The sequence below is a fragment of the Trachypithecus francoisi genome, unplaced genomic scaffold (assembly GCF_009764315.1).
Source record: "Trachypithecus francoisi isolate TF-2019V2 unplaced genomic scaffold, Tfra_2.0 Contig00257, whole genome shotgun sequence".
In the NCBI taxonomy this organism is placed as follows: Eukaryota; Metazoa; Chordata; class Mammalia; order Primates; family Cercopithecidae; genus Trachypithecus; species Trachypithecus francoisi.
This window is the reverse complement of record NW_022680530.1, coordinates 72,565-144,653: the sequence shown is the minus strand read 5'-3', so window position 1 is coordinate 144,653 and position 72,089 is coordinate 72,565.

Genomic DNA, 72,089 nt, shown 5'->3' with positions numbered 1-72,089 from the left:
CCTCTTTTGTGATGCTTGTATTCATCTCATAGAGTTAAATCATTCCTTGGATTGAGCAGTTTGAAATCACTGTTTCTGTGGAATCTGAGAAAGGACATTTGTAAACGCTCTTAGAATATCCTGAAAAAGAAATAACCTCAGAGAGAAATCACAAAGAAGCTTTCTGTGAGACTGCTCTGTGTCACGTGAATTCTGCTCACACACTTAAGCTTCTCTTTTCATTGCGCTGTATCATAACACTGTTTTTGTTCAGTCTGCGAAGGGATATTCTGGAGGGCTTTGAGGTTTACGGTGAGAAAGGAAACGTCTTCAGATTGAAACTGGAGAGAAACTTTCTGAGGTGCTGCTTTGTGACGTAGGCATTCCACTCAGAGAAATATACCTGTCTTCTCCTAGAGGATTCCAGAATCTCTTTTGGAGAAAATGCTACAAACAGACATTTGGGAGCATAGGTAAGGCTATGATGAAAAACGAATTATCCTCAGACAAAAACTGGAAAGAAGACTTGTGTGAAACTGCTTTGTGTTAGATGTATTTTTTCATCTCACGTAGTTAATACTTTAATTATATTATGCAGTTTGGAAACTCCATCATGCACAGATCCACGAAGAAATGCTTGTGAGCACATTCAAGCTGACGGTGAAAGAGGAGATATCTTCAGGTAAAAACTGGATAGAAGCTTTCTGAGAAACTACTGTGTGATGTATGCATTCCACTGAAAGAGTTATAACTCTTTTCTCACAAGGCAGTGTTTGAACACTGTTCCTGTGAAACAGAAAAAGTGATATTTTCCAATGCTTTGAGGACTATGGCGAATAGTGAAATATACTGAAATAAAATCAAGGAAGAAGCATTCCACGAATGTGCTCTCTGATAGGTGCATTCACTTCAGAGAGTTAATGCTTTTCTATGTTGCCCAGTTTCGAAACTCTGGCTTTGAAGAATCTGTGAAGGGATATTTAGTGACACCTGGAGGCTTGTGGTTTGCGAGGAATCATTTTCCAATGAAACCTGCAGAGTACCGTTCAGAGCAACTGCTTTGCTATGTGTGTATTCATCTCCTAGAGTTAAACGATTCTTTGGATTGAGTAGCTTGAAGTCACTGCTTTTCTGGAATCTGAGGAAGTACAACCTTGGAATATGGAGAAAGAAATATCCTCATGTAAAATCCAGAAGGAAGCTTTCTGTGAAACTACGCTGTGTGGTCTTAATTCCTGTCACAAGGTTAGCCTCTCTTTTCATTGAGCAGTTTTCTAGCCCTGTGTATGTTTAGCATGTGATGGGATATTCGGGAGCACTTTGAGGCTAACGGAGGAGAAGGAAATATGCCTTTCTTCTCCAAGAGGATTCCGGAATTTCTTTTGGAGTAAAAGCTACCAAGAGATATTCGGGAGTATTGCGACGACTATGGTGAAAAAGGAAACATTCTCAGACAAAAACTGGAAAGAAGATTTCTGTGAAACTGCTTTGTGTTAGATATATTTATTCGCCTCACATAGGTAAAACTTTACGTATGTTACACAGTTTGGAAACTCTGTCATGCACAGATCTGCGAAGGGAAATTCGGGAGCACATTCAGGCCTACTGTGAAAGATGAGATATCTTCAGATTAAAACTGGATGGAAGCTTTCTGAGAAACTACTTTGTGATGTGTGCATTCCACTCAGGGAGTTTTACCTCTTTTCTCACAAGGCAGTGTTTGAACACTGTTCCTGTGAAACCGAAAAAGTGATATTTCAGACGCTTTGAGGACTTTGGCAAATAGTGAAAAATGCTGAAATAAAATCGAGGAAGAAGGGTTACAAGAATCTCTTCTCTGATATGTGCATTCACTTCACAGAGTTAATGCTTACCATATGTTGCCGAGTTACAAAACTCTGTCTTTGAAGAATCTGTGAAGGCATATTCAGTGACACCTGGAGGCTGGTGGAGAGTGAGAAAATGCCTTCCATGAAACGTGCAGAGAAATGTTCTGAGAAAATGCTTTACGATGTGTATATTCCTCTCACAGAGTTAAACCATTCTTTGGATTGAGCAGCTTGAAATAACTGTTTTTAGGGAATCTGAGGAAGGACATTTGGAGACAATCCTAGGAATATGGAGAAAGAAATATTCTCAGGTAAAATCCAGAAGGAAGCTTTCTGTGAAACTGCTCTGTGTCATCTCAATTCCTCTCACTCAGATAAGCCTCTCTTTTCATTGAGCAGTTTTCTAGGCCTGTATATGTTTAGCGTGTGATGGGATACTCGGGAGCACTTTGACGCTTACGGTGAAAAAGGAAATATGTTCAGACCGATACTGGGGTGAAGCTTTCCGAGGAACTGCTTTGTGACATGTGCATTCCAGTCACAGTGTTATACCTCTCTTCTCATACAGCGTTGGGGAACCATTTTGGAGAAACAGGTACCAAGTGATATTTGGGAGCATGTTGATGCCGATGGTGAAAAGGGAAACAGGCTGAACAAAAACTGGAAAGAAATTTTCTAGCAAACTACTCTGTGATATGTGTAGTCATCTCACATAGATAAAGCTTTCTTTACATTACGCAGCTTGGAAACTGTCATGGACGGATCCACGAAGAGAACTTCGAGACCACATTCTGGATTCTGGTGAGAAAGGAACTATCTTCAGATAAAAACTGGAAAGAAGCTTTCTGTGAATCTGCTTTTTACTATGTTTATTCAACTCACATAGATGAAGATGTCTTTACATTATGCAGCTTGGAAACTCCCTCGTGAATAGATCCGCAAAGGGATATTTGGGATCACATTCGGGCCTTACGCTGAGAAAGGAAATATCATCAGTTCAAAACGTGAGAGAAGCTTTCTGAAAAACTTCTTTGTGATGTGTTAATTCCTCTCACAGAGTTACAGCTTAGTTCTCAGGAAGCAGTTTGCTAACACTCTTTTGGTGGAATCTGCAAAGAGAGATTTGGGATCCCATAGGGGCCCATGGTGAAAAAGGAAATATACTCAGATAAGAACTAGAGAGAAGCTTTCTGAGAGCTTGCTTTCTGATGTGTGTCTTCATCACACAGATTTCCACCCTTCCCTTCTGGGAACAGTTTGCGAACTCTGTTATCTTGTGTTCTGCAAAGTGAGATTTGGGAGCTCATTGAGGGCTGTGGTGAAAAAGGAAATATCCTCAGATCTAAACTGGAAAGAATCCTTCTGAGAAACAGCATTTCGATCTGTGTATGCAACTCACAGAGTTACACGTTTCTCTTCAGTGTTCAGTTTCCTAACACAGTTTTCTGGAAATCTCCTATGGGATACTTCTGAACGCATGGAGCTTACGGTGAGAAAGCAAATATCCTCACATGAAAACTAGAAAGAAGCTTTCATAGAAACTTCTGGGTGATGTGTGAATTCATCTAGCAGAGTTACACTTATGTTTCATGCAGCAGTCCATTACTACTGTTTTTGAGGAAAATGAGAAGGACTTCTATGGATCGCATAGAGGCCTATGCTGAGAAAGGAAATATCATCAGTTGAAAACGTGAGAGAAGCTTTCTGAGAAATTTCATTGTATTCTATGAATTCCTCTCACAGAGTTACAGCTTAGTTCTCAGGAAGCAGTTTGCTAACACTCTTTGCGGGGAATTTCCAAAGTAAGATTTGGGAGCCTATAGGGGCCCATGGTGAAAAAGGAAATATCCTCAGATAATAACTAAAGGGAAGCTTTCTGAGAGATTGCTTTCTGATGTGTGTCTTCATCACACAGAGTTCCACCCTTCCCTTCTGGGAACAGTTTGCCAACTCTGTTATCTTGTGTTCTGCAAAGTGAGATTTGGGAGCTCATTGAGGGCTATGGTGAAAAAGGCAATATCCTCAGATCAAAAATGGAAAGAAGCCTTCTGAGAAAATGAATGTCGATGTGTGAATGCAACTCACAGAGTTACACGTTTCTGTTCAGTGTTCAGTTTCATAACACAGTTTTCTGGAAATCTGCAAAGGGATACTTCTGAACGCTATGAAGCTTACGGTGACAAAGGAAATATCCTCAGATGAAAACTGGAAAGACGCTTTCCTAGAAACTTCTGGGTGATGTGTGAATTAATCTCACAGATTTACACTTATGTTTCATGCGGAAGTCCATTACCACTGTTTTTGAGGAACCTGAGAAGGACTTCTTTGGATCGCATTGGGGCCTATGCTGAGAAACCAAATATCCGTTGAATTCGTGAGAGAACTTTTCTGAGAAACTTCTTTGTGATCTGTGAATTCCTCTCACAGAGTTCCAGCTTAGTTTTCAGGAAGCAGTTTGCTAACACATTTTTTGTGGAATTGCAAAGTGAGATTTGAGAGCCCATAGGGGCCAAGAGTGAAAAAGGAAATACACTCCGATAAGAACTAGAGAGAAGCTTTCTGAGAGATTGCTTTCTGATGTGTGTCTTCATCACACAGAGTTCCACCCTTCCCTTCTGGGAACAGTTTGCTAACTCTGTTATCTGGTGTTCTGCAAAGTGAGATTTGGGAGCTCATTGAGGGCTATGGTGAAAAAGGAAATATCCTCAGATCAAAACTGGAAAGAAGCCTCCTGAGAAACTGAATGTCAATGTGTGAATGTAACTCACACAGTTACATGTCTCTCTTCAGTGTTCAGTTTCCTAACACAGTTTTCTGGAAATCGGCAATGGGATCCTTCTGAACGCAATGAAGCATACGTTGACAAAGCAAATATCCCGAGATTAAAACTAGAAAGAAGCTTTCTTAGAAACTTCTGGGTGATGTGTGAATTCATATCACAGAGTTACACTTATGTTTCATGGAGCAGTCCTATCCAGTGTTTTTGATTAACCTGAGAAGGCCTTCTTTGGATCGCATTGAAGCCTATGCTGAGAATGGAAATATCAGTTCAAAACGTGAGAGAAGCTTTCTGAGAAACTTCTTTGTGATCTGTGAATTCCTCTCACAGAGTTACAGCTTAGTTCTCAGGAAGCAGTTTGCTAACACTCTTTTCGTGGAGTCTGCAAAGTGAGATTTGGGCGTCCAAAGGGGCCCATGGTGAAAAAGGAAATATCCTCCAATAAGAACTAGAGAGAAGCTTTCAGAGAGATTGCTTTCTGATGTGTGTCTTCTTAACACAGAGTTCCATCCTTCCCTTCTGGGAACAGTTCACTAACTGTGTTATCTTGTGTTCTGCAAAGTGAGATTTGGGAGCTGATTGAGGGCAATGGTGAAAAAGGAATATCCTCAGATCAAAAGTGGAAAGAAGCTTTCCGAGAAACTGCATGTCGAAGTGTGAATGCAACTCACAGAGTTACACGTTTCTCTTCAGTGTTCAGTTTGCTAACACAGTTTTCTGGAAATCTGCAATGGGATACTTCTGAAGAAATGAAGCTTACGGTGAAAAAGGAAATATCCTCAGATGAAAACTAGAAAGAAGCATTCTTAGAAACTTGTGGGTGATGTGTGAAATCATCTCACAGAGTTACACTTATGTTTCATGCAGCAGTACATTGCCACTGTTTTTGAGGAACCTGGAAGGACTTCTTTGGATCGCATTGAGGCCTACACTGATAAAGGAAATATCAGTTCAAAACGTGAGAGAAGCTTTCTGAGAAACTTCTTTGTGATCTGTGAATTCCTCTCACAGAGTTACAGCTTAGTTCTCAGGAAGCAGTTTACTAACTCTCTTTTCGTGGAATCTGCAAAGTGAGATTTGGGAAACCATAGGGGCCCATGGTGAAAAAGGAAATATCGTCAGATAATAAGTAGAGAGAAGCTTTCTGAGAGATTGCTTTCTGATGTGTCTCTTGATCACACAGAGTTCCACCCTTCCCTTCTGGGAACAGTTTGCTAACTCTGTTATCTTGTGTTCTGCAAAGTGAGATTTGGGAGCTCATTGAGGGCTATGGTGAAAAAGTAAATATCCTCAGATGAAAACTGGAAAGAAGCCTTCTGAGAAACTGCATGTCGATGTGTGAATGCAACTCACGGAGTTACACGTTTCTCTTCAGTGTTCAGTTTGCTAACACAGTTTTCTCGAAATCTGCAGTGGGATACTTCTGAACGCAATGAAGCTTACGGTGACAAAGGAAATATCCTCAGATGAAAACTAGAAAGAAGCTTTCTTAGAAACTTCTGGGTGATGTGTGAATTCATCTCACAGATTTACAATTATGTTTCATGCAGCAGTCTATTACCACTGTTTTTGAGGAACCTGAGAAGGACTTCTTTGGATCGCATTGAGGCCCACGTTGATAACGGAAATATCATCAGTTCAAAACGTGAGAGAAGATTTCTGAGAAACGTCTTTGTGATCTGTTAATTCCTCTCACAGAGTTACAGCTTAGTTCTCAGGAAGCAGTTTGCTAACACTCTTTTGGTGGAATCTGCAAAATGAGATTTGGGAGCCCATAGGGGCCTATGGTGAAAAAGGAAATATCCTCAGATAAGAACTAGAGAGAAGCTTTCTGAGAGATTGCTTTCTGATGTGTGTCTTCATCACACAGAGTTCCACCCTTCCCTTCTGGGAAGAGTTGGCTAACTCTGTTATCTTGTGTTCTGCAAAGTGAGATTTGGGAGCTGATTCAGGACTATGGTGAAAAAGGAAATATCCTCAGATCAAAACTGGAAAGAAGCCGACTGGGAAACTGCATTAGGTTGTGTGAATGCAACTCACAGAGATACACGTTTCTCTTCAGTGTTCAGTTTGCTAACACAGTTTTCTGGAAATCTGCAATGGGAAACTTCTGAACGCAATGAAGTTTACGGTGGCAAAGGAAATATCCTCAGATGAAAACTAGAAAGAAGCTTTCTTAGAAAATTCTGGGTGATGTGTGAATTGATCTCACAGAGTTACACTTATGTTTCATGCAGCAGTACATTGCCACTGTTTTTGAGGAACCTGAGAAGGACTTCTTTGGATCGCATTGAGGCCTACACTGATAAAGGAAATATCAGTTCAAAACGTGAGAGAAGCTTTCTGAGAAACTTCTTTGTGATCTGTGAATTCCTCTTCCAGAGTTACAGCTTTGTTCTCAGGAAGCAGTTTGCTAACACTCTTTTCTTGGAATCTGAAAAGTGCAATTTGGGAGCCCATTGGGGTCCATGGTGAAAAAGGAAATATCCTCAGATAAGAACTAGAGAGAAGCTTTCAGAGAAATTGCTTTCTGATGTGTGTCTTCATCACACAGAGTTCCACCCTTCCCTTCTGGGAACAGTTTGCTAACTCTGTTATCTTGTGTTCTGCAAAGTGAGATTTGGGAGCTCATTGAGGGCTATGCTGAAAAAGGAAATATCCTCAGATCAAAACTGGAAACAAGCCTTCTGAGAAACTGAATGTCGATGTGTGAATGCAACCCACAGAGATACACGTTTCTCTTCAGTGTTCAGTTTACTAACACAGTTATCTGGAAATCTGCAATGGGATACTTCTGAACGCAATGAAGCTTATGGTGACAAAGCAAATATCCTCAGATGAAATCTAGAAAGAAGCTTTCTTAGAAACTTGTGAGTGATGTGTGAATTCATCTGACAGAGTTACACTTATGTTTCATGCAGAAGCCCATTACGACTGTTTTTGAGTAACCTGAGAAGGACTTCTTTGGATCGCATTAAGGTCTACGCTGATAAACGAAATATCCGTTCAAAACGTGACAGAAGCTATCTGAGAAAATTCTACTAAAAAATACAAAAAACTGGCCGGGCGAGATGGCGGGCGCCTGTAGTCACAGCTACTTGGGAGGCTGAGGCAGGAGAATGGCGTGAACCCGGGAGGCGGAGCTTCCCGTGAGCTGAGATCCGGCCACTGCACTCCAGCCTGGGCGGCAGAGCGAGGTACGCCTCAAAAAAAAAAAAAAAAAAAAGAAAGAAAATTCTTTGTGATCTGTGAATTCCTCTCACAGAGTTACAGCTTAGTTCTCAGGACGCAGTTTGCTAAAACTCTTCTCGTGGAATCTGCAAAGTGAGATTTGGAAGCCCATAGGGGCCCATGGTGAAAAAGGAAATATTCTCAGATAAGAACTAGAGAGAAGATTTCTGAGAGATTGCTTTGTGATGTGTGTCTTCAACACAGAATTCCACCCTTCCCTTCTGGGAAGAGTTTGCGAACTCTGTTATCTTGTGTTCTGCAAAATGAGACTTGAGAGCCCATAGGGGCCCATGGTGAAAAAGGAAATATCCTCAGATAATAACTAGAGAGAAGCATTCTGAGAGACTGCTTTCTAATGTGTGACTTCATCACACAGAGTTCCATACTTCCGTTCTTGGAACAGTTTGCTAACTCTGTTATCATGTGGTCTGCAAAGTGATATTTGGGAGCTCAGAGAGCGCTATGGTGAAAAAGGAAATATCCTCAGATCAAAACTGGAAAGAAGCAGACTGAGAAACTGCATTACGTTGTGTGAATGCAACTCACAGAGATACACGTTTCTCTTCAGTGTTCAGTTTGCTAACACAGTTTTCTGGAAATCTGCCATGGGATACTACTGAACGCAATGAAGCTTACGGTGACAAAGGAAATAACCTCAGATGAAAACTAGAAAGAAGCTTTCTTAGAAACTTCTGGGTGATGTGTGAATTTATTTCACAGAGTTACACTTATGTTTCATGCAGCAGTCATTACCACTGTTTTTGAGGAACCTGAGAAGGACTCCTTTGGATCGCATTGAGGCCTAGGCTAAGAAAGGAAACATCATCAGTTCAAAACGTGAGAGAAGCTTTCTGAGAAACTTTTTTGTGGTCTGTGAATTCCTCTCACAGAGTTACAGCTTAGTTCTCAGGAAGCAGTTTGCTAACACTCTTTTCGTGGAATCGGCAAAGTGAGATTTGGGAGCCCATAGGGGCCCATGGTGAAAAAGGAAATATCCTCAGATAAGAACTAGAGAGAAGCTTTCTGGGAGATTGATTTCTGATGTGTGTCTTCATCACACAGAGTTGCACCATTCCCTTCTGGGAACAGTTTGCTAACTCTGTTATCTTGTGTTCTGCAAAGTGAGATTTGGGACCCCATAGGGGCCCATGGTGAAAAACGAAATATCCTCAGATAAGAACTAGAGAGAAGCTTTCTGAGAGATTGCTTTCTGACGTGTGACTTCATTACACAGAGTCCACCCTTCTCTACTGGGAACAGTTTGCTAACTCTGTTATCTAGTGTTCTGCAAAGTGAGATTTCGATGCTCATTGAGGGCTATGGTGAAAAAGGAAGTATCCTCAGATCAAATTGGAAAGATGCCTTCTGAGAAACTGCATTTCGATGTTTGAATGCAACTCACATAGTTACACGTTTCTCTTCAGTGTTCACTTCGCTAACACAGTTTTCTGGAAATCTGCAATGGGATACTTCTGAACGCAATGAAGCTTACGGTGACAAAGGAAATATCCTCAGATGAAAAGTAGAAACAGGCTTTCTTAGAAACTTCTGGGTGTTGTGTGAATTCATCTCACAGAGTTACACTTATGTTTCATGCAGCAGTCCATTACCACTGTTTTTGAGGAACCTGAGAAGGACTTCTTTGGATTGCATTGAGGCCTGCAATGATATAGGAAATATCATCAGTTCAAAACGTGAGAGAAGCTTTCTGAGAAACTTCTTTGTGATCTGTGAAACCCTCTCACAGAGTTACAGCTTAGTTCTCAGGTTGCTGTTTGCTAACACTCTTTTCGTGGAATCTGCAAAGTGTGATTTCGGAGCGCTTATGGGCCCATGATGAAAAAGGAAATATCCTCAGATAAGAATTACAGAGAAGCTTTCTGAGAGATTGCTTTCTGATGTGTGTCTTCATCACACAGAGTTCCACCTTACCCTTCTGGGAACAGTTTGCTAACTCTGTTATCTTGTGTTGTGCAAAGTGAGATTGAAGCTCATTGAGGACTATGGTGAAAAAGAAAATAGCCTCAGATGAAAACTGGAAAGAAGCCTTCTGAGAAACTGCATGTTGATGTGTGAATGCAACTCACAGAGTTCCAAGTTTCTCTTCAATGTTCAGTTTGCTAACACAATTTTCTGGAAATCTGCAATGGGATACTTCTGAACGCTGTGAAGCTTACCATGACGAAGGAAATATCCTCAGATGAAAACTAGAAAGAAGCTTTCTTAGAAATTCTGGGTGATGTGTGAATTCATCTCACAGAGTTACACTTATGTTTCATGCAGCAGTCCATTACCACTGTTTTTGAGGAACCTGAGAAGGACGTCTTTGGATCGCATGGAGGCCTACGTTGAGAAAGGAAATATCACCAGTTCAAAACGTGAGAGAAGTTCTCTTAGAAACTTCTTTGTGATTTGTTAATTCCTCTCACAGAGTTAGAGCTTAGTTTTCAGAAAGCAGTTTTCTAACATTCTTTTCGTGGAATCTGCAAAGTGACATTTGGGAGTCCATAGGGGCCCATGATGAAAAAGAAAATATCCTCAGAAAGTAACTGGAAAGAAGCTTTCTGAGAGATTGCTTTCTGATGTGTGTCTTCATCACACAGAGTTTCACCCTTCCCTTCTCGAAACAGTTTGCTAACTCTGTTATCTTGTGTTCTGCAAAGTGAGATTTGGGAGTTGATTGAGGGCTATGGTAAAAAAGGAAATATCCTCAGATCAAAACGGGAAAGAAGCCTTCTGAGAAACTGCGTGTCGATGTGTGAATGCAACTTACAGAGTTATACGTTTCTCTTCAGTGTTCAGTTTGCTAACACAGTTTTCTGGAAGTCTGCAAAGGGATACTTCTGAACGCTATGAAGCTTACGATGACAAAGGAAATATCCTCAGATGAAAACTAGAAAGAAGCTTTCTTAGAAACATCTGGGTGATGTGTGAATTAATCTCACAGAGTTGCACTTATGTTTCATGCGGCAGTGCATTACCACTGTTTTTAAGGAACCTGAGAAGTACTTCTTTGGTGAGCATTGAGGTCTTCGCTGATAAAGGAAATATCATCAGTTCCAAACGTGAGAGAAGATTTCTGAGAAACTTCTTTGTCATCTGTAAAGTCCTCAGACAGAGTGACAGCATAGTTCTCAGGAAGCAGTTTGCTAACACTCTTTTCGTGGAATCTCTAAAGTGAGATTTGGAAGTCCTTAGGGGCCCAGGCTGAAAAAGGCATTAGACTCAGATAATAACTAGAGAGAAGCTTTCTGAGAGATTGCTTTCTGATGTGTGTCTTCATCACACAGAGTTCCACCCTGCCCTTCTGGGAACAGTTTGCTAACTCTGTTATCTTCTGTTCTACAAAGTGAGATTTGGGAGCTCATTGAGGGCTATGGTGAAAAAGGAAATATCCTCAGATCAAACCTGGAAAGATGCCTTCTGAGAAACTGCATGTCGATGTGTGAATGCAACTCACAGAGTTACACGTTTCTCTTCAGTGTTCAGTTTGCTAAGACACTTTTCTGGAAATCTGCAATGGGATACTTCAGAACGCAATGAAGCTTGTGGTGACCAATGAAATATCCTCAGATGAAAACTGGAAAGATGCTTTCTTAGAAACTTCTGGGTGATGTGTGAATTCATCTCACAGAGTTACACTTATGTTTCATGCAGCAGTCCATTACCACTGTTTTTGAGGAATCTGAGAAGGATTTCTTTGGATCACATTAAGGCCTACACTGATAAAGGAAATATCAGCAGTTCAAAACGTGAGAGAAGCTTTCTGAGAAAATTCTTTATGATTTGTGAATTCCTCTCACAGAGTTACAGCTTAGTTCTCAGGAAACCGTTTGCTAACACTCTTTTCGTGGAATCTGCAAAGTGAGATTTGGGTGCCCATAGTGGCCCATGGTGAAAAAGGAAATATCCTCCAATTAGAACTAGAGGGTAGATTTCTGAGAGATGGCTTTTTGATGTGTGTCTTCTTCACACAGAGTTCCACCCTTCCCTTCTGTGAACAGTGTGCTAACTCTGTTATCTTGTGTTCTGCAGAGTGAGCTTTTGGAGCTCAATGAGGGCTCTGGTGAGAAAGGCAATATCCTCAGATGAAAACTGGAAGGAAGCCTTATGAGAAACTGCTTTTCGATGTGTGAATGCAACTCACAGACTTACACGTTTCTCTTCAGTGTTCAGTTTGCTAACTCAGTTTTCTGGAAATCTGCAATGGGATACCTCTGAACGCAATGAAGATTACGGTGACAAAGGAAATATCCTCAGATGAAAACTAGAAAGAATCTTTCTGAGAAACTTGTCGGTGATGTGTGAATTCATCTGACAGAGTTACACTTATGTTTCATGCAGCACTCCATTACCACTGTTTTTGAGGTACCTGAGAAGGCTTTCTTTGGATCGCATTGAGGCCTACGCTGATAAAGGAATTATCATCAGTTCAAAACGTGAGAGAAGCTTTCTGAGAAACTTCTTTGTGATCTGTGAATTTCTCTCACAGAGTTACAGCTTAGTTCTCAGGAAGCAGAAGGCTAACACTCTTTTGTTGGAATCTGCAAAGTACGATTTGCGATCCCATAGGGGCCTGAGGTGAAAAAGGTAATATCCTCAGGTAAGAACTAGAGAGAAGCTTTCTGAGAGAATGCGTTCTGATGTGTGTCTTCATCACACAGAGTTCCACCCTTGCATTCTGGGAACAGTTTGCTAACTCTGTTATCTTGTGTTCTACAAAGTGAGATTTGGGACCTCATTGAGGGCTATGATGTAAAAGGAAATATCCTCAGATCAAAACTGGAAAGAAGCCTTTGGTGAAACTGAATGGCGACGTGTGAATGCAACTCACAGAGATACACGTTTCTCTTCAGTGTTCAGTTTACTAACACAGTTATCTGGATATCTGCAATGGGATACTTCTGAACGCAATGAAGCTTACGGTGACAAAGCAAATATCCTCAGATGAAAACTAGAAAGAAGCATTCTTAGAAACTTCTCGGTGATGTGTGAATTCATCTCACAGAGTTACACTTATGTTTCATGCAGCACTGCATTACCACTGTTTTTTAGGAACCGCAGAAGGCCGCCTTTGGATCGCATTAAGGCCTACGCTGATAAAGAAATATCAGTTCAAAACGTGACAGAAGCTATCTGAGAAATTTCTTTGTGATCTCTGAATTCCTCTTACAGAGTGACAGCTCAGTCTCAGGAAGCAGTTTGCTAACCTCTTTCCGTGGAATCTGCAAAGTGAGATTTCGGAGCCCATAGTGGCCCATGGTGAAAAAGCAAATATCCTTAGATAAAAACTAGAGAGAAGCTTTCTGACAGATTGCTTTCTGATGTGTGTCTTCATCACACAGAGTTCCACCCTTCCCTTCTGGGATCACTTTGTTAACTCTGTTATCTTGTGTACTGCAAAGTGAGGTTTGGCAGCTCAATGAGGGCTCTGGTGAAAAAGGCAATATCCTCAGATCAAAACTGGAGAGAAGCCTTCTGAGAAACTGCATTTCGATGTGGGAATGCAACTCACAGAGTTACACGTTTCTCTGCAGTGTTCAATTTGCTAACACAGTTTTCTGGATCTCTGCAATGGGATACCTCTGAACACAGTGAAGCTTACGGTGAAAAAGGAAATATCCTCAGATGAAAACTAGAAAGAAATCTTCTTAGAAACTTGTGGGTGATGTGTGAATTCATCTCACAGAGTTACACTTATGTTTCATGCAGCATTCCATTACCACTGTTTTTGAGGAACCTAAGAAGGACTAATTTGGATCGCATTGAGGCCTACGCTGGTAAAGGAAATATCATCAGTTCAAAACGTGTGAGAAGCTTTCTAAGAAACTTCTTTGTGATCTATGAATTCCTCTCAAAGAGTTACAGCTTAGTTCTCCGGAAGCAGTTTGCTAACACTCCTTTCGTGGAATCTGCAAAGTGATATTTGGGAGCCCTTAGGGACCCATGGTAAAAGGAATATCCTCAGATAAGAACTGGAGAGAAGCTTTCTGAGAGATTGCTTTCTGACGTGTGTCTTCACCACACAGAGTTCCACCTTCCCTTCTAGGAACAGTTTGCTAACTCTGTTATCTGCGTTCTGCAAACTGAGAATTGGGAGCTGATTGAGGGCTATGGTGAAAAAGGAAATATCCTCAGATCAAAACTGGAATGAAGCCGAATGAGAAACGGCATTACGTTGTGTGAATGCAACTCACAGAGATACACGTTTCTCTTCAATGTTCAGTTTGCTAACACAGTTTTCTGGAAATCTGCAATGAGATACACCCGAACGCAATGAAGCTTACAGTGACAAAGGAAATGTCCTCAGATGAAAACTAGAAAGAAGCTTTCTGAGAAACATCTGGGTGATGTGTGAATTCATCTCACAGGTTACACTTATGTTTCATGCAGGAGTCCATTACCACTGTTTTTCAGGAATCTGAGAAGGACTTCTTTGGTTCGCTTTGAGGCCTACACTGATAAAGCAAATATCATCCGTTCAAAACGTGAGAGAAGTTTTCTGAGAAACTTCTTTGTGATCTGTGAATTCCTCTCACAGAGTTCAACTTATTTCTCTGGAAGCTGTTTGCTAACACTCCTTTCGTGGAATCTTCACAGTGAGATTTGGGAGCCATAGGGGCCCATGGTGAAAAAGGAAATAGCCTCAGGTAATAACTAGAAGAAGCTTTCTGAGAGATTGCTTTCTGATATGTGTCTTCATCACACAGACTTCCACCCTTCCTTCTTGGTACAGTTTGCTCTGTTATCTGGTGTTCTGCAAGTGAGATTTGGGAGGTATTGAGGGCAATGGTGAAAAAGGAAATATCCTCAGATCAAAACTGGAAAGAAGCCGACTGGGAAACTGCATTACGTTGTGTGAATGCAACTCACAGAGATACACGTTTCTCTTCAGTGTTGAGTTTGCTAACACAGTTTTCTGGAAATCTGCAATGGGATACTACTGAATGCAATGAAGCTTACAGTGAAAAAGGAAATATCCTCAGATGAAAACTAGAAAGAAGGTTTCTTAGAACTTCTGGGTGATGTGTGAATTTATTTCACAGAGTTACACTTATGTTCATGCAGCACTGCATTACCACTGTTTTTTAGGAACCGCAGAAGGCCGCCTTTGGATCGCATTAAGGCCTACGCTGATAAAGGAAATATCAGTTCAAAACGTGACAGAAGCTATCTGAGAAATTTCTTTGTGATCTCTGAATTCCTCTTACAGAGTGACAGCTCAGTTCTCAGGAAGCAGTTTGCTAACCCTCTTTCCGTGGAATCTGCAAAGTGAGATTTCGGAGCCCATAGTGGCCCATGGTGAAAAAGCAATATCCTTAGATAAAAACTAGAGAGAAGCTTTCTGACAGATTGCTTTCTGATGTGTGTCTTCATCACACAGAGTTCCACCCTTCCCTTCTGGGATCACTTTGTTAACTCTGTTATCTTGTGTACTGCAAAGTGAGGTTTGGCAGCTCAATGAGGGCTCTGGTGAAAAAGGCAATATCCTCAGATCAAAACTGGAGAGAAGCCTTCTGAGAAACTGCATTTCGATGTGGGAATGCAACTCACAGAGTTACACGTTTCTCTGCAGTGTTCAATTTGCTAACACAGTTTTCTGGATCTCTGCAATGGGATACTCTGAACACAGTGAAGCTTACGGTGAAAAAGAAAATATCCTCAGATGAAAACTAGAAAGAAATCTTCTTAGAAACTTGTGGGTGATGTGTGAATTCATCTCACAGAGTTACACTTATGTTTCATGCAGCATTCCATTACCACTGTTTTTGAGGAACCTAAGAAGGACTAATTTGGATCGCATTGAGGCCTACGCTGGTAAAGGAAATATCATCAGTTCAAAACGTGTGAGAAGCTTTCTAAGAAACTTCTTTGTGATCTATGAATTCCTCTCAAAGAGTTACAGCTTAGTTCTCCGGAAGCAGTTTGCTAACACTCCTTTCGTGGAATCTGCAAAGTGATATTTGGGAGCCCTTAGGGACCCATGGTAAAAGGAAATATCCTCAGATAAGAACTGGAGAGAAGCTTTCTGAGAGATTGCTTTCTGACGTGTGTCTTCACCACACAGAGTTCCACCTTTCCCTTCTAGGAACAGTTTGCTAACTCTGTTATCTTGCGTTCTGCAAACTGAGAATTGGGAGCTGATTGAGGGCTATGGTGAAAAAGGAAATATCCTCAGATCAAAACTGGAATGAAGCCGAATGAGAAACGGCATTACGTTGTGTGAATGCAACTCACAGAGATACACGTTTCTCTTCAATGTTCAGTTTGCTAACACAGTTTTCTGGAAATCTGCAATGAGATACACCCGAACGCAATGAAGCTTACAGTGACAAAGGAAATGTCCTCAGATGAAAACTAGAAAGAAGCTTTCTGAGAAACATCTGGGTGATGTGTGAATTCATCTCACAGGGTTACACTTATGTTTCATGCAGGAGTCCATTACCACTGTTTTTCAGGAATCTGAGAAGGACTTCTTTGGTTCGCTTTGAGGCCTACACTGATAAAGCAAATATCATCCGTTCAAAACGTGAGAGAAGTTTTCTGAGAAACTTCTTTGTGATCTGTGAATTCCTCTCACAGAGTTCCAACTTATTTCTCTGGAAGCTGTTTGCTAACACTCCTTTCGTGGAATCTTCACAGTGAGATTTGGGAGCCCATAGGGGCCCATGGTGAAAAAGGAAATAGCCTCAGGTAATAACTAGAAGAAGCTTTCTGAGAGATTGCTTTCTGATATGTGTCTTCATCACACAGACTTCCACCCTTCCCTTCTTGGTACAGTTTGCTCTGTTATCTGGTGTTCTGCAAAGTGAGATTTGGGAGGTAATTGAGGGCAATGGTGAAAAAGGAAATATCCTCAGATCAAAACTGGAAAGAAGCCGACTGGGAAACTGCATTACGTTGTGTGAATGCAACTCACAGAGATACACGTTTCTCTTCAGTGTTGAGTTTGCTAACACAGTTTTCTGGAAATCTGCAATGGGATACTACTGAATGCAATGAAGCTTACAGTGAAAAAGGAAATATCCTCAGATGAAAACTAGAAAGAAGGTTTCTTAGAAACTTCTGGGTGATGTGTGAATTTATTTCACAGAGTTACACTTATGTTTCATGCAGCAGTCATTACCACTGTTTTTGAGGATCCTGAGAAGGACTCCTTTGCATCACATTGAGGCCTACGCTGAGAAAGGAAATATCATCAGTTCAAAACGTGAGAGAAGCTTTCTGAGAAACTTCTTTGTGATCTGTGAATTCCTCTCATAGAGTTACAGCTTAGTTCTCAGGAAGCAGTTTGCTAACACTCTTTTCGTGGAATCTGCAAAGAGAGATTTGGGAGTCCATAGGGGCCCATGGTGAAAAAGGAAATATCCTCCGATAATAACTGAAGAGAAGCTTTCTGAGAGATTGCTTTCTGATATGTGTCTTCATCACACAGAATTCCACCCTTCCCTTTTGGGAATAGTTTGCTACCTCTGTCATCTTGTGTTCTGCAAAGTGCGTTTTGGGATCTCATTGAGGGCTATGGTGAAAAAGGAAATATCCTCAGATCAAAACTGGAAAGAATCCTTCTGAGAAACTGCATTTCGATATGTGAATACATCTCACAGAGTTACACGTTTCTCTTCAGTGTTCAGTATGCTAACACAGTTTTCAGGAAATATGCAATTGGGTTCTTCTGAGTGCAATGACCCTTACGGTTTCAAACGAAATATCCTCAGATGAAAATTAGAAAGACGCTTTCTTAGAAACTTGGCTGTGATCTTTGAATTCCTCTCACAGAGTTACACTTATGTTTCATCCAGCAGTCCATTACCACTGTTTTTGAGGAACCTGAGCAGGACTTCTTTGGATCGCATTCGGGCCTACTCTGATAAAGGAAATATCATCAGTTGAAAACGTCAGAGAAGCTTTCTGAGAAACTTCTTTGTTATCTGTGAATTCCGCTCACAGAGTTACAGATTAGTTCTCAGGAAGCAGTTCGCTAACACTCTTTTCGTGGAATCTGCAAAGTGAGATTTGGGAGCCCGTAGGGGCCCATGGTGAAAAAGAAAATATCCTCAGATAATAACTAGAGAGAAGCTTTGTGAGAGATTGCTTTCTGATGTGCGTCTTCATCACACAGAGTTCCACCCTTCCCTTCTGGGAATAGTTTGCTGACTCCGTTATCTTGTTTCTTCAAAGTGATATTTCGGAGCTCATTGAGGGCTATGGGGAAAAAGGAAATATCCTCAGAACAAAACTGGAAAGAAGCCTTCTGAGAAACTGAATGTCGATGTGTGAATGCATCTCACAGAGTTACACGTTTCTCTTCAGTGTTCAGTTTGCTAACACAGTTTTCTGGAAATCTGCAATGGGATACTTCTGAATGCAATGAAGCTTACGGTGACCAAGGAAATATCCTCAGATGAAAACTAGAAAGAAGGTTTCTTAGAAACTTCTGGGTGATGTGTGAATTCATCTCACAGAGTTACACTTAGGTTTCATGCAGCAGTCCATTACCACTGTTTTTAAGGAACCTGAGAAGGACTTCTTTGGATTGCATTGATGCCAACACTGAGAATGGAAATATCATCAATTCAAAACGGGAGAGAAGCTTTCTGAGAAACTTCTTTGTGATCTGTGAATTCCTCTCACAGAATTACAGGTTAGTTCTCAGGAAGCAGTTTGCTAACACTCTTTTCGTGAAATCTGCAAACTGAGATTTGGGAGTTCATAGGGGCCCATGGTGAAAAAGGAAATATCCTCAGATAAGAAGTAGAGAGAAGTTTTCTGAGAGATTGCTTTGTGATGTGTGTCTTCATCACACAGAGTTGCACCCTTCCCTTCTGGGAACAGTTTGCTAACTCTGTTATCTTGTGTTCTGCAAAGTGAGATTTGGGATCCGATTGAGGGGTATGGTGAAAAAGGAAATATCCTCAGATCAAAACTGGAAGGAAGCCATCTGAGAAACTTCTGTGTTATGTGTGAATTCATCTCACAGTGTTACACTTATGTTTCTTGCAGCAGTCCGTTACCACTGTTTTTGAGGAACCTGAGAAGGACTTCTATGGATCGCATTGAGTCCGACGGTGATAAAGGAAATATCATCAGTTCAAAACGTGAGAGAAGCTTTCTGAGAAACATCTCTGTGATCTGAGAATTCCTCTCACAGAGTTACAGCTTAGTTCTCCGGAAGCAGTTTGCTAACCCTCTTTTCGTGGAATCTGCAAAGTGAGATTTGGGAGCCCATAGGGGCCCATGGTGAAAAAAGAAATATCCTCAGATAAGAACTAGAGAGAAGCTTTCTGAGAGATTGCTTTCTGATCTGTGTCTTCATCACACAGAATCTCACCCTTCCCTTCTGGAAACAGTTTGCTAAATCTGTTATCTTGGGTTCTGCAAAGTGAGATTTGGGAGCTCGTTGAGGGCTATGGTGAAAAAGGCAATATACTCAGATAAAAACTACAAAGAAGCCTTCTGAGAAAATGCATTTCGATGTGTGAATGCAACTCACAGAGTTCCAAGTTTCTCTTCAGTGTTCAGTTTGCTAACACAGTTTTCTGGAAATCTGCAATGAGATACTTCTGAACGTAATGAAGCTTACAGTGACAAAACAAATATCCTCAGATGAACACTAGAAAGAAGCTTTCTTAGAAAGTTCTGGGTGAAGTGTGAATTCATCTCACAGAGTTACACTTATGTTTCATGCAGCAATGCATTACCACAGTTATTGAGGAATCTGAGAAGGGCTACTTTTGATCTCATTGAGGCCTACGCTGATAAAGGAAATATCATCAGTTGAAAACATGAAAGAAGCTTTCTGAGAAACGTCTTTGTGATCTGTGAATTCCTCTCACAGTGTTACAACTTCTCATTCAGGAACAAGTTTGCTAACACTCTTTTCGTGGAATCTGCAAAATGATATTTTGGAGCCAATTGGGGCCCATGGGGAAAAAAGCAATATCCTCAGATAAAAACTAGAGAGAAGATTTCTGAGAGATTGCTTTCTGATTTGTGACTTCATCACACAGAGTTCCACCCTTCCCTTCTTGGAACAGTTTGCTAACACTGTTCTCGTGGATTCAGCAAAGTGATATGTGGGAGCTCATTGAGGGCTATGGTGAAAAAGGAAATATCCTCAGACAGAAACTGGAAAGAAGCCTTCTCAGAAACTGCATTTCGATGTGTGAATGTAACTCACAGAGTTACACGTTTCTCTTCAGTGTTCAGTTGGCTAACACACTTTTCTGGAAATCTGCAATGGGATACTTCTGAACGCAATGAAGCTTACAGTGACAAAGGAAATATCCTCAGATGAAAACTAGAAAGAAGCTATCATAGAAACTTCTGGGTGATCTGTGAATTCATCTCACAGAGTTACACATATATTTCATGCAGCAGTCCATTACCACTGTTTTTGAGGAACCTGAGAAGGACTTCGTTGGATCGCATTGAGGCCAACGCTGAGAAAGGAAATATCATCAGTTCAAAACGTGAGAGAAGCTTTCTTAGAAACTTCTTTGTGATGTGTGAATTCCTCTCACACAGTTACAGCTTAGTTCACAAGAAGCAGTTTGCTAACACTCTTGTCTTGGAATCAGCAAAGTCAGATTTGGGAGCCCATAGGGGCACATGGTTTAAAAGGAAATATCCTCAGATAAGAACTAGAGAGAAGCTTTCTGAGAGATTTCTTTCTGATGTGTGTCTTCATCACACAGAGATCCACCCTTCCCTTGTGGGAACTTTCTGCTAACTATGTTATCTTGGGTTCTGCAAAGTGAGATTTGGAAGCTCCTTGAGGGCTATGGTGAAAAAGGAAATATCCTCAGATCAGAACTGGAAAGAAGCCTTCTGAGAAAGTGAATGTCGATGTGTGAATGCAACTCACAGAGTTACACGTTTCTCTTCAGTGTTCAGTTGGCTAACACAGTTTTCTGGAAATCTGCAATGGGATACTTCTGAACGCAATTAAGCTTATGATGACAAAGGAAATATCCTCAGATAAAAACCAGAAAGAAGCTTTCTTAGAAACTTGTCGGTGATGTATGAATTCATCACACAGAGTTACACTTATGTTTCATGCAGCAGTATATTGCCACTGTTTTTGAGGTACCTGAGAAGGACTTCTTTGGATCGCATTGAGGCCTACGCTGATAAAGTAAATATCAGTTCAAAACTTGAGAGAAGCTTTCTGAGAAACTTCTTTGTGATCTGTGAATTCCTCTCACAGAGTTCCAGCTTAGTTCTCAGGAAGCAGTTTGCTAACACTCTTTTCGTGGAATCTGCACAGTGAGATTTGGGAGCCCATAGGGGCCCATGGTGAAAAAGGAAATATCCTCAGATAATAACTAGAGAGAAGCTTTCTGAGAGATTGCTTTCTGATGTTTGTCTTCATCACACAGAGATCCACTCTTCCGTTCTGGGAACAGTCTACTACCTCTGTTATCTTGGGTTCTGCAAAGTGAGATTTGGGAGCTGATTGAGAGCTATGGTGAAAAAGGAAATATCCTCATATCAAAACTGGAAAGAAGCCTCCTGAGAAACTGAATGTCGGTGTGTGAATGCAACTTACATAGTTACACGTTTCTCTTCAGGGTTCAGTTTGCTAAGACAGTTTTCTGGAAATATGCAATGCGATACTTCTGAACGCAATGAAGCTTTCGGTGACCAAGGAAATATCCTCAGATGAAAACTGGAAAAAGTTTTCTTAGAAACTTCTGGGTGATGTGTGAATTCATCTCACAGAGTTACACTTATGTTTCATGCAGCAGTCCATTACCGCTGATTTTGAGGAACCTGAGAAGGACTTCTTTAGATCACATTGAGGCCTACACTTGGAAAGGAAATATCATCAGTTCAGAACGTGAGAGAAGCTTTCTGAGACACTTCCTTGTGATCTGTGAATTCCACTCACAGAGTTACAGCTTAGTTCTCAGGAAGCAGTTTGCGAACACTCTTTTCGTGGAATCTGCAAAGTGAGATTTGGAAACCCATAGGGCTCCATGGTGAAAAAGGAAATATCCTTCGATAAGAACTAGAGAGAAGCTTTCTGAGAGATTGCTTTCTGATGTGTGTCTTCATCACACAGAGTTCCTCCCTTCCCTTCTTGGAACAGTTTGCTAACTCTGTTATCTTGTGTTCTGCAAAGTGAGATTTGGAAGCTCATTGAGGACTATGGTGAAAAAGGAAATATCCTCAGTTGAAAACTGGAAAGAAGCCTTCTGAGAAACTGCATTTCAATGTGTGAATGCAGCTGACAGAGTTCCACGTTTCTCTTCAGTGTTCAGTTTGCTAACACAGTTGTCTGGGAATCTGCAATGGGATCCTTCTGAACGCAATGAAGTTTACGCTGACAAAGGAAATATCCTCAGATGAAAACTAGAAAGAATCTTTCTTAGAAATTTCTAGGTGTTGTGTGAATTCATCTCACAGAGTTACACTTATGTTTCATGCAGCAGTCCATTACCAGTGTTTTTGAGGAACGTGAGAAGGACCTCTTTGGATGGCATTAAAGCCTACTCTGATAAAGGAAATATCATCAGTTCAAAACGTGAGAGAACCTTTCTGAGAAACTTCTTTGTGATCTGTGAATTCCTCTCACAGTGTTACAGCTTATTTTTCAGGAAACAGTTTGCTAACACTCTTTTCGTGGAATCTGCAGAGTGAGATTTGGGAGCCCATAGGTGCCCATGGTGAGGAAAAAGGAAATATCCTCAGATAAGAACTAGAGAGAAGCTTTCTGAGAGATTGCTTTTGTGTGTCTCTGATCACACAGAGTTCCACCTTCCCTTCTGGGAACAGTTTACTAACTCTGTTATCTTGTGTTCTGCAAAGTGAGATTTGGGAGCTCATTGAGGGCTATGGTGAAAAAGTAAATATCCTCAGATGAAAACTGGAAAGAAGCTTCTGAGAAACTGCATGTCGATGTATGAATGCAACTCAGAGTTACACGTTTCTCTTCAGTGTTCAGTTTGCTAACACAGTTTTCTCGAAATCTGCAGTGGGATACTTTGAACGCAATGAAGCTTACGGTGACAAAGGAAATATCCTCAGATGAAAACTAGAAAGAAGCTTTTAGAAACTTCTGGGTGATGTGTGAATTCATCTCACAGATTACAATTATGTTTCATGCAGCAGTCTATTACCACTGTTTTTGAGGAACCTGAGAAGGACTTCTTTGGATCGCGAGGCCCACGTTGATAACGGAAATATCATCAGTTCAAAACGTGAGAGAAGATTTCTGAGAAACGTCTTTGTGATCTGTTAATCCTCTCACAGAGTTACAGCTTAGTTCTCAGGAAGCAGTTTGCTAACACTCTTTTGGTGGAATCTGCAAAATGAGATTTGGGAGCCCATAGGGGCCTATGGTGAAAAAGGAAATATCCTCAGATAAGAACTAGAGAGAAGCTTTCTGAGAGATTGCTTTCTGATGTGTGTCTTCATCACACAGAGTTCCACCCTTCCCTTCTGGGAAGAGTTGGCTAACTCTGTTATCTTGTGTTCTGCAAAGTGAGATTTGGGAGCTGATTCAGGACTATGAAAAAGGAAATATCCTCAGATCAAAACTGGAAAGAAGCCGACTGGGAAACTGCATTAGGTTGTGTGAATGCAACTCACAGAGATACACGTTTCTCTTCAGTGTTCAGTTTGCTAACACAGTTTTCTGGAAATCTGCAATGGGATACTTCTGAATGCAATGAAGATTACGGTGACAAAGGAAATATCCTCAGATGAAATCAAGAAAGAAGCTTTCTTAGAAACTTCTGCATGATGTGTGAATTCATCTCACAGAATTACACTTATGTTTCATGCAGCAGTCCATTACCACTGTTTTGTAGGCACCTGAGAAGGACTTCTTTGGATCGCATTGAGGCCTACGCTGAGAAAGGAAATATCATCAGTACAAAACGTGAGAGAAGCTTTCTGAGAAACATCTTTGTGATCTGTGAATTCCTTTCACAGAGTTACAGCTTAGTTTTTAGGAAGCAGTTTGCTAACACTGTTTTCATGGAATCTGCAAAGTCAGATTTGGTAGCCCATAAGGGCCCATGGTGAAAAAGGAAATATCCTCAGATAAGAGCTAGAGAGAAGCTTTCCTAGAGATTGCTTTCTGATGTGTGTCTTCGTCACACAGAGTTCAATCCTTCCCTTCTGCGAACAGCTTGCTAACTCTGTTATCTTCTGTTCTGCAAACTGAGATTTGGGAGCCCATAGGGGCCCCTGGTGACAAAGGAAATATCCTCAGATAAGAACTAGAGAGAAGCTTTCTGAGAGATTGCTTTCTGATGAGTGACTTCATCACACAGAGTTCCATCCTTCCCTTCTTGGAACAGTTTGCTATTTCTGTTATCTTGTGTTCTGTAAAGTGAGATTTGGGAGCTGATTGAGGGCTATGGTGAAAAAAAAAAACATCCTCAGATCAAAACTGGAAAGAAGCCTTCTGAGAAACTGCATTTCGATGGGTGTATGCAACTGAGAGAGTTACACGTTTCTCTTCAGTGTTCAGTTTCCTAACACTGTTTTCTGGAAATCTGCAATGGGATACTTCTCTGGGCAATGAAGCTTACGGTGACAGGGGAAATATCCGCAGATGAAAACTAGAAAGAGCTTTCTAGAAACTTCTGGGTGATGTGTGAATTCATCTCACAGAGTTTCACCTATGTTTCATGCAGCAGTCCATTACCAGTGTTTTTCAGGGACCTGATAACGACTTCTTTGGATCGGATTGAGGCCTACGCTGATAAAGGAAATATCATGAGTTCAAAACGTTAGAGAAACTTTCTGAGAAACTTCTTTGTGATCTGTGAATTCCTCTCACAGAGCTACAGCTTAGTTCTCAGGAAGCAGTTTGCTAACATTCTTTTCGTGGAATCTGCAAAGTGAGATTTGGGAGCCCATAGAGGCCCAAGGTGAAAAAGGAAATATCGTCAGATAAGAACTAGGGAGAAGCGTTCTGAGAGATTGCTTTCTGATGTGTGACTTCAACACACAGAGTTCCACCCTTCCCTTCTGGGTACTGTTTGCTAACTCCGTTATTTTGTGTTCTGCAAAGTGAGAAATGGGAGCTCATTGAGGGCTGTGGTAAAAAAGAAAATATCCTCAGCTCAAAACCAGAAAGAATCCTTCTGGGAAACTGCATTTCGATGTGTGAATTCAACTCACAGTGTTACACGTTTCTCTTCAGTGTTCAGTTTGCTAACACAGTTTTCTGGAAATCTCCAATAGGATACTTCTGAACGCAATGAAGCTTATGGTGACAAAGGAAATATCCTCAGATGAAAACTACAAAGAAGCATTCTTAGAAACTGCTGGGTGATGTGTGAATTCATCTCACAGAATTACACTTATGTTTCATGCAGCAGTTCGTTACCACTGTTCTTGAGGGACCTGAGAAGGCCTTCTTTGGATCGCATTGAGGCCTACCCTGAGAAAGGAAATATCATCACTTCAAAACGTGAGAGAAGCTTTCTGAGATACTTCTTTGTGATCTGTGAATTCCTCTCACAGAGTTACACCTTAGTTCTCAGGAAGCAGTTTGCTAACACTCTTTTGGTGGAATCTGCAAAGTGAGATTTGGGATCCCATAGGGACCCATGGTGAAATAGGAAATATCCTCAGATAAGAACTAGAGAGAAGCTTTCTGAGAGCTTGCTTTATGATGTGTGTCTTCATCACACAGATTTCCACCCTTCCCTTCTGGGAACAGTTTGCTGACTCTGTTATCTTGTGTTCTGCAAAGTGAGATTTGGGAGCTCATTGAGGGCTGTGGTGAAAAAGGAAATATCCTCAGATCTAAACTGGAAAGAATCCTTCTTAGAAACTGCATTTCGATGTGTGAATGCAACTCATAGAGTTACACGTTTCTCTTCAGTGTTCAGTTTCCTAACACAGTTTTCTGAAAATCTCCTATGGGATACTTCTGAACGCATGGAGCTTACGGTGAGAAAGCAAATTCCTCACATGAAAACTAGAAAGAAGCTTTCATAGAAACTTCTGGGTGATGTGTGAATTCATCTAGCAGAGTTACACTATGTTTCAGCAGCAGTACATTACTACCGTTTTGAGGAAAATGAGAAGGACTTCTATGGATCGCATAGAAGCCTCCACTGAGAAAGGAAATATCATCAGTTGAAAACGTGAGAGAAGCTTTCTGAGAAATTTCATTGTATTCTATGAATTCCTCTCACAGAGTTACAGCTTAATTCTCAGGAAGCAGTTTGCTAACACTCTTTTCATGGAATCTGCAAAGTGAGATTTGGGAACCCATAGGGGCCCATGGTGAAAAAGGAAATATCCTCAGATAAGAACTAGAGAGAAGCTTTCTGAGAGATTGCTTTCTGATGTGTGTCTTCATCACACAGAGTTCCACGCTTCCCTTCTGGGAACAGTTTGCTAACTCTGTTAACTTGTGTTCTGCAAAGTGAGATTTGGGAGTTTATTGAGGACTATGGTGAAAGAGGAAATATCCTCAGATGAAAACTGCAAAGAAGTCTTCTGCGACACTGTGTGTCGAAGTGTGAATGCAACTCACAGAGTTATACGTTTCTATTCAGTGTTCAGTTTGCTAACACAGTTTTCTGGAAATCTGCAATGTTATACTTCTGAACGGAATGAAGGTTATGGTTACAAAGGAAATATCCTGAGATGAAAACTAGAAAGAAGCTTCCTTAGAAACTTCTGGGAGATGTGTGAATTCATCTCACTGAGTTACACTTTTATTTCATGCAGCCATGCATTACCACTGTTTTTGAGGAAACATGAGAAGGACTCTTTGGATCGCATTGAGGCCTAAACGGATAAAAGAAATATCAGCAGTTTAAAACGTGAGAGAAGCTTTCTGAGAAATTTCTTTGTGATCTCTGAATTCCTCTCACATAGTTAGGCTTAGTTCTCAGGAAGCAGTTTGCTAACACTCTTTTCGTGGAATCTGCAATGTGAGATTTGGGAGCCCATAGGGGCCGATGGTGAAAAAGGAAATACCCTCAGATAGGAACTAGAGAGAAGCTTTCTGAGAGATTGCTTCCTGATATGTGTCTTCATCACACCGAGTTCCACATTTCCCTTTTGGGAACAGTCTGCTAACTCTGTTATCTTGGTTTCTGGAAAGTGATATTTGGGAGCTCATTGAGGGCTATGGTGAAAAAGGAAATATCCTTATGTCAAAACTGGAAAGAAGCCTTCCGAGAAACTGCGTTTCGATGTGTGAATGCAACTCACAGAGTTACACGTTTCTCTTCAGTGTTCAGTTTGCTAACACAGTTTTCTGGAAATCTGCAATGGGATTCTTCTGAATGCAATGAAGCTTACAATGACAAAGAAGTATCCTCAGATGAAAAGCAAAAAGAAGCTTTCTTAGAAACTTGTGGGTGATGTTTGAATTCATCTCACAGAGTTACACTTATGTTTCATGCAGCAGTACATTGCCACTGGTTTTGAGGAACCGGAGAAGTACTTCTTTGGCTGGCATTGAGGCCTACGCTGATAAAGGAAATATCATCAGTTCAAAACGTGAGAGAAGCTTTCTGAGAAACTTCTTTGTGAGCTGTGAATTCCTCTCAAGGAGTTACAGCTTAGTTCACAAGAAGCAGTTTGCTAACACTCTTGTCTTGGAATCAGCAAAGTGAGATTTGGGTGCCCATAGGGGCACATGGTGAAAAAGGAAATATCCTCAGATAAGAACTAGAGACACGCTTTCTGAGAGATTTCTTTCTGATGTATGTCTTCATCACACAGAGATCCACTCTTCCCTTCTGGGAGCAGTCTGCTAACTCTGTTATCTTGGGTTCTGCAAAGTGAGATTTGGGAGCTCATTGAGGGCTACGGTGAACAAGGAAATATCCTCAGATCAAAACTGGAAAGAAGCCTTCGGAGAAATTGAATGTCGATGTGTGAATGCAACTCACAGAATTACACGTTTCTCTTCAGTGTTCAGTTTGCTAACAAGTTTTCTGGAAATCTGCAATGGGATACTTCTGAACGCAATGAAGCTTCGGTGACAAAGGAAATATTTTCAGATGAAAATCAGAAAGAAGCTTTCTTAGAAACTTGTCGGTGATGTGTGAATTCATCACACACAGTTACACTTGTGTTTCATGCAGCAGTACATTGCCATTCTTTTTGAGGAAGCTGAGAAGGACTTCTTTGGATCGCATTGAGGCCTTCGCTGATAAAGGAAATATCAGTTCACAACGTGAAAGAAGTTTTCTGAGAAACTTCTTTGTGATCTGTGAATTCCTCTCACACAGTTCCTGCTTAATTCTCAGGAAGCAGTTGGGTAACACTCTTTTGGTGGAATAGGCATAGTGAGATTTGGGAGCCCATAGAGGCCCGTGGTGAAGAAGGAAATATCCTCAGATAAGAACTAGAGAGAAGCTTTCTGAAAGATTGCTTTCTGATGTGTGTCTTGATCACACAGAGTTCCACTCTTCCCTTCTGGGAACAGTTTGCTAATTCTGTTATCTAGTGTTCTGCAAGGTGAGATTTGGGAGCCCATAGAGCCCCATGGTGAAAAAGGAAATATCCTCAGATAAGAACAAGAGAGAAGTTTTATGAGAGATTGCTTTCTGATGTGTGACTTCATCACACAGAGTTCCAGCCTTTCCTTCTGGGAACAGTTTGCTAACTCTGTTATCTTGTGTTCTGCAAAGTGAGATTTGGGAGCTCATTGAGGGCAATTTTGAAAAAGGAAATATCCTCAGATCGAAACTGCAAAGAAGCCTTCTGAGAAACTGCATTTCGATGTGTGAACGCAGCTGACAGAGTTACACGTTTCTCTTCAGTGTTCAGTTTGCTAACACAGTTGTCTGGAAATCTGCAATGGGATACATCTAAACGCAATGACGCTTACGGTGACAAAGGAAATATCCTCAGATGAAAACTACAAAGAAGCTTTCGTAGAAACTTCTGGGTGCTGTGTGAATTCATCTCACAGAGTTACACTTATGTTTCATGCAGCAGTCCATTACCACTCTTTTTGAGGAACCTGAGAAGGACTTCTTTGGATCGCATTGAGGCCTAGCTGAGAAAGGAAATATCATCAGTTCAAAACGTGAGAGAAGCTTTCTGAGAAACTTCTTTGTGATCAGTGAATTCCTCTCACAGAGTTACAGCTTAGTTCTCAGGAAGCAGTTTGATAACACTCTTTTGGTGGAATAGGCAAAGTGAGATTTGGGAGCCCATAGGGGCTGTTGTGAAGAAGGAAATATCGTCAGATAATAACTAGAGAGAAGCTTTCTGAGAGATAGCTTTCTGATGTGTGTCTTCATCACACAGGGTTCCACCCTTCCCTTCTGGGAACAATTTACTAACTCTGTTATCTTGTGTTCCACAAAGTGAGATTTGGGAGCTGATTGAGGGCTATGGTGAAAAAGGAAATATCCTCGGACCAAAACTGGAAAGAAACCTTTGAGAAACTGCATTTCCATGTGTGATTGCAACTCACAGGCTTACACGTTTCTCTTCAGTGTTCTGCTTGCTAATGCAGTTTTCTGGAAATCTGCAATAGGATACTTCTGAACGCAATGAAGCTTCCGGTGACAAAGAAATATCCTCAGATGAAAACTAGAAAGAAGCTTTCTTAGAAACTTCTGGGTGATAGATGAATTGATCTCACAGAGTTAAACTTATGTTTCATGCAGCAGTCCATTACCACTGTTTTGGAGGAACCTGAGCGGGACTTCTGTGGATCGCATTGAGGCCTACGCTGATAAAGGAAATATCAGCAGTTCAAAACGTGAGAGAAGCCTTCTGAGAAGTTTGTTTGTGTTCTGTGAATTCCTCTCACAGAGTTACAGCTTAGCTCTCAGGAAGCAGTTTGCTAACACTCTTTTGGTGGAATCTGCATTCTGAGATTTGGGAGTCCATATGGGCCCAAGTTGAAAAAGGAAATATCCTCAGATAAGAACTAGAGAGAAGCTTTCTGAGAGATTGCTTCCTGGTGTGTGTCTTCATCACACAGAGTTCCACCCTTCCTTTCTGGGAACAGTCTGCTAACTCTGTTATCTTGGGTCCTGCAAAGTGAGATTTGGGAGCTCATTGAGGGCTATGGTGAAAAAGGAAATATCCTCAGATGAAAACTGGAAAGAAGCCTTCGGAGAAACTGCATTTCGATGTGTCAATGCAACTATCAGTGTTACACGTTTCTCTTCACTGTTAACTTTGTTAACACAGTTTTCTCTAAATCTGCAATACGATACTTCGGAACGCAATGAAGCTTATGGTGACAAAGGAAATATCCTCAGATGAAAACTAGAAAGAAGCTTTCTTAGAACCTTCTGGGTGATGTGTGAATTCATGTCACACAGTTACACTTATGTTTCATGCAGCAGTCCATTACCACTGTTTTTGAGGAACCTGAGAAGGACTTCTTTGGATCGCATTGTGGCGTACGCTGAGAAAAGAAATATCATCAGTTCAAAACGTGAGAGAAGCTTTCAGAGAAACTTCTTTGTGATCTGTGAATTCCTGTGACAGAGTTACAGCTTAGTTCTCAGGAAGCAGTTTGCTAACACTCTTTTCGTGGAATCTGCAAAGTGAGATTTGGGAGCCCATAGGGGCCAATGGTGGAAAAGGAAATATCCTCAGATAAGAACTAGAGAGAAGCTTTCTGAGAGATTGCTTTCTGATGTGTCTCTTGATCACACAGAGTTCCACCCTTCCCTCCTGGGAACAGTTTGATAACTCTGTTATCTAGTGTTCTGCATAGTGAGATTTGGGAACTCATTGAGGTCTATGGTAAAAAAGGAAATATCCTCAGATCAAAACTGGAAAGAAGCCTTCTGTGAAACTGTATGTCGATGTGTGAATGCAACTCACAGAGTTACACGTTTCTCTTCAGTGTTCAGTTTGCTAACACAGTGTTCTGGAAATCTGCAATGGGATACTTCTGAACGCAATGAATCTTACGGTGACAAAGGAAATATCCTCAGATGAAAACTAGAAAGAAGCTTTCTTAGAAACTTCTGTGTGATGTGTGAATTCATCTCTCAGAGTGACACTTATATTTCATGCAGCAGATGCAGCAGTCCAATACCACTGTTTTTGAGAACCTGAGAATGACTTCTTTGGATCGCATTGATTCGTTCGCTGAGAAAGGAAATATCAGTTCAAAACGTGAGAGAAACTTTCTGAGAAACTGCTTTGTGATCTGTGAATACCTCTCACAGAGTTACAGTTTAGTTCTCAGGAAGCAGTTTGCTAACACTCTTTTCGTGGAATCGGCAAAGTGAGATTTGGGAGCCCATAGGGGCCCAGGGTGAAAAGGAAATATCCTCAGACAATAACTAGAGAGAAGCTTTCTGAGAGAATGCTTTCTGATGTGTTTCTTCATCACACAGAGTTCCACCCTTTCCTTCTGGGAACAGTTTGCTAACTCTGTTATCTTGTGTTCTGCAAAGTGAGATTTTGGAGCCCATAGAGGCCCATGGTGAAAAAGGAAATATCCTCAGATAATAACTAGAGAGAAGCTTTCTGAGTGGTTGCTTTCTGAGGTGTGACTTCATCACACAGAATTCCACCCTTTCCTTCTGGGAACAGTTTGCTAACTCTGTTATCTGGTGTTCTACAAAGTGTGATTTGGAAGCTCATTTAGGTCTATGGTGAAATTGGAAATAGCCTCAGATCAAAACTGGAAAGAAGCCTTCTGAGAAACTGCATTTCTATGTGTGAATGCAACTCCCAGAGCTCCACGTTTCTCTTCCCTGTTCAGTTTGCTAACTCAGTTTTCTGGAAATCTGCAATGGATACTTCTGAATGCAATGAAGCTCACGGTGACAAAGGAAATATCCTCAGATGAAAAGTAGAAAGAAGCTTTCTTTGATACTTCTGGGTGATGTGTGAATTTATCTCACAGAGTTACACTTATGTTTCATGCAGCAGTCCATTACCACTGTTTTTGAGGAACCTGAGAAAGATTTCTTTGGATCGCTTTTAGGCCTACGGAGATAAAGGAAATATCATCAGTTCAAAACGTGAGAGAAGATTTCTGAGAAACTTCTTTGTGATCTACGAATTCCTCTCACAGAGTTACAGCTTAGTTCTCAGGAAGCAGTTTGCTAACCCTCTTTTCGTGGAATCTGCAAAGTGAGATTTGGGAGCCCATAGGAGCCTTTGGTGAAAAAGGAAATATCCTCAGATAAGAACTAGAGAGAATCTTTCTGAGAGATTGCTTTCTGATGTGTGTCTTCATCAACAGAGTTTCACCCTTCCCTCCTGTGAAAATTTTGCAACTCTGTTATCTGGTGTTCTGCAAAGTGAGATTTGGAAGCTCATTGAGGGCTATGGTGAAAAAGGAAATATCCTCAGATCAAAACTGGAAAGAAGCCTTCTGAGAAACTGCATTTCGATATTTGAATGAATCTCATGGAGTTACACTTTTCTCTTAAGTGTTCAGTTTGCTAACACAGTTTTCTGGATATCTGCAATGGGATACTTCTGAACTCAATGAAACTTACGCTGACTAAGGAAATATCCTCAGATGAAAACTAGAAAGAAGCTTTCTTAGAAACTTTTGGGTGATGTGTGAATTCATCTCACCCAGTTACAATTATATTTCATGCAGCAGTCCATTACCACTGTTTTTGAGGAACCTGAGAAGGACTTCTTTGGATCGCATTGAGGCCTACGCTGATAAAGGAAATATCATCAGTTCAAAAAGTGAGAGAAGCTTTCTGAGAAACTTCTTTGTGATCTGTGAATTGCTCTCTCAGAGTTCCAGCTTAGTTCTCAGGTAGCAGTTTGCTAACACTCTTTCCATGGAATCTGCAAAGTGAGGTTTGGAAGACCAGAGGGGCCCATGATGAAAAAGGAAATATCCTCAGCTAAGAACTAGAGCGAAGTTTACTGAGAGATTGCTTTCTGATGTGTGTCTTCATCACACAGAGTTCCACCCTTCCCTCCTGGTAACAGTTTGCTAACTTTGTTATCTAGTGTTCTGCAAAGTGAGATTTGGGAGCCCATAGGGGCCCATTGTTAAAAAGGAAATATCCCCAGATCAGAACTAGAGAGAAGTTTTGTGAGAGTTTGCTTTCTGATGTGTGTCTTCATCACACAGAGTTTCACCCCTTCCTTCTGGAAACAGTTTGCTAACTCTGTTATCTTGTGTTCTGCAAAGTGAGATTTGGGAGCTCATTGAGGGATATGGTGAAAAAGGAGATAGCCTCAGATCAAAACTGCAAAGAAGCCTTCTGAGAAACTGCATTTCGATGTGTGAATGCAACTCACAGAGTTCCACGTTTCTCTTCAGTGTTCAGTTTGCTAACACAGTTTTCTGGAAATCTGCAATGGGATACTTCTGAACGCAATGAAGCTTACGGTGACAAAGGAATTATCCTCTGATGAAACCACGAAAGAAGCTGTCTTCGAAACTTCTGAGTGATGTGTGAATTCATCTCACAGATTTACACTTATGTTTCATACAGCAGTCCATTACCACTCTTTTTGAGGAACCTGAGAAGGACTACTTTGGATCGCATTCGGGCCTACACTGATAAAGGAAATATCATCAGTTCAAAACGTGAGAGAAGCTTTTCGAGAAACTGCTTTGTGATCTGTGAATTCCTCTCACAGAGTTACACCTTAGTTCTTAGGAAGCAGTTTGCTAACATTCTTTTCATGGAATCTGCAAAGTGAGATTTGGGAGCCCATAGGGGCCCATGGTGAAAAAGGAAATATCCTCAGATAATAACTAGAGAAAAGCTTTCTGAGAGATTGCCTTCTGATGTGTGATTTCATCACACAGAGTTCCACCCTTCCTTTCTGGGAACAGTTTGCTAACACTGTTATCTTGTGTTCTTCAAGTTAGATTTGGGAGCTCATAGAGGGCTACAGTGAAAAAGGAAATATCATAAGATCAAAACTGGAAAGAAGCGTTCTGAGAAACTGCATTTCGATGTGTGAATGCAACTCACAGAGTTACACGTTTCTTTTCAGTGTTCAGTTTGCTCACAGTTTTCTGGAAATCTGCAATGCGATACTTCTGAACGCAATGAAGCTTAAGGTGACAAAGGAACTATCCTCAGATGAAAACTAGAAAGAAGCTTTCCTAGAAACTTCTGGGTGATGTGTGAAATCATCTCAAAAAGTTACACTTACATTTCATGCAGCAGTCCATTACCACCGTATTTGAGGTACCTGAGTAGGATACTTTAGATCGCATTGAGGCCTATGCTGATAAGAAAATATCATCAGTTCAAAACGTGAGAGAAGCTTTCTGAGAAACTGCTTTGTGATCTGTGATTCCTCTACAGAGTTACTGCTTAGTTTTCAGGAAGCAGTTTGCTAACAATCTTTTCGTGGAGTCTGCAATGTGAGATTTGGGAGCCCATAGGAGCCCATGGTGAAAAAGGTACTATCCTCAGATAAGAACTAGAGAGAATCTTTCTGAGAGATTGCTTTCTGATGTGTGTTTTCATCACACAGAGTTCCACCCTTCCCTTCTGGGACAGTTTGCTAACTCTGTTATCTTGTGTTCTGCAAAGTTAGATTTGGGAGCTGATTGAGGGCTATGGTGAAACAGGAAATATCCTAAGATTAAAAATGGAAAGAAGCGTTCTGAGAAACTGCATTTCGTTATGTGAATGCAACTCACAGAGTTACAAGTTTCTCTTCAGTGTTCAGTTTGCTAACACGGTGTTCTGGAAATCTGCAATGGGATACTTCTGAACGCAATGAAGCTTATGGTGACAAAGGAAATATCCTCAGATGAAAACTAGAAAGAAGCTTCCTAGAAACTTCTGGGTGATGTGTGAAATCATCTCAAAAAGTTACACTTACATTTCATGCAGCAGTCCATTACCACCGTATTTGACGTACCTGAGTAGGATACTTTAGATCGCATTGAGGCCTATGCTGATAAAGAAAATATCATCAGTTCAAAACGTGAGAGAAGCTTTCTGAGAAACTGCTTTGTGATCTGTGAATTCCTCTTACAGAGTTACTGCTTAGTTTTCAGGAAGCAGTTTGCTAACAATCTTTTCGTGGAGTCTGCAATGTGAGATTTGGGAGCCCATAGGAGCCCATGGTGAAAAAGGTACTATCCTCAGATAAGAACTAGAGAGAATCTTTCTGAGAGATTGCTTTCTGATGTGTGTTTTCATCACACAGAGTTCCACCCTTCCCTTCTGGGAACAGTTTGCTAACTCTGTTATCTTGTGTTCTGCAAAGTTAGATTTGGGAGCTGATTGAGGGCTATGGTGAAACAGGAAATATCCTAAGATTAAAAATGGAAAGAAGCGTTCTGAGAAACTGCATTTCGTTATGTGAATGCAACTCACAGAGTTACAAGTTTCTCTTCAGTGTTCAGTTTGCTAACACGGTGTTCTGGAAATCTGCAATGGGATACTTCTGAACGCAATGAAGCTTATGGTGACAAAGGAAATATCCTCAGATGAAAACTAGAAAGAAGCTTTCTTAGAAATTCTGGGTGATGTGTGAATTCATGTCACATTGTTACACTTATGTTTCATGCAGCAGTCCATTACCACTGATTTTGAGGAATCTGAGGAGGACGTCTTTGGATCGCATTGAGGCGTATGCTGATAAAGGAAATATCATAGTTCAAAGCATGAGAGAAGCTTTCCGAGAAACTGCTTTGTGATCTGTGAATTCCTCTCACAGAGTTACAGCTTAGTTCTCAGGAAGCAGTTTGCTAACACTCTTTTCGAATAATCTGCAAAGTGAGATTTGGGAGCCCCTAGGGGCCCATGGTGAAAAAGGAAATATCCTCAGATAAGAACTAGAGAGAAGCTTTCTAAGAGATTGCTTTCTGATGTTTGATTTCATTACACAGAGTTTCACCCTTCCCTTCTGGGAACAGTTTTCTAACTCTGTTGTCTTGTGTTCTGCAAAGTGAGATTTGGGAGCTGATTGAGGGCTATGGTGAAAAAGGAAATATACTCAGATCAAAACTGGAAAGAAGCCTTCTGAGAAACTGAATTTCGTTGTGTGAATGCAACTCACAGAGTTACATGTTTCTCTTCAGTGTTAAGTTTCCTAAAACGGTTTTCTGGAAATCTGCAATGGGATACTTCTGAACGCAATGAAGCTTACGTTGACAAAGGAAATATCCTCAGATGAAAACTAGAAAGCAGCTTTCTTAGAAACATCTGGTTGATGTGTGAATTCATCTCACAGAGTTACACTTATGTTTCGTGTAGCATTGCATTACCACTGTTTTTGAGGAACCTGAGAAGGACTTGTTTGGATCGCATTGAAGCCTGTGCTGATAAAGGAAATATCAGCAGTTCAAAACGTGGGAGAAACTTTCTGAGAAACTTCTTTGTGATCTGTGAATTCCTCTCACAGGGTTAAGCTTAGTTCTCAGGAAGCAGTTTTCTAACACTCTTTTCCTGGTATCTACAAAGTGAGATTTGGGAATCCATAGGGGTCCATGGTGAAAAAGGAAATATCCTCAGATAAGAACTAGAGAGAAGCTTTCTGAGAGACTGCTTTCTGATCTGTGTCTTCATCACAAAGAGTTCCACATTTTTCTTTTGGGAAGAGTCTGCTAACTCTGTTATCTTGTGTTCTGCAAAGTGATATTTGGGAGCTCATTGAGAGCTATAGTGAAAAAGGAAATATCCTCAGATCATACCTGGAAAGAAGCCGACTGAGAAACTGCATGTCGATGTGTGAATGCAACTCAGAGAGATACAGGTTTCTCTTCAGTGTTCAGTTTGCTAACACAGTTTTCTGGAAATCTGCAATGAGATACACCTGAACGCAATGAAGCTTACAGTGACAAAGGAAATATCCTCAGATGAAAACTAGAAAGAAGCTTTCTTAGAAACATCTGGGTGATGTGTGAATTCATCTCACAGAGTTACACTTATGTTTCATGCAGGAGTCCATTACCACTGTTTTTCCGGAAACTGAGAAGGACTTCTTTGGTTCGCACTGAGGGCTACACTGATAAAGGAAATATCATCAGTTCAAAACGTGAGAGAAGCTTTCTGAGAAATTTCTTTGTGATCTGTGAATTCCTCTCACAGAGTTCCAACTTATTTCTCTGGAAGCAGTTTGCTAACACTCCTTTCGTGGAATCTTCAAAGTGAGATTTGGGAGCCCATAGGGTCCCATGGTGAAAAAGGAAATAGCCTCATGTAATAACTAGAGAGAAGCTTTCTGAGAGATTGCTTTCTGATGTGTGTCTTCATCACACAGAGTTCCACCCTTCCCTTCGGGGAACAGTTTGCTATCTCTGTTATCTTGTGTTCTGCAAAGTGACATTTCGACGCTCATTGAGTGCTATGGTGAAAAAGGAAGTATCCTCAGATCAAACTGGAAAGAAGCCTTCTGAGAAACTGCATTTCGATGTGTGAATGCAACTCACAGAGTTACACGTTTCTCTTCCATGTTCAGTTTGTTAACACAGTTTTTTGGAAGTCTGCAATGGGATACTTTTGAACGCAATGAAGCTTATGGTGACAAAGGAAATATCCTCAGATGAAAAGTAGAAAGAAGCTTTCTTAGAAATTTCTCGTGATGTGTAAATTCATCTCACAGAGTTACACTTATGTTTCATGCAGCAGTCCATTACCACTGTTTTTCAGGAACCTGAGAAGGACTTCTTTAGATCGCATTGAGGTCTACGGATATAAAGGAAATATCATCATTTGAACACGTGAGAGAAGCTTTCTGAGAAACTTCTTTGTGATCTATGAATTCCTCTGACAGAGTTACAGCTTAGTTCTCAGGAAGCAGTTTCCTAACACTCTTTTCATGGAATCTGCAAAGTGAGATTTGGGAGCCCATAGAGGCACATGTTGATAAAGGAAATATCCTTAGATAAGAACTAGTGAGAAGCTTTCTGAGAGATTGCTTTCTGATGTGTGACTTCATCACACAGAGTTCCACCCTTCCCTTCTGGGAACAGTTTGCTAACTCTGTGATCTTGTGATCTGCAAAGTGAGATTTGGAAGCTCATGAGGGCTATGGTGACAAAGGAAGTATCCTAAGATCAAAACTGGAAAGAAGCCTTCTGAGAAACTGCATTTCGATGTGTGAATGCAACATAGAGAGTTACACGTTTCTCTTCACTGTTCAGTTTGCTAACACAGTTTTCTGGAAATCTGCAATGGGATACTTCTGAACGCAATGAAGCTTGCGGTGACTAAGGAAATATCCTCAAATACAAACTAGGAAGAAGCTTTCTTGGAAACTTCTGGGGGATGTGAGAATTCATCTAACAGAGTTACCCTTATGTTTCATGCAGCAGTCCATTACCCCTCTTTTTGTGGAACCTGAGAAGGACTTCTTGAGATCGCATAGAGGCCTACGCTGAGAAAGGAAACATCATCGGTTCAAAACGTGAGAGAATCTTTCTGAGATACTTGTTTGTGATCTGTGAATTCCTCTCACAGAGTTACAGCTTAGTTCTCAGGAAGGAGTTGGCTCACACTCTTTTCGTGGAATCTACAAAGTGAGATTTCGGAGCCCATAGGGGCCCATAGAGGAAAAGGAAATATCCTCAGATAAGAACTAGAGAGAAGCTTTCTGAGAGATTACTTTCTGATGTGTGTCTTCGTCACACAGAGTTCCACCCTTCCCTTCTGGGAACAATTTGCTAACTCTGTTATCTTGCGTTCTGCAAAGTGAGATTTGGGAGCCCATAGGGGCCCATGGTGAAAAAGGAAATATCCTCAGATAATAATTAGAGGGAAGCTCTCTGAGAGATTGCTTTCTGATGTGTGTCTTCATCACACAGAGTTCCAGCCTTCCCTTCTGGGAACAGTTTGCTAACTCTGTTATCTTATGTTCTGCAAAGTGAGATTTGGGAGCTCATTGAGGGCTATGGTGAAAAAGGAAATATCCTCATCAAAACTGGAAAGAACCCTTCTGAGAAACTGCATTTCGATGTGTGAATGCAACTCACAGAGTTCCACGTTTCTATTCAGTGTACAGTTGGCTAACACAGTTTTCTGGAAATCTGCAATGGGATACTTCTGAACGCAATGAATCTTACGGTGACAAAGGAAATATCCTCAGATGAAAACTGGAAAGAAGCTTTCATAGAAAGTTCTGGTTGATGTGTGAATTCATCTCATAGAGTTACACGTATGTTTCATGCAGCAGTCCATTACCACTGTTTTTGAGGAAACTGAGAAGGACTTCTTTGGATTGCATTGAGGCCTACGATGATAAAGGAAATATCATCAGTTCAAAACGTGAGAGAAGCTTTCTGAAAAACTTCTTTGTGATCTGTGAAACCCTCTCACAGAGTTACAGCTTAGTTGTCAGGTTGCCGTTTGCTAACCCTCGTTTCGTGGAATTTGCAAAGTGTGATTTGGGAGCCCTTATGGGCCCATGGTGAAAAAGGAAATATCGTCAGATAAGAATTACAGAGAAGCTTTCTCAGAGATTGCTTTCTGATGTGTGTCTTCATTACATAGACGTCCATCCTTTCCTTCTGGGAACAGTTTGCTAACTCTTTTACCTTGTGTACTGCAAACTGAGATTTTGGAGCTCATTTAGAGCTATGGTGAAAAAGGAAATATCCCCAGATCAAAACTGGAAAAAGCCCTCTGAGAAACTGCATTTCCATGTGTGAATGCAACTCACAGAGTTACACGTTTCTTTTCAGTGTTCAGTTTGCTAAGACAGTTTTCTGGAAATCTGCAATGGGATACTTCCGAACGCAATGAAACTTACGGTGACAAAGGAAATATCCTCAGATGAAAACTAGAAAGAAACTTTCTTAGAAACTTCTGGGTGATGTGTGAATTCATCTCACAGAGTTACACTTACGTTTCATGCAGCAGTCCATTACCACTGTTTTTGAGGAACCTGAGAAGGACTTCCGTGGATCGCATTGAGGCCTATGCTGATAAAAGAAATATCATCAGTTCAAAACGTGAGAGAAGGTTTCTGACAAACTGCTTTGTGATCTGTGAATTCCTCTCACAGCATTAGAGCTTAGTTCTCAGTTAGCAGTTTGCTAACACTCTTTTCGTGGAATCTGCATAGTGAGATTTTGGAGCCCATAGTGGCCCATGGTGAAAAAGGAAATATCCTCAGATAAGAACTAAAGCGAAGCTTTCTGAGAGATTGCTTTCTGATGTGTGTCTTCATCACACAGAGTTCCACCCTTCTCTTCTGGAACAGTTTGCTAACTCTTTTACCTCGTGTTCTGCAAAGTGAGATTTGGGAGCTCATTGAGAGCTATGGTGAAAATGGAAATATCCTCAGATCAAAACTGGAAAGAAGCCTTCTGAGAAACTGAATGTCGATGTGTGAATGCAACTCACAGATTTACACGTTTCTCTTCAGTGTTCAGTTTGCTAACACAGTTTTCTGGAAATCTGCAATGGAATACACCTGAACGCAATGAAGCTTACAGTGACAAAGGAAATATCCTCAGATGAAAACTAGAAAGAAGCTTTCATAGAAACATCTGGGTGATGTGTGAATTCATGTCACAGAGTTACACTTATGTTTCATGCAGCAGTCCATTACCACTCTTTTTCAGTAACCTGAGAAGGACTTCTTTGGTTCGCATTGAGACCTACCCTGATAAAGGAAATATCATCAGTTCAAAACGTGAGAGAATCTTTCTGAGAAACTTCTTTGTGATCTGTGATTTCCTCTCACAGACTTCCAACTTATTTCTCTGGAAGCAGTTTGCTAACACTCCTTTCTTGGAATCTACAAAGTGAGATTTGGGAGCCCATAGAGGCCCATGGTTAAAAAGGAAATAGCCTCAGGTAATAACTAGAGAGAAGCTTTCTGCGAGATTGCTTTCTGATGTGTGTCTTCATTACACAGAGTTCCACCCTTCCCTTCTTGGAACAGATTGCTAACTCTGTTATCTTGTGTTCTGAAAAGTGAGATTATGGAGCTGATTGAGGGCTAAGGTGAAAAAGGAAATATCGTCAGAACAAAAGTGGAAAGAATTCTTCTGAGAAACTGCATTTCGATGTGTGAATGCATTCACAGAGTTACACGTTCCTCTTCAGTGTTCAGTTTGCTAACACAATTTTCGGGAAATTTGCAAAGGGATACTTCTGAACTCAATGAAGCTTACGATGACAAAGCAAATATCCTCAGATGAAAACTAGAAAGAAGCTTTCTTAGAAACTTCTGGGTGATGTGTGAATTCATGTAGCAGAGTTACACTTATGTGTCACGCAGCAGTCCATTACCACTGTTTTTGGGGAACCTGAGAAGGACTTATTTTAATGGCATTGAGGCCTACGCTGAGAAAGGAAATATCATCAGCTCAAAACGTGAGAGAAGCTTTCTGAGAAACTTCTTTGTAATCTGTGAATTCCTCTCACAGAGTTAAAGCTTAATTCTCAGGAAGCAGTTTGCTAACACTCTTTTCGTGGAATCTGCATAGTGAGATCTGGGAGCCTATAGGGGCGCATGGTGAAAAAGGAAATATCCTCAGATAAGAACTAGAGAGAAGCTTTCTGAGGGATTGCTTTCTGATGTGTGTCTTCATCACACAGGGTTCCACCCTTCCCCTCTGGGAACAGTTTCCTAACTCTGTTATCTTGTGTTCTGCAAAGTGAGATTTGGGAGCTCCTTGAGGGCTATGGTGAAAAAGGAAATATCCTCAGATCAAACCTGGAAAGAACCTTTTTGAGAAACTGAATGTCGATGTGTGAATGCAACTCACAGAGTTACACGTTTCTCTTCAGTGTTCAGTTTGCTAACACAGTTTTCTGGAAATCTGCAATGGGATACTTTTGAACGCAATGAAGCTTACGGTGACAAAGGAAATATCCTCAGATGAAAACTAGAAAGAAGCTTTCTTAGAAACATCTGGGTGATGTGTGAATTCATCTCACAGAATTACACTTATGTTTCATGCAGCAGTCCATTACCACTGTTTTTCAGGAACCTGAGAAGGACATCTTTGGTTCGCACTGAGGGCTACACTGATAAAGGAAATATCATCAGTTCAAAACGTGACAGAAGTTCTCTGAGAAACTTCTTTGTGATCTGTGAATTCCTCTCACAGAGTTCCAACTTATTTCTCTGGAAGCAGTTTGCTAACACTCCTTTCGTGAAATCTTCAAAGTGAGATTTGGGAGCCCATAGCGGCCCATGGTGAAAAAGGAAATAGCCTCATGTAAAAAAAGAAGAGAGAAGTTTTCTGAGAGATTGCTTTCTGATGTGTGTCTTCATCACACAGAGTTCCACCCTTCCCTTCTTGGTACAGTTTGCTCCGTTATCTTGTGTTCTGCAAGTGAGATTTGGGAGCTCTTGAGGGCTATGGTGAAAAAGGAAATATCCTCAGATCAAAACTGGAAAGAAGCCTTCTGAGAAACTGCATTTCGATGTGTGAATGCAACTCACAGAGTTACACGTTCTCTTCAGTGTTCAGTTTGCTAACACAGTTTTCTGGAAATCTGCAATGGGATACTTTTGAACGCAATGAAGCTTACGGTCACAAAGGAAATATCCTCAGATGAAAACTAGAAAGAAGCTTTCTTAGAAACTTGTGGGTGAAGTGTGAATTCATCTCACAGAGTTACACTTATGTTCATGCATCAGTCTATTACCACTGTTTTTGAGGAACCTGAGAAGCACCAGTTTGGATCACATTGAGGCCTACGATAATAAAGGAAATATCATCAGTTCAAAACGTGAGAGAATCTTTTTGAGAAACTTCTTTATGATCTGTGAATCCTCTCACAGAGTTACTGCTTAGTTCTCAGGAAGCAGTTTGTTAACACTCTTGTGGTGGAATCTGCAAAATGAGATTTGGGAGACCATAGGGGCCATGGTGAAAAAGGAAATATCCTCAGATAAGAACTAGAGAGAAGCTTTCTGAGGGATTGCTTTCTGATGTGTGTCTTCATCACACAGGGTTCCACCCTTCCCCTCTGGGAACAGTTTCCTAACTCTGTTATCTTGTGTTCTGCAAAGTGAGATTTGGGAGCTCCTTGAGGGCTATGGTGAAAAAGGAAATATCCTCAGATCAAACCTGGAAAGAACCTTTTTGAGAAACTGAATGTCGATGTGTGAATGCAACTCAGAGAGGTACACGTTTCTCTTCAGTGTTCAGTTTGCTAACACAGTTTTCTGGAAATCTGCAATGGGATACTTTTGAACGCAATGAAGCTTACGGTGACAAAGGAAATATCCTCAGATGAAAACTAGAAAGAAGCTTTCTTAGAAACATCTGGGTGATGTGTGAATTCATCTCACAGAATTACACTTATGTTTCATGCAGCAGTCCATTACCACTGTTTTTCAGGAACCTGAGAAGGACATCTTTGGTTCGCACTGAGGCTACACTGATAAAGGAAATATCATCAGTTCAAAACGTGACAGAAGTTCTCTGAGAAACTTCTTTGTGATCTGTGAATTCCTCTCACAGAGTTCCAACTTATTCTCTGGAAGCAGTTTGCTAACACTCCTTTCGTGAAATCTTCAAAGTGAGATTTGGGAGCCCATAGCGGCCCATGGTGAAAAAGGAAATAGCCTCATGTAAAAAGAAGAGAGAAGTTTTCTGAGAGATTGCTTTCTGATGTGTGTCTTCATCACACAGAGTTCCACCCTTCCCTTCTTGGTACAGTTTGCTCCGTTATCTTGTGTTCTGCAAAGTGAGATTTGGAAGCTCATTGAGGGCTATGGTGAAAAAGGAAATATCCTCAGATCAAAACTGGAAAGAAGCCTTGAGAAACTGCATTTCGATGTGTGAATGCAACTCACAGAGTTACACGTTTCTCTTCAGTGTTCAGTTTGCTAACACAGTTTTCTGGAAATCTGCAATGGGATACTTTTGAACGCAATGAAGCTTACGGTCACAAAGGAAATATCCTCAGATGAAAACTAGAAAGAAGCTTTCTTAGAAACTTGTGGGTGAAGTGTGAATTCATCTCACAGAGTTACACTTATGTTTCATGCATCAGTCTATTACCACTGTTTTTGAGGAACCTGAGAAGCACCAGTTTGGATCACATTGAGGCCTACGATAATAAAGGAAATATCATCAGTTCAAAACGTGAGAGAATCTTTTTGAGAAACTTCTTTATGATCTGTGAATTCCTCTCACAGAGTTACTGCTTAGTTCTCAGGAAGCAGTTTGTTAACACTCTTGTGGTGGAATCTGCAAAATGAGATTTGGGAGACCATAGGGGCCCATGGTGAAAAAGGAACTATCCTCCGATAAGAACTACAGAGAAGCTTTCTGAGAGATTGCTTTCTGATGTGTGTCTTCATTACACAGAGTTCCACCCTTCCCTTCTGAGAACAGATTGCTAACTCTGTTATCTTGTGTTCTGCAAAGTGAGATTTGGGAGCTCCTTGAGGGCTATGGTGAAAAAGGAAATACCCTCAGATCAAAACTGGAAAGAAGCCTTCTGAGAAACTGAATGTCGATGTGTGAATGCAACTCCCAGAGGTACACGTTTCTCTTCAGTGCTCAGTTTGCTAACACAGTTTTCTGGAAATCTGCAATGGGATACTTCTGAACGCAGTGAAGCTTACGGTGACAAAGGAAATATCCTCAGAGGAATACTAGAAAGAAGCTTTCTTAGAAACCTGTAGGTGATGTGTGAATTCATATCACAAAGTTACACTTACGTTTCATGCGGCAGTCCATTACCACTGTTTTTGAGGAACCTGAGAAGGACTACTTTGGATCACATTGAGGCCTACGCTGATAAAGAAAATATCAGCACTTCAAAACGTGACAGAAGGTTTCTGAGAAACTTCTTTGTGATCTCTGAATTCCTCTCATAGAGTTACAGCTTAGTTCTCAGGAAGCAGTTTGCTAACACTCTTTTGATGAAATCCGCAAAGTGATACTTGGGAGCCCATAGGGGCCCATGGTGAAAAAGGAAATAGCCTCAGATAATAACTCGAGAGAAGCTTTCTGAGAGATTGCTTTCTGATGTGTGTCTTCATCACACAGAATTCCACCCTTCCCTTCTGGGAACAGTTTGATAACTCTGTTATCTTGTGTTGTGCAAAGTGAGATTTGGGAGCTCATTGAGGGCTATGGTGAAAAAGGAAATGTCCTCAGATCAAAACTGGAAAGAAAACTTCTGAGAAACTGCATTTCGAAGTGTGAATGCAACTCACAGAGTTACACGTTTCTCTTCAGTGTTCAGTTGCTAACACAGTTTTCTGGAAATCTGCAATAGGAAACTTCAGAACGCAATGAAGCTTACGGTGACAAAGGAAATATCCTCAGATGAAAACTAGAAAGAGGCTTTCTTAGAAACTTCTGGGTGATGTTTGAATTCATCTCCCAGAGTTACACTTTTGTTTCATGCAGCAGTCCATTACCACTGTTTTTGAGGAACCTGAGAAGGCCTTCTTTGGATCGCATTGAGGCCTACGCTGTGAAAGGAAATATCATCAGTTCGAAACGTGAGAGAAGCTTTCTGAGAATCTTCTTTTTGGTCTGTGACTTCCTCTCACAGAGTTACAGCTTATTTCTCAGGAAGCAGTTTGCTAACACTCTTTTCGTGGAATCTTCAAAGTGAGATTTGGGAGCCCATAAGTGCCCATGGTGATAAAGGAAATATCCTCAGATAAGAACTAGAGAGAAGCTTTCTGAGAGATTGCTTTCTGATGTGTGTCTTCATCACACAGAGATCGACTCTTCCCTTCTAGGAACAGTATGCTATCTCTGTCATCCTGGGTTCTGCAAAGTGAGATTTGGGAGCTCATTGAGGGCTATGGTGAAAAAGGAAATATCCTCACATCAAAAATGGAAAGAAGCCTTCTGAGAAACTGCATGTCGATGTGTGAATGCAACTCACAGAGTTATACGTTTCTCTTCAGTGTTCTGTTTGCTAACACAGTTTTACGGAAATGTGCATTGTTATACTTCTGAACGCAATGAAGCTTATGGTGACAAAGGAAATATCCTCAGATAAAAACTAGAAAGAAGCTTTCGAAGAAACTTCTGAGTTATGTGTGAATTCATCTCACAGAGTTACACTTATGTTTCATGCAGCAGTCCATGACCACTGTTTTTGAGGAACCTCAGAAGGAATTCTTTGGATCGCATTGAGGCCTTCGCTGATGAAGTAAATATCAGCAGTTCAAAATGAGAGAAGCTTTCTGAGAAAATTCTTTGTGATCTGTGAAGTCCTCTCACAGAGTTAACCTTAGTTCTCAGGAAGCAGTTTGCTAACACTCTTTTCGTGGAATCCGCAAAGTGAGATTTGGGAACCCATAGGAGCCCATGGTGAAAAAGGAAATGTCCTCAGATAAGAAGTAGAGAGAAGCTTTCTGAGAGATTGCTTTCTGATCTGTGTCTACATCACACAGAGTTCCACCCTTCCCTTTTCGGGACAGTATGCTACCTCTGCTATCTTGGATTCTGCAAAGTGATATTTGGGGGCTCATCGAGGGCTATGGTGAAAAAGGAAATATCCTCAGATCAAAACTGGAAAGAAGCCTTCTGAGAAACTTCATTTTCATGTGTGAATGCAACTCACGGAGTTACCCGTTTCTCTTCAGTGTTCAGTTTGCTAACACAGTTTTCTGGAAATCTGCAATGGGATACTTCCGAGCACAATGAAGCTTAGGTGACAAAGGAAATATCCTCAGATGAAAACCAGAAAGAAGCTTTCTTAGACTTCTGGGTGATGTGTGAATTCATCTCAGAGAGTTTCACTTATATTTCATGCAGCAGTCCATTACCACAGTTTTGGGGAACATGAGAAGGACTTCTTTGGATCCCATTGAGGCCTACGCTGAGAAGGAAATATCATCAGTTCAAAACGTGAGAGAATCTTTCTGAGAAACTTCTTTGTGATCTGTGAATTCCTCTCACAGTGTTCCAGGTTATTTTTCAGGAAGCAGTTTGCTAACACTACTTTCGTGGAATCTGCAATGTGAGATTTGGGAGCCCATAGGGTCTCATGGTGAAAAAGGAAATAGCCTCAGATAATAACTAGAGAGAAGCTTCCTGAGAAATTCCTTTCTGATGTGTTCCTCATCACACAGATTTCCACCCTTCCCTCCTGAGAACAGTTTGCTCTGTTATCTTGTGTTCTGCAAAGCGAGATTGGGAGCTGATTGAGGGGTATCTTGAAAAAGGGAATATCCTCAGATCAAAACTGGAAAGAAGCCTTCTGAGAAACTGCAGTTCGATGTGTGAATGCAACTAACAGAGTTACACGTTTCTCTTCAGTGTTCAGTTTGCTACCACAGTTTTCTGGAAATCTGCAATGGGATACTTCTGAAAGCAATGAACCTTACGGTAACAAAGGACATATCCTCCGATGAAAACTAGAAAGAAGCTTTCTTAGAAATTTTTGGGTGATGTGTGAATTCGTCTCACAGAGTTACACTTGTGTTTAATGCAGCAGTCCATTACCACTGTTATTGAGGAATCTGAGAAGGACTTCTTTGGATCGCATGGAGGCCTAAGCTGATAAAGGAAAAATCATCAGTTCAAAACGTGAGAGAAGCTTTCTGAGAAATTTGTTTGTGATCTGTGAATTCCTCTCATAGAGTTACAGCTTAGTTCTCAGGAAGCAGTTTGCTAACACTCTTTTGGTGGAATCTGCAAAGTGAGATTTGGAATCCCATAGGGGCCCATTGTGAAAAAGAAAATATCCTCAGATAATAAGTAGAGGGAAGCTTTCTGAGAGATTGCTTTCTGATCTGTGTCTTCATCACACAGAGTTCGACCCTTCTCTTCTCGGAACAGTTTCCTAACTCTGTTATGTTGTGTTCTGCAAAGTGAGATTTGGCAGCCATTTAGGGCTATGGTGAAAAAGAAAATATCCTGAGATCAAAACTGGAAAGAAGCTTGCTGAGAAACTGCATTTTGATGTGTGAATGCACCTCACAGAGTTACACGTTTCTCTTCAGTGTTCCGTTTGCTACACAGTTTTCTGGAAATGTGCAATGGGAGACTTCTGAACATAATGAAGCTTACGGTGACAAAGCAAATATCCTCAGATGAAAACTAGAAAGGAGCTTTCTTAGAAACTTCTGGATGATGTGAGAATTCATCTCACAGATTTATACTTATGTTTCTTGCAACAGTCCATTACAACTGTTTTTGAGGAAGCTGAGAAGGACTTCTTTGGATCGCATTGAGGCCTACACTGAGAAAGGAAATATCATCAGTTTAAAACGTGAGAGAAGCTTTCTGAGAAACTTGTTGTGATTTGTGAATTCCTCTCACAGAGTTACAGCCTAGTTCTCAGGAAGCAGTTTGCTAACACTCTTTTCGTGGAATCTGCAAAGTGAGATGTGGGAGCCCATAGGGGCCCATGTTGAAAAAGAAATAGGGGCCCATTGTGAAAAAGCAAATATCCTCAGATAAGAACTAGAGAGAAGCATTCTGAGATATTGTTTTCTGATGTGTGTCTTCATCACACAGAGTTCCACCCTTCCCTTCTGAGACAGCTTGCTAACTCTGTTATCTTGTGTTCTGCAAACTGAGATTTGGGAGCTCATAGGGGCCCATGGTGAAAAAGGAACTATTCACAGATAAGAACTAGAGAGAAGCTTTCTGAGAGATTGCTTTCTGTTGTGTGACTTCCTCACACAGATTTCCGCCCTTCCCTTCTTGGAACTGTTAGCTAACTCAGTTATCTTCTGTTCTGCAAAGTGAGATTTGAGAGCTCTTTGAGGGCTATGATGAAAAACGAAATATCCTCAGATCAAAACTGGAAAGAAGCCTTCTGAGAAACTGCATTTCGATGTGTGAATGTAGCTGAGTTACATGTTTCTCTTCAGTGTTCAGTTAGCTAACACCGTTTTCTGGAATTCTGCAATGGGATACTTCTGAACGCAATGAAGCTTACGATGACAAAGCAAATATCCTCAGATGAAAACTAGGAAGAAGCTTTCTTAGAAACTTGTTGGTGATGTGTGAATTCATCTCACAGAGTTACACTTATGTTTCATGCAGCAGTCCATTACCACTGTTTTGGAGGAACCTGAGAAGGACTTCTTTGGATCCCATTGAGGCCTACACTGATAAAGGAAGTTTCATCAGTTAAAAAAGTGATTGAAACTTTCTAAGAAACTGCTTTGTGATCTGTGAATTCCGCTCACAGAGTTACAGCTTATTTCTCAGGAAGCAGTTTGCTAACACTCTTTTCGTGGAATCTGCAAAGTGAGATTTGGGAGCCCATAGGGGCCCATGATGAAAAAGGAAATAGCCTCAGATAATAATTAGAGAGAAGCTTTCTGAGAGATTGCTTTGTGATGTGTGTCTTCACCACACAGAGTTCCACCCTTCCCTTCTGGAAACAGTTTGCTAACTCTGTTATCTTGTGTTCTGCAAAGGGAGATTTAGGAGCTCATTGAGGGCTATGGTGAAAAAGGAAATATCCTCAGATCAAAACAGGAAAGAAGCCTTCTGAGAAACTGCATGTCGATGTGTGAATGCAGCTCAGAGAGTTACACGTTCCTCTTCAGTTTTCAGTTTGCTAACACCGTTTTCTGGAAATCAGCAATGGGATACTTCTGAACCCTATGAAGCTTACGGTGACCAAGGAAATATCCACAGATGAAAACTGGAAAGAAGGTTTCTTAGAAACTTCTGGGTGATGTGTGAATTCATCTCACAGAGTTACACTTATGTTTCATGCAGCAGTCCAATACCACTGTTTTTGAGGAACCTGAGAAGGAGTTCTTTGGATCGCACAGAAGCCTACGCTGAGAAAGGAAATATCATCAGTTCAAAACGTGAGAGAAGCTTTCTGAGAAACTTCTTTGTGACCCGAAATTCCTCTCACAGAGTTAGAGCTTAGTTCTCAGGAGCAGTTTGCTAACACTCTTTCGTTGGATCTGCAAAGTGAGATTTGGGAGCCCATTGGGCCCATGGTGAAAAAGAAATATCCTCAATATAACTACACAGAAACTTTCTGAGAGATTTTTCCTGATGTGTGTCTTCATCACACAGAATTCCACCCTTCCCTTCAGGGAACAGTTTGCTAACTCTGTTATCTTATGTTCTGCAAAGTGAGATTTGGGAGCTCATTGAGGGCCATGGTGAAAAAGGAAATATCCTCAGCTCAAAACTGGACAGAAGCCTTCTGAGAAACTGAATGTCAATGTGTGAATGCAACTCACAGAGTTACACGTTTCTCTTCCGTGTTCAGTTTGCTAACACAGTTTTCTGGAAATCTGCTATGGGATATCTAAATGCAATGAAGCTTACGGTGACAAAGGTAATGTCCTCAGATGAAAACTAGAAAGAAGCTTTCTTAGAAACTTCTCAGTGATGTGTGAATTCATCTCAGAGTTACACTTATGTTCCATGCAGCAGTACGTCACCACTGTTTTTCAGGAACCTAAGAAGGACTTCTTTGGATCGCATTGAGGCCTATGCTGATAAAGGAAACATCATCAGTTCACAACGTGAGAGAAGCTTTCTGAGAAACTTCTTTGTGATCTGTGAATTCCTCTCACAGAGTTACAGCTTACTTGTCAGGAAGCAGTTTGCTAACACTCCTTTCGTGGAATCTGCAAAGTGAGATTTGGGAGCCCTTAGGGGACCATGGTAAAAGGAAATATTCGCAGATAAGAACTAGAAAGAAGCTTTCTGAGAGATTGCTTTCTGACGTGTGTCTTCAGCACACAGATTTCCACGCTACCCTTGTGGGAACAGTTGGCTAACTCTGTTATCTTGTGTTCTGCAAAGTGAGATTTGGGAGCTGATGGAGGGCTACGGTGAAAAAGGAAATATCCTCAGATTTAAACTGGAAAGAAGAAGACAGAGAAACTGCATTACATTGTGTGAATGAAACTCACAGAGATACACGTTTCTCTTCAGTGTACAGTTTGCTAACATAGTTTTCTGGAAATCTGCCATGGGATATTTCTGAAGGCAGTGAAGCTTAGGATGACAAAGGAAATATCCTCAGATGAAAACTAGAAAGAAACTTTCTTAGAAACTTCTGGGTGATGTGTGAATTCATCTCACTGAGTTACACTTATGTTTCATGCAGCAGTCCATTACCACTGTTTTGAGAAACCTGAGAAGGACTTCTTAGGATTGAATTGAGTCCTATGCTGATAAAGGAAATATCATCAGTTCAAAAGGTGAGAGAAGCTTTCTGAGAAACTTCTTTGTGATCTTTGAATTCCTGTTACAGAGGTACAGCTTAGTTCTCAGGAAGCAGTTTGCTAACACTCTTTTCCCTGAATCTTCAAAGTGAGATTTGGGAGCCCTAGAGACCCATGGTGAAAAAGGAAATATCCTCAGATAAGAACTGGAGAGACGCTGTCTGAGAGATTGTTTTCTGATATGTCTCTTGATGACACAGATTTCCACCTTTCCCTTCTCGGAACAGTTGGCTAACACTGTTATCTTGTGTTCTGCAAAGTGAGATTTGGGAGCTGATTGAGGATTATGGTGAAAAAGGAAATATCCTCTGATCAAAACTGGAAAGAAGCCGACTGGGAAACTGCATTACGTTGTATGAATGCAACTCACAGAGATACACGTTTCTCTTCAGTGTTCAGTTTGCTAACACAGTTTTCTGGAAATCTGAAATGGGATACTTCTGAACGCAGTGAAGCTTGCGATGACAAGGGTAATATCCTCAGATCAAAACTAGAAAGAAGCTTTCTTAGAAATTCTGGGTGATGTGTGAATTCATCTCACAGAGTTACAGTTATGTTTCATGCAGCAGTCCATTACCACTGTTTTTGAGGAACCTGAGAAGGACTTCTTTGGATCGCCCAGAGGCCTACGCTGATAAAGGAAATATCATCAGTTCAAAACGTGAGAGAAGCTTTCTGAGAAACTTCTTTGCGGTCTGTGAATTCCTCTCACAAAGTTACAGCTTAGTTTTCAGGAAGCAGTTTGCTAACACTATTTTCGTGGAATCTGCAAAGTGAGATTTGGAAGCCCACAGGAGCCCATGTTGAAAAAGGAAATATCCTCAGATAAGAACTGGAGAGAAGCTTTCTGAGAAATTGCTTTCTGATGTGTGTCTTCATCACACAGAGTTCAACCCTTCCCTTCTGGGAACAGTTTGCTGACTCTGTTATCTTATGTTCTGCAAAGTGACATTTCGGAGCCCATAGGGGCCCATGGTGAAAAGGAAATATCCTGAGATAATAACTAGAGAGAAGCTTTCTGATAGATTGCTTTCTGATGTGTGACTTCATCACTCAGAGTTCCACCCTTCTCTTCTGGGAACAGTTTGCTAACTCTGTTTTCTTGTGTTCTACAAAGTGAGATTTGGGAGCTCATTCAGGGCTATGGTGAAAAAGGAAATATCCTCAGATCAAAACTGGAAAGAAGCCTTCTGACAAACTGTATGTCAATGTGGGAATGCAACTCACAGAGTTTCACGTTTCTCTTCAGTGTTCAGTTTGCTAACACAGTTTGCGGGAAATCTGCAATGGGATACTTCTGAACGCAATGAAGCTTACGGTGAACAAGGAAATATCGAAAGATGAAAACTAGAAAGAAGATTTCTTAGAAATGTCTGGGTGATGTGTGAATTCATCTCACAGAGTTACACTTATGTTTCATGCAGCAGTCCATTACCACTGTTTTTGAGGAACCTGAGAAGGAATTCTTCGGATTGCATTGAGGCCTACACTGAGAAAGGAAATATCATCAGTTCAAAACGTGAGAGAAGCTTTCTGAGAAACTTCTTTGTGATTTGTGAATTCCTCTCACAGAGTTAAAGCTTAGGTCTCAGGTCGCAGTTTACTAACACTATTTTCGTGGAATCTGCAAAGTGAGATTTCGGAGCCCATAGGGGCCCATGGTGAAAAAGGAAATATCCTTAGATAATAACTAAAGAGCAGCTTTCTCATAGATTGTTTACTGATATGTGTCTTAATCACACAGAGTTCCACCCTTCCCTTCTGGGAACAGTCTGGTAACTCTGTTATCTTGTGTTCTGCAAAGTGAAATTTGAGAGCCCATTGGGGCCCATGGTGAAAAACGAAATATCCGCAGATAATAATTAGAGAGAAGCTTTCTGATAGATTGCTTTCTGACGTGTGACTTCATCACTCAGAGTTCTACCGTTCCTTTCTGGGAACAGTTTGCTAACTCTGTTACCTTGTGTTCTGCAAAGTGAGATTTGAGAGCTCTTGGAGGGCTATGGTGAAAAAGACAATAATCTCAGATCAAAACTGGAAAGAAGCCTTCTGAGAAACTGAATGTCGATGTGTGCATGCAACTCACAGAGGTACACATTTCTCTTCAGTCTTCAGTTTACTAACACAGTTTTCTGGAAATCTGCAATGGGATACTTCTGAACGCTATGAAACTTATGGTGACAAAGCAAATATCCTCAGATGAAAACTATAAGGAAGCTTTCTTAGAAACTTGTGGGAGATGTGTGAATTCATCTCACAGAGTTACACTTATGTATCGTGCAGCAGTCCATTACCGATGTTTTTGAGGAACCTGAGAAGGACTTCTTTGGATCGCATTAAGGCCTGCGCTGATAAAGGAAATATCTGTACAAAACGTGACAGAAGCTATCTGAGAAAATTCTTTGTGATCTGTGATTTCCTCTCACAGAGTTACAGCTTAGTTCTCAGGAAGCAGTTTGCTAATACTCTTTTCGTGGAATCTGCAAAGTGAGTTTTGCGAGTCCATAGGGGCCCATGGTGAAAAAGGAAATATCCTCAGATAAGAACTAGAGAGAAGATTTCTGAGAGATTGCTTTGTGATGTGTGTCTTCCACACAGAATTCCACCCTTCCCTTGTGGGAACAGTTTGCTAACTCTGTTATCTTGTGTTCTGCAAAGTGACATTTCGGAGCCCATAGGGGCCCATGGTGAAAAAGGAAATATCCGCAGATAATAACTAGAGAGAAGCATTCAGAGAGACTGCTTTCTAATGTGTGACTTCATCACACAGAGTTCCACCCTTCCGTTCTTGGAACAGTTTGCTAACTCTGTTATCATGTGTTCTGCAAAGTGATATTTGGGAGCTCACTGAGCGCTATGGTGAAAAAGGAAGTATCCTCATATCAAAACGGGAAAGAAGCCTTCTGAGAAACTGAATTTCGATGTGTGAATAAAACTCACAGAGTTAGACGTTTCTCTTCCGTGTTCAGTTTGCTAACACAGTTTTCTGGAATCCTGCAATGGGATACTTCTGAATGCAATGAAGCTTATGGTGACATAGGAAATATCCTCAGATGAAAACTAGAAAGAAGCTTTCTTAGAAACCTCTGGGTGATGTGTGAATTCATCTCACAGAGTTACACTTATGTTTCATGCAGCAGTCCATTACCACTGTTTTTGAGGAACGTGAGTAGGATTTCTTTGGATCGCATTGAGGCCCACGCTGAGAAATAAATATCTTCAGTTCACAACGTCAGAGAAGCTTCCTGAGAAACTTCTTTGTGATCTGTGAATTCCTCTCACAGAGCTACAGCTTAGTTCTCAGGAAGGAGTTTGCTAACACTGTTTCCATGGTATCTGCAAAGTGAGATTTGGGAGCCCATAGGGACCCATGGTGAAAAAGGAAATAGCCTCAGATAAGAACTAGAGAGATGCTTTCTGAAAGAATGCTTTCTGATGTGTCTGTTGATGACACAGAGTTCCACCCTTCTCTTCTGGGGAGACTTTGCTAACTCTCTTATCTTCTGCTCTGCAAAGTGAGATTTGGGAGCTGATTCAGGGCTATGGTGAAAAAGGAAATATCCTCAGATGAAAATTGGAAAGAAGCCTTCCGAGAAACTGCATGTCGATGTGTGAATGCAACTCACAGAGTTACACGTTTCTCTTCAGTGTTTAGTTTGCTAACACAGTTTTCTGGAAATCTGAAATGGGATGCTTCTGAATGCAATGAAGCTTACGGTGACAAAGAAAATACCCTCAGTTGAAAAGTACAAAGAAGCTTTCGTAGAAACTTCAGGGTGATGTGTGCATTCATCTCACAGAGTTACACTTATGTTTCATGCAGCAGTCCATTACCACTGTTTTTGAGGAACCTCAGAAGGACTTCTTTGGATCGTATTGAGGCCTAGGCTGAGAAAGTAAATATCATCAGTTCAAAACGTGAGAGAAGATTTCTGAGAAACTTCTTTGTGATCTGTGAATTCCTCTCACAGAGTTCCAGCTTAGTTCTCAGGAAGCAGTTTGCTAACACTCTTTTCGTGGAATCTCTAAAGTGAGATTTGGGAGCCCATAGGGGTCCATGGTGAAAAAGGAAATATCCTCAGATAATAACTAGAGAGAAGCTTTCTGAGAGATTGCTTTCTGATGTGTGTCTTCATCACACAGAGTTCCACCCTTCCCTTTTGGGAACAGTCTGCTAACTGTGTTATCTTGGCTTCTGCAAAGTGAGATTTGGGAGCTCATTGAGGGCTATGGTGAAAAAGGAAATATCCTCAGATCAAAACTGGAAAGAAGCCTTGTAAGAAACTGCATTTCGATGTGTGAATGCAACTCACAGACTTACACGTGTCTCTTCAGTGCTCAGTTTGCTAACACAGTTTTCTGGAAATCTGCAATGGGATACTTCGGAACGCAATGAAGTTTACGGTGACAACAGAAGTACCTCAGATGAAAACTAGAAAGAAGCTTTCTTAGAAATTTCTGGGTGATGTGTGAATTCACCTCAGAGAGTTACATTTATGTTTCATGCAGCATTGCATTACCACTGTTTTTGAGGAACCTGAGAGGGACCTCTTTGGATCACATTGAGGCCTACAGTGATAAACGAAATATCGTCAGTTCAAAACGTGAGAGAAGCTTTCTGAGAAACTTCTTTGAGATCTGTGAATTCGTCTCACAGAGTTACAACTTCTCATTCAGGAACAAGTTTGCTAACACTCTTTTCGTGGAATCTGCAAAGTGAGATTTGGGAGCCCATAGGGGCCCATGGTGAAAAAAGAAATATCCTCAGGTAAGAACTAGAGAAAAGGTTTCTGAGAGATTGCTTTCTTATGTGTGTCTTCAACACATAATTCCACCCTTCCCTTCTGGGAACAGTTTGCTAACTCTGTTATCTTGTGTTTTGCAAAGTGAGATTTTGGAGCCCATTGGGGCCCATAGTGAAAAAGGAAATATCTTCCGATAATAACTGGAGAGAAGCTTTCTGAGAGATTGCTTCCTGATGTGTGTCTTCATCACACAGAGTTATACCCTTCCCTTCAGGTAACAGATTGCTAACTCTGTTACCTTGTGTTCTGCCAAGTGAGATTTGGGAGCTCATTGACGGCTATGGTGAAAAAGGAAATATCCCCAGATCAAAACTTGAAAGAAGCCCCCTGAGAAAATGCATGTCAATGTGTGAATGCAACTCACAGAGTTCCACGTTTCTCTTCAGTGTTCAGTTTGATAACACAGTTTTCTGGAAATCTGCAATGGGATAGTTCTGAACGCAGTGAAGCTTAAGGTGACCAAGGATATATCCTCAGATGAAAAGTAGAAAAAATGTTTCTTTGAAACTTCTGGGAGATGTGTGAATTCATCTCACAGAGTTACACTTATGTTTCATGCAGCAGTCCATTACCACTGTTTTTGAGGAACCTCAGAAGGACTTCTTTGGAGCCATTGAGGGCTACGCTGAGAAATAAATATCATCAGTTCAAAACGTGAGAGAAGCTTTCTGAGAAACTTCTTTATGACCTGTGAATTCCTCTCACAGAGGTACAGCTTAGTTCTCAGGAAGCAGTTTGCTAACACTCTTTTCATGGAATCTGCAAAGTGAGATTTGGGAGCCCATAGGGACCCATGGTGAAAAAGGAAATAGCCTCAGATAAGAACTAGAGAGATGCTTTCTGAAACATTGCTTTCTGATGTGTCTGTTGATCACAAAGAATTCCACCCTTCCCTTCTTGTACAGTTTGCTAGCTCTGTTATCTTGTGTTCTGCAAAGTGAGATTTGGGAGCTCATTGACGGCTATGGTGAAAAAGGAAATATCCTCAGATCAAAACTGGAAAGAAGCCTTCTGAGAAACTGCATGTTGATGTTTGAATGCAACTCAAAGAGTTTCACGTTTCTCTTCTCTCAGTTTCAGTTTGCTAACACAGTTTTCTGGAAATCTGCAATGGGATACTTCGCAACACAATGAAGCTTGCGGTGACCAAGGAAATATCCTCAGATGAAAACCAGAAAAAAGGTTTCTTTGAAACTTCTGGGTGATGTGTGAATTCATCTCACAGAGTTACACTTATGGTTCCTGCAGCAGTCCATTACCTCTGTTATTGAGGAAATTGAGAAGGACTTCTTTGGATCGCATTGAGGCCTATGCTGATAAAGGAAATATCATCAGTTCAATACGTGAAAGAAGCTTTCTGGGAAACTTCTTTGTGATCTGTGAATTCCTCTCACAGAGGTACAGCTACGTTCTCAAGAAGCAGTTTGCTAACTCTCTTTTCGTAGAATCTGCAAAGTGAGATTTGGGCGCCCATAGGGACCCATGGTGAAAAAGGAAATATCCTCAGATAATAACTAGAGAGAAGCTTTCTGAGAGATTGCTTTCTGATGTGTCTCTTGATCACACAGAGTACCACCCTTCCCTTCTGGGAACAGTTTGCTAACTCTGTTATCTTGTGTTCTGCAAAGTGAGATTTGGGAGCTCATTGAGGGCTATGGTGAAAAAGGAAATATCCTCAGATCCAAACTGGAAAGAAGTCTTCTAAGAAACTGAATGTCGATGTGTGAATGCAACTCACAGAGTTACACGTTTCTCTTCAGTGTTCAGTTTGCTAACACAGTTTTCTGAAAATCTGCAATGGGGTACTTCTGAACGCAGTGAATCTTACGATGACAAAGGAAATATCCTCAGATGATATCTAGAAAGAAGCTTTCTTAGAAACTTCTGAGCAATGTGTGAATTCATCTCGCAGAGTCACACTTATATTTTATGCGGCAGTCCATTATCACTGTTTTTGAGGAACCTGAGAAGACTACTTTGGATCGCATTGAGTCCTACGCTGATAAGGAAATATCAGCACTGCAAAACGTCACAGAAGCTTTCTGAGAAACTTTTTGTGATGTGTGAATTCCGCTCACAGAGTTACAGCTTAGTTCTCAGGAAGCAGTTTGCTAACACTCTTTTGATGGAAACTGCAAAGTGATATTTGGGAGCCCATAGGGGCCCATGGTGAAAAAGGAAATATCCTCAGACAAAAACTATAGAGAAGCTTTCTGAGAGATTGCTTTCTGATGTGTGTCTTCATCACAGAGTTCCATCCTTCCCTTTTGGGAACATTTTGCTAACTCTGTTTCTTTTGTTCCACAAAGTGAGATTTGGGAGCTGATTGAGGGCTATGGTGAAAAAGGAAATGTCCTCAGATCAAAACTGGATAGAATCCTTCTGAGAAACTGCATTTCGATGTGTGAATGCAACTCACAGAGTTACAGGTTTCGCTTCAGTGTTCCGTTTGCTAAAACAGTTTTCTGGAAATCTGTAATGGGACACTTCTGAAGGCAATGAAGCTTACGGTGACAAAGCAAATATCCTCTGATGAAAACTAGAAAGAAGTTTTCTTAGAAATGTGGGTGATGTGTGAATTCATCTCACAGAGTTCCAGTTGTGTTTCATGCAGCAGTCCATAACCACTGTTTTTGAGGAACTGAGAAGGAATTCTTTGGATCGCATTGAGGCCTACGCTGAAAAACGAAACATCATCAGTTCAAAACGTGAGAGAAGCTTTCTGAGAAACTTCTTTGTGATCTGTGAATTCCTCTCACAGAGTTCCAGCTTATTTCTCAGGAAGCAGTTTGCTAACACTCTTTTCGTGGAATCTGCAAAGTGAAATTTGAGAAGCCATAGGGATCCATGGTGAAAAAGGAAATAGCCTCAGATAAGAACTAGAGAGAAGCTTTGTGAGAGATTGTTTTCTGATGTGTGTCTTCACACAGAGTTCCACCCTTCCCTTCTAGGAACAGTCTGCTATCTCTGTTATTTTGTGTTCTACAAAGTGAGATTTGGGTGGTGATTGAGGGCTATGGTGAAAAAGGCAATATCCTCAGCTCAAAAGTGGAAAGAATCCTTCTGAGAAACTGCATGTCGATGTATCAATGCAACTCACCGATTTAGACGTTTCTCTTCAGTGTTCACTTTGCTAACACAGTTTTCTGGAAATCTGCAATGGGATACTTCTGAACGCAATGAAGCTTATGGTGACTAAGGTAATATCCTCAGATGAAAACTAGAAAGAAGCTTTCTTAGAAACTTGTGGGTGAAGTGTGAATTCATCTCACAGAGTTACTCTTATGTTTCATGCAGCAGTCCATTACCACTGTTTTTCAGGATCCTGAGAAGGACTTCTTTGGATCGCATTGAGGTCTACACTGATAAAGGAAATATCATCAGTACAAAAATTGAGAGAAGTTTTCTGAGATACTTCTTGTGATCTGTGAATTCCTCTCACAGTGTTACAGCTTACTTCTCAGGAAGCAGTTTGCTAACACTCTTTTCATGGAATATGCAAAGTGAGATTTCAGAGCCCATAAGGGCCCATGGTGAAAAAGGAAGTATCCTCAGATAAGAACTGGAGAGAAGATTTCTGGGAGATTGATTTCTGATGTGTGTCTTCATCACACAGAGTTCCACTCTTCCCTTCTGGGAACAGTTTGCTAACTCTGTTGTCTTGTGTTCTGCAAAGTGAGATTTGGGACCACATAGGGGCCCATGGTGAAAAAGGAAATATCCTCAGATAAGAACTAGAGAAAAGCTTTCTGAGAGATTGCTTTCTGATGTGTGTCTTCATCACACAAAGTTCCACCCTTCCCTTCTGGGAACAGTTTGCTTACTCTGTTATCTTGTGTTCTGCAAAGTGAGATTTGGGAGCTCATTGAGGGCTATGGTGAAAAAGGCAATATATTCAGATCAAAACTGGAAAGAAGCCTCCTGAGAAACTGAATGTCAATGTGTGAATGCAACTCACACAGTTACATATTTCTCTTCAGTGTCCCGTTTGCTAACACAGTTTTCTGGAAATCTGCAATGGGATACTTCTGAACGCAATGAAGCATATGGTGACAAAGCAAATATCCTGAGATGAAAACTAGGAAGACGGTTTCTTAGAAACTGCTGGGTGATGTTAGAATTCATATCACAGAGTTACACTTATGTTTCATGCAGCAGTCCTATCCACTGTTTTTGATTAACCTGAGAAGGACTTCTTTGGATCGCATTGAGGCCTACGCTGATAAAGGAAATATCAGTTCAAAACGTGAGAGAAGCTTTCTCAGAAACTTCTTTGTGATGACTGAATTTCTCTCACAGAGTTACAGCTTAGTTCTCAGTAAGCAGTTTGCTAACACTCTTTTCGTGGAATCTGCAAACTGAGGTTGGGGAGGTCATAGGGGCCCATGGTGAAAAAGGAAATATCCTCAGATAAGAACTAGAGAGAAGCTTTCTGAGAGATTGCTTTCTTATGTGTCTTCGTCACACAGAGTTCCACTCTTCCCTTCTGGGAACAGTTTGCTAACTCTGTTATCTTGTGTTCTACAAAGTGAGATTAGGGAGCTCATTGAGGGCTATGGTGTAAAAGACAATAGCCTCAGCTCAAAACTGGAAAGAAGCCTTCGGGGAAACTCTATTTTCATGTGTGAATGCAACTCACAGAGTTACACGTTTCTCTTCAGTGTTCAGTTTGCTAACACAGTTTTCTGGAAATCAGCAATGGGATACTTCTGAATGCAATGAAGCTTACGGTGACAAAGGAAATATCCGCAGATGAAAACTAGAAAGAAGCTTTCTTAGAAACTTCTGGGTGATGTGTGAATTCATCTCACAGAGTTACACTTATGTTTCCTTCGGCAGTACATTACCACAGTTTTTAAGGAACCTGATAAGGACTTCTTTGAATCACATTGAGGCCTACGCTGAGAAAGGAAATATCATCAGTACAAAACGTGAGAGACGCTTTCTGAGAAACTTCTTTGTGATCTGTGAATTCCTCTCACAGGGTAACAGCTTAGTTCTCAGGAAGCAGTTTGCTAACACTCTTTTCGTGGAATCTGCAGAGTGAGATTTGGGATCCCATAGGGGCCCATGGTGAAAAAGGAAATATCCTCAGATAATAACTAGAGAGAAGCTTTCTGAGAGATTGCTTTCTGTTGTGTGTCTTCATCACACAGAGTTCCACCCTTCCCTTCTGGGAACAGTTTGCTAACTCTGTTGTCTTGTTTCTTCAAAGTGATATTTGGGAGCTCATTGAGGGCTATGGGGAAAGAGGAAATATCCTCAGATCAAAACTGGAAAGAAGCCTTCGGAGAAACTGCATTTCGATGTGTGAATGCAACTCACAGACTTACACGTGTCTCTTCAGTGTTCAGTTTGCTAAAAGTTTTCTGGAAATCTGCAATGGGATGCTTCTGTACGCAGTGAAGCTTTCGGTGACAAATGAAATATCCTCAAATGAAAACTAGAAAGAAATTTCTTAGAAACTTCTGGGTGATGTGTGAATTCACCTCAGAGAGTTACATTTATGTTTCATGCAGCAGTCTATTAACACTGTTATTTAGGACCCTGAGAAGGACTTCTTTGGATCGCATTGAGGCCTATGCTGATAAAGGAAATATCATTAGTTCAAAACGTGGGAGAAGATTTCTGAGAAACTTCTTTGTAACCTGTTAATTCCTCTTACAGAGTTACAGCTTAGTTCTCAGGAAGCAGTTTGCTAACACTCTTTTGGTGAAATATGCAAAGTGAGATTTGGGAGCCCATAGGGTCCCATGGTGAAAAAGGTAATATCGTCAGATAAGAACCAGAGAGAAGCTTACTGAGAGATTGCTTTCTGATGTGTGTCTTCATCACACAGAGTTCCACCCTTCCCTTCTGGGAACAGTTTGCTAACTCTGTTATCTTATGTTCTGCAAAGTGAGATTTGGGAGTTCATTGAGGGCTATGGTGAAAAAGGCAATCTCCTCAGATCAATACTGGAAAGAATCCTCCTGAGAAAATGCAATTTGATGTGTGCATGCAACTCACAGAGTTACACGTTTCTCTTCAGTGTTCAGTTTGCTAACACAGTTTTCGGGAATCTGCAATGGGTACTTCTGAACGCAATGAAGCTTATGGTGACAAAGCAAATATCCTCAGATTAAAAGTAGAAAGAAGCTTTCGTAGAAACTTCTGGGTGATGTGTGAATTCATGTAGCAGAGTTGCACTTATTTTTCATGCAGCAGTCCATTAACACTATTTTTGAGGAAATTGAGAAGGACTTTTTGGATCGCATAGAGGCCTACGCTGTTAAAGGAAATATCATCAGTTAAAAACGTCAAAGAAGCTTTCTGGGAAACGTCTTTGTGAGCTGTGAATTCGTCTCACAGAGTTACAACTTCTCATTCAGGAACAAGTTTGCTATCACTCTTTTCGTGGAATCTGCATAATGATATTTTGGAGCCAATTGGGGCCCATGGGGAAAAAAGCAATATCCTCTGATAATAACTAGAGAGAAGCTTTCTGAGAGATTGCTTTCTGATTCGTGACTTCATCACACAGAGTTCCACCCTTCCCTTCTTGGAACAGTTTGCTAACACTGTTCTCGTGGATTCAGCAAAGTGATATGTGGGAGCTCATTGAGGGCTATGGTGAAAAAGGAAATATCCTCAGACAGAAACTGGAAAGAAGCCTTCTGAGAAACTGCATTGTGTTGTGTGAATGTCACTCACAGAGTTACAAGGTTCTCTTCAGTGATGAGTTTGCTATCACAGTTTCCTTGAAATCTGCAATGGAATACTTCTTAGCAGTATGCAGCTGAAGGTGACGAAGCAAATATCCTGAGATCAAAAACTGAAGGAAGCTTTCTGAAAAATTGCTTTCTTATGTGTGACTTCATCTCTCAGAGTTACACCACTATTTGTTGTAGCCGTTTTCTAGGACTCTTTCCGTGGATTCTGAGAAGTGATATTTCGGATGGTTTTGATGAGTAGAAGCACAAAGGAAACAACCTCCTAGATAAAACAGAATGAAACGTTCTGAGAAACTGCTTTGTGATGTGTGAATTCATTTTATAGTGTTACACCACCCTTTCTTGCGGGAGTTTGCTAGCACTCATTTTGTGGAATCTCAGAAGTGATGTCTTGGACATCGTTGAAGCCCATGGTGAATGAAGAAGTATCCTCAGACAAACCTGCAGAGAAGCCTTCTCAGAAACTTCTTTGTGGTGGGTGAATTCAGCCCACAGAGTCCCATCATTGCTTTCTGAACACAGTGAATCTTACGATGACAAAGGAAATATCCTCAGATGAAAACTAGAAAGAAGCTTTCTTAGAAATTCTGGGTGATGTGTGAATTCATCTCACAGAGTTACACTTATGTTTCATGCAGCAATCCATTACCACTATTTTTGAGGAACTTGAGAAGGGCTTTTTGGATTGCATAGAGATACGCTGAGAAAGGAAATATCATCAGTTCAGAACGTGAGGTAGCTTTCGGAGAAACTTCTTTGTGATCTGTGAATTCCTCTCACAAAGTTGCAGCTTAGTTCTCAGGAAGCAGTTTGCTAACACACTTTTCGTTGAATCTGCAAAGTCGATATGGGAACCCATAGGGGCCTATGGTGAAAAAGGAAATATCCTCAGATTATAACTAGAGAGAAGCTTTCTGAGAGATTGCTTCCTGATGTGTGCCTTCATCATGCAGACTTCCACCCTTCCCTTCTGGGAACAGTTTGTTAACTCTGTTATCTTGTGTTCTGCAAAGTGAGATTTGGGAGCTCATTGAGGGCTATGGTGAAAAAGGAAATATCCTCAGATCAAAACTGGAAAGAAGCCTTTTGATAAACTGCATTTCTATGTGTGAATGCAACTCACAGAGTTACAGGTTTCTCTTCAGTGTTCAGTTTGCTAACACAGTTTTCTGGGAATGTGCAATGGGATACTTCTGAACGCAATGAAGCCTACGGTGATAAAGGAAATGTCCTCAGATGAAAACTAGAAAGAAGGTTTCTTAGAAACTTCTGGGTGATGTGTGAATTCATCTCACAGAGTTACACTTATGTTTCATGCAGCATTGCATTACCACTGTTTTTGAGGAACCTGAAAGGGACTTCTTTAGATCGCATTGATGTCTACGCTGAGAAAGGAAATATCATCAGTTCAAAACGTGAGAGAAGCTTTCTGAGAATCTTCTTTGTGATCTGTGAATTCCTCTCAGAGAGTTACAGCTTAGTTCTCAGGAAGCAGTTTGCTAACACTCTTTTCGTGGAATCTGCAAAGTGAGATTTAGGATCCCATAGGGACCCATGGTGAAAAAGGAAATATCCTCAGATAAGAACTAGAGAAAAGCTTTCTGAGAGATTGATTTCTGATGTGTCTCTTGATCACACAGAGTTTCACCCTTCCCTTCTGGGAAGAGTTTGCTAACTCTGTTATCTTGTGTTCTGCATAGTGAGATTGGGGATCTCATTGAGGGCTATAGTGAAAAAGGATTTATCCTCAGATCAAAACTGTAAAGAAGCCTTCTGAGAAACTGCATGTCAATGTGTGAAAGCAACTCACAGAGTTCCAGGTTTCTCTTCAGTGTTCAGTTTGCTAACACCGTTTTCTGGAAATCTGTAATGGGATACTTCTGAACGCAGTGAAGCTTCCGATGAGAAAGGAAATATCCTCAGATGGAAACTAGAAAGAAGCTTTCTTAGAAATTCTGGGGGTTGTGTGAATTCATCTCACAGAGTTACACTTATGTTTCAGGCAGCAGTCCATTACCACTGTTTTTGAGGAACCTGAGAAGGACTTCTTTGGATCGCATTGAGGCCTACGCTGATACAGGAAATATCATCAGTTCAAAACGTGAGAGAAGCTTTCTGAGAAACTTCTTTGTGATCTGTAAATTCCTCTCACAGAGTTACAGCTTAGTTCTCAGGAAGCAGTTTGCTAACTGTCTTTTCGTGCAATCTGCAAAGTGAGTTTTGGGAGTCCATAGGGGTCTATGGTGAAAAAGGAAATATCCTCAGATAAGAACTGGAGAGAAGCTTTCTGAGTGATTGCTTCTGATGTTTGTCTTCATCACACAGAGTTCCACCCTTCCCTTCTGGCAAAAGTTTGCTAACTTTGTTATCTTGTGTTCTGCAAAGTGAGATTTGGGACCTCATTGAGGGCTATTGTGAAAAAGGAAATATCCTCAGATCAAACCTGGAAAGAAGCCGACTGAGAACTGCATTACGTTGTGTGAATTCAACTCACTGAGACACACGTTTCTCTTCAGTGTTCAGTTTGCTAACACAGTTTTCTGGAAATGTGCAATGGGATACTTCTGAATGCAATGAAGCTTACAGTGAGAAAGGAAATATCCTCAGATCATAACTAGAAAGAAGATTTCTTAGAAACTTTTGGGTGATGTGTGAATTCATCTCACAGAGTTACACTTATATTTCATGCAGCAGTCCATTACTACTGTTTTTGAGGAAACCGAGAAGGACTTCTTTGGATCGCATAGAGGCCTACGCTGAGAAAGGAAATATCCTCAGTTGAAAACTGAGAGAAGCTTTCTGAGAAACTTCTTTGTATTCTGTGAATTCCTCTCACAGAGATACAGCTTAGTTCTCAGGAAGCAGTTTGCTAACACTCTTTTCGTGGAATCTACAAAGTTAGATTTGGGAGCCTATAGGGGCCCATGGTGGAAAACGAAATATCCTCAGATAATAACTAGAGAGAAACTTTCTGAGAGATTGTTTTCTGATGTGTGTCTTCAACACACAGAGTTACACCCTTCCCTTCTTGGAACAGTTTGCTAACTCTGTTATCTTGTGTTCTGCAAAGTGAGTTTTGGGAGCTCATTGAGGGCTGTGGTAAAAAAGGAAATATCCTCAGATCAAAACTGGAAAAAACCCTTCTGAGAAACTGCATTTTGATGTGTGAATGCAAATCACAGAGTAACACGTTTCTCTTCAGTATTCAGTTTGCTAACACAGTTTTCTAAAAATCTGCAATAGGATACTTCTGAACGCAATGAAGCTCACGGTGTCAAAGGAAATATCCTCAGATGAAAACTAGAAAGAAGCTTTCGTAGAAACTTCTGGGTGATGTGTGAATTCATCTCACAGAGTTACACTTATATTTCATGCAGCAGTCCTTTACCACTGTTTTTGAGGAATCTGAGAAGGACTTCTTTGGATCGCATTGAGGCCTACGCTGAGAAAGGAAATATCATCAGTTCAAAACGTGAGAGAAGCTTTCTGAGAAATTTCTTTGTGATCTGTGAATTCCTCTCACAGAGTTACAGCTTAGTTCTCAGGAAGCAGTTTGCTAACACTCTTTTCGTGGAATCTGCAAAGTGAGATTTGGGAGCATACAGGGGCCCACGGTGAAAAATGAAATATCCTAAGATAAGAACTAGAGAGAAGCTTTCTGAGAGATTGTTTTCTGATGTGTGTTTTCATCACACAGAGTTCCACCCTTCCCTTCTGGGAACAGCTTGCTAACTCTGTTTTCTTGTTTCTTCAAAGTGATATTTGGGAGCTCATTGAGGGCTAAGGGTAAAAAGGAAATATCATCAGATAATAACTAGAGAGAAGTTTTCTGAGAGATTGCTTTCTGATGTGTGTCATCATCACACAGATTTCCACACTTCCTTTCTGGTAACAGTTTGCTAACTCTGTTATCTTGTGTTCTGCAAAGTGAGATGTGGAAGCTCATTGAGGGCTATGGTGAAAAGGAAATATCCTCAGATGAAAACTGGAAAGAAGCCTTCTGAGAAACTGCATTTCGATGTGTGAATGCAACTCACTTCGTTCCACGTTTCTCCTCAGTGTTCAGTTTGCTAACACAGTTGTTTGGAAATCTGCAATGTTATACTCCTGAACGCAATGAAGTTTACGGTGACAAAGGAAATATCCTCAGATGAAAACTAGAAAGAAGCTTTCCTAGAAACTTCTGGGTGATGTGTGAATTCATCTCACAGAGTTACACTTATGTTTCATGCAGCCGTCCATTACCACTGTTTTTGAGGAACCTGAGAAGGACTTCTTTGAATCGCATTGAGGCCTACGCTGATAAAGGAAATATCAGCAGTTCAAAAGGTGAGAGAAGCTTTCTGGGAAACTTGTTTGTGAACTGCGAATTCCTCTCACAGAGTTACAGCTTAGCTCTCAGGAAGTAGTTTGCTAACACTCTTTTCGTGGAATCTGCAAAGTGATATTTGGGAGCTCATTGAGGGCTATGGTGAAAAAGGCAATATACTCAGATAAAAACTACAAAGAAGCCTTCTGAGAAAATGCATTTCGATGTGTGAATGCAACTCAGAGAGGTACACGTTTCTCTTCAGTGTTCAGTTTGCTAACACTGTTTTCTGGAAATCTGCAATGGGATACTTCTGAACGCAATGAAGCTTACGGTGACAAAACAAATATCCTCAGATGAAAACTAGAAAGAAGCTTTCTTAGAAACTTCTGGGTGAAGTGTGAATTCATGTCACAGAGTTACACTTATGTTTCATGCAGCCATGCATTACCACAGTTATTGAGAAATCTGAGAAGGGCTACTCTGGATCTCATTGAGGCCTACGCTGATAAAGGAAATATCATCAGTTAAAAACGTCAAAGAAGCTTTCTGAGAAACGTCTTTGTGGTCTGTGAATTCGTCTCACAGAGTTACAACTTCTCATTCAGGAACAAGTTTGCTAACACTCTTTTCGTGGAATCTGCAAAATGATATTTTGGAGCCAATTGGGGCCCATGGGGAAAAAAGCAATATCCTCAGATAATAACTAGAGAGAAGCTTTCTGAGAGATTGCTTTCTGATTCGTGACTTCATCACACAGAGTTCCACCCTTTCCTTCTTGGAACAGTTTGCTAACACTGTTCTCGTGGATTCAGCAAAGTGATATGTGGGAGCTCATTGAGGGCTATGGTGAAAAAGGAAATATCCTCAGACAGAAACTGGAAAGAAGCCTTCTGAGAAACTGCATTGTGATGTGTGAATGTAACTCACAGAGTTACACGTTTCTCTTCAGTGTTCAGTTTGCTAACACAGTTTTCTGGAAATCTGCAATGGGATACTTCTGAATGCAATGAAGCTTACGGTGACAAAGGAAATATCCTCAGATGAAAACTAGAAAGAAGCTTTCTTAGAAACTTCTGGGTGATGTGTGAATTCATCTCACAGAGTTACATTTATGTTTCATGCAGCATGACATTACAACTGTTTTTGAGGAACCTGAGAAGGACTTCTTTGGATCGCATTGAGGCCTACGCTGAGAAGGGAAATGTCATCAGTTCAAAACGTGAGAGAAGCTTTCTGAGAAATTCATTTGTGATCTGTGAATTCCTCTCACAGACTTGCAGCTTAGTTCTCAGGAAGGAGTTTGCTAACACTCTTTTCGTGGAATCTGCAAAGTGAGATTTGGGAGCCCATAGGGGCCCATGATGAAAAAGGAAATATCCTCAGATAAGAAGTAGAGAGAAGCTTTCTGAGAGATTTCTTCCTGATGTGTGTCTTCATCACACAGAGTTCCACCCTTCCCTTCTGGGAACAGTTTGCTAACTCTATTATCTTGGGTTCTTCAAAGTGAGATTTGGGAGCTCGTTGAGGGCAATGGTGAAAAAGGCAATATCCTCAGATCAAAACTATAAAGGAGCCTTCTGAGAAAATGCATTTCGATGTGTGAATGCAACTCACAGAGTTACACGTTTCTCTTCAGTGTTCAGTTTGCTAACACAGTTTTCTGGAAATCTGCAATGGGATACTTCTGAACGCAATGAAGCTTACCGTCACAAAACAAATATCCTCAGATGGAAACTAGAAAGAAGCTTTCTTAGAAACTTCTGTGTGAAGTGTGAATTCATCTCACAGAGTTACACTTATGTTTCATGCAGCAATGCAATACCACAGTTATTGAGGAATCTGAGAACAGCTACTTTGATCTCATTGAGGCCTATGCTGATAAAGAAAATATCATCATTAAAAAACGTGAAAGAAGCTTTCTGAGAAACTTATTTGTGATCTGTGAATTCGTCTCACAGAGTTACAACTTCTCATTCAGGAACAAGTTTGCTAACACTCTTTTCGTAGAATCTGCAAAATGATATTTTGGAGCCAATTGGGGCCCATGGGCAAAAGAGCAATATCCTCAGATAAGAACTAGAGAGACGCTTTCTGAGAGATTGCTTTCTGATTCGTGACTTCATCACACAGAGTTCCACCCTTTCCTTCTTGGAACAGTTTGCTAACACTGTTCTCGTGGATTCAGCAAACTGATATGTGGGAGCTCATTGAGGGCTATGGTGAAAAAGGAAATATCCTCAGACAGAAACTGGAAAGAAGCCTTCTGAGAAACTGCATTGTGATGTGTGTATTTAACTCACAGAGTTACAAGTTTCTCTTCAGTGATGAGTTTGCTATGACAGTTTCCTTGAAATCTGCAATGGAATTCTTCTTAGCGCTATGCAGCTGAAGGTGACGAAGCAAATATCCTGAGATCAAAAACTGAAGGAAGCTTTCTGAAAAATTGCTTTCTTATGTGTGACTTCATCTCTCAGAGTTACACCACTATTTCTTGGAGACGTTTTCTAGGACTCTTTCCGTGGATTCTGAGAAGTGATATTTCGGATGGGTTTGATGAGTAGAAGGACAAAGGAAATATCCTCTGAGATAAAGCGGAATGAAATTTTCTGGGGAACTGCTTTGTGATGTGTGAATTCATTTTACAGTGTTACACCACCCTTTCTTGGGGGAGTTTGCTAGCACTCATTTTGTGGAATCTCAGAAGTGATGTCTTGGATATCTTTGAAGCCCATGGTGAAAAAAGATGTATCCTCACACAAACCTGCAGAGAACCCTTCTCAGAAACTTCTTTGTGGTGGGTGAATTCAGCCCACAGAGTTCCATCATTGTTTTCACTGAACAGCTTGCTAGCAGTGTTTTCACAGAATCTGCAATAGGACACGCAGGGGCACTCCGAGACCACAAATAACTTCATCTTATAAACGAAAGAAGCATTCTGAGAAACCGTTTTGTGGTGAGTGAATTCAACCCACTGAGTTACACCTGTATTTCATGGGGCCGTTGCCTAGCCCGGTTTGTGTGGAATCTGAGAACTGATATTCTGGATGCCTATGAAGAAAATGGGGCCAAAGGAAATATCATTGGTTAAAAATTTGAAAGAAGCTTTCGGAGAAACTTCTTTGTGATCTGTGAATTCCTCTCACAGAGTTACAGCTTAGTTCTCAGGAAGCAGTTTGCTAACACTCTTTTCGTGGAAACTGCAAAGTGAGATTTCAGAGCCCATAGGGGCCCATGGTGAAAAAGGAAATATCCTCAGATAAGAACTAGAGAGAAGCTTTCTGAGAGATTGCTTTCTGATGTGTGTCTTCATTACACAGAGTTCCACCATTCCCTTCTGGGAACAGTCTGCTAACTCTGTGATCTTGTGTTCTGCAAAGTGAGATTTGGGAACTCTTTGAGGGCTATGGTGAAAAAGGAAATATCCTCAGATCAAAACTGGAAGGAAGCCTTCTGAGAAACTGCATTTCGCTGTGTGAATGCAACTCACAGAGTTACACGTTTCTCTTCAGTGTTCAGTTTGCTAACACAGTGTTCTGGAAATCTGCAATGGGATACTTCTGAACGCAATGAAGCTTACGGTGACAAAGGAAACATCCTCAGATGAAAATTATAAAGAAGCTTTCTTAGAAACTTCTGGGTGAAGTGTGAATTCATCTCACACAGTTACACTAATGTTTCATGCAGCAATGCATTACCACAGTCATTGAGGAATCTGAGAAGGGCTACTTTGGATCACATTGAGACCTACGCTGATAAAGGAAATATCATCAGTTCAAAACGAGAAAGAAGCATTCTGAGAAACTTCTTTGTGATTTGTGAATTCCTCTCACAGAGTTGCAGCTTAGTTCTCAGGAAGCAGTTTGCTAACACTCTTTTCGTGGAATCTGCAAAGTGAGATTTGGGAGCCCATAGGGGCCAAAGGTGAAAAAAGAAATATCCTCCGATAAGAACTAGAGAGAAGCTTTCTGAGAGATTGCTTTCTGATGTGAGTCTTCATCACACAGCGTTCCACGCTTCTCTTCTGGGAACAGGTGGCTAACTCTGTTATGTTGTGTTCTGTAAAGTGAGATTTGGAGCTGATTGAGGGCTATGGTGAAAAAGGAAATATCCTCAGATCAAAACTGGAAAGAAGCCGACTGGGAAACTGCATTACGTTGTGTGAATGCAACTCACAGAGATACACGTTTGTCTTCAGTGTTCAGTTTGCTAACACAGTTTTCTGAAAATCTGCAATGGGATACTTCTGAACGCAATGAAGCTTACGTTGACTAAGGAAATATTCTCAGATCAAAACTAGAAAGAAGCTTTCTTAGAAACTTCGGGGTGATGTGTGAAATCATCTCACAGAGTTACACTTATGTTTCATGCAGCAGTCCATTACCACTGTTTTTGAGGGACCTGAGAGGAACTTCTTTGGATCGCATAGAGGCCTACGGTGAGAACGGAAATATCATCAGTAGAAAACGTGAGAGAAGCTTTCTGAGAAACTTCTTTGTGATCTGTGAATTCCTCTCACAGGGTTACAGCTTAGTTCTCAGGGAGCAGATTGCTAACACTGTTTTCGTGGAATCTGCAAAGTGAGATTTGGGAGCCCATAGGGGCCCATGGTGAAAAAGTAAATCTCCTCAGATAAGAACTAGAGAGAAGCTTTCTGAGAGATTGCTTCCTGATGCATGTCTTCATCACACAGAGTTCCACCCTTCCCTTCTAGCAACAGTTTGCTAACTCTTTCATCTTGTGTTCTGCAAAGAGAGCTTTGGGATCTCATTCAGGGCTATGGTGAAAAAGGAAATATCCTCAGATCAAAACTGGAAAGAAGCCTTCGGAGAAACTGCATTTCGATGTGTGAATGCAACTCACAGGGTTCCACGTTTCTCTTCAGTGTTCAGTTTGCTAACACAGTATTCTGGAAGTCTGCAATGGGATACTTCTGAACGCAGTGAAGCTTACGATGACAAAGGAAATATTCTCAGATGAAAAGTAGAGAGAAGCTTTCTTAGAAATTCTGGGTGACGTGTGAATTCATCTCACAGAGTTACACTTATATTTCATGCCGCAGTCCATTACCACTGTTTTTGAGGAACCTGAGAAGGACTTGTTTAGATCGCATTGAGGCCTACGCTGAGAAAGGAAATATCAATGTTCAAAACGTGAGAGAAGCTTTCTGAGAACTTCTTTGTGATTTGTGAATTCCTCTCACAGTGTTACAGCTTAGTTCTCAGGTAGCAGTTTGCTAACACTCTTTTCGTGGAATCCTCAAAGTGAGATTTGGGAGCCCATAGGGGCCCCTGGTTAAAAAGGAAATATTCGCATATAAGAACTAGAGAGAAGCTTTCTGAGAGCTTGCTTTCTGATGTGTGTCTATATCACACAGAGTTCCACCTTTCCTTTCTGGGAACAGTTTGCTAACTCTGTTACCTTGTGTTCTGCAAAGTGAAATTTGGGAGCTCATTGAGG